This window comes from Urtica dioica, chromosome 3, assembly GCF_054948205.1.
Source record: "Urtica dioica subsp. dioica isolate 48M chromosome 3, U.dioica_male_clone48M_v1_H2, whole genome shotgun sequence".
NCBI lineage: Eukaryota > Viridiplantae > Streptophyta > Magnoliopsida > Rosales > Urticaceae > Urtica > Urtica dioica.
Window position 1 is genome coordinate 43,725,537 of NC_142758.1, and position 71,546 is coordinate 43,797,082.

The 71,546-nt window shown below is 40.0% G+C and overlaps 5 protein-coding genes across 11 annotated transcripts; 1 reads left to right on the forward strand and 4 right to left on the reverse strand.

Moving 5' to 3' along the window:
* Positions 1-5,941: 5,941 nt before the first annotated feature.
* LOC149402995 (RING/U-box superfamily protein) lies at positions 5,942-9,162 on the reverse strand. Of its 4 annotated transcripts, none has more exons than XM_089609588.1 (4): positions 8,996-9,160; positions 7,935-8,507; positions 6,921-6,964; positions 6,008-6,836 (listed from the first exon to the last, which is right to left on the reverse strand). In XM_089609588.1, exons 2-4 carry the CDS (start codon positions 8,236-8,238, stop codon positions 6,138-6,140), a joined length of 1,047 nt encoding a protein of 348 aa, XP_089465714.1. In that variant the 5' UTR covers positions 8,239-8,507; positions 8,996-9,160; the 3' UTR covers positions 6,008-6,137. The 4 variants fall into 4 exon arrangements, with proteins under 4 accessions (XP_089465712.1, XP_089465710.1, XP_089465714.1 ...); XM_089609587.1 differs by having other exon boundaries at positions 6,009-6,836; positions 7,926-8,507; XM_089609586.1 differs by lacking the exon at positions 6,921-6,964 and having other exon boundaries at positions 5,942-6,836; positions 8,996-9,162.
* Positions 9,163-19,407: 10,245 nt separating this feature from the next.
* LOC149402996 (Nucleotide excision repair, TFIIH, subunit TTDA) lies at positions 19,408-21,246 on the reverse strand. Of its 3 annotated transcripts, none has more exons than XM_089608168.1 (3): positions 20,899-21,246; positions 19,833-19,896; positions 19,408-19,724 (listed from the first exon to the last, which is right to left on the reverse strand). In XM_089608168.1, exons 2-3 carry the CDS (start codon positions 19,865-19,867, stop codon positions 19,547-19,549), a joined length of 213 nt encoding a protein of 70 aa, XP_089464294.1. In that variant the 5' UTR covers positions 19,868-19,896; positions 20,899-21,246; the 3' UTR covers positions 19,408-19,546. The 3 variants fall into 3 exon arrangements, with proteins under 3 accessions (XP_089464294.1, XP_089464293.1, XP_089464292.1); XM_089608167.1 differs by having other exon boundaries at positions 20,844-21,246; XM_089608166.1 differs by having other exon boundaries at positions 20,863-21,243.
* A 6,541-nt stretch (positions 21,247-27,787) lies between these two features.
* LOC149402997 (uncharacterized) lies at positions 27,788-31,665 on the forward strand. The gene is made up of 2 exons (XM_089608598.1): positions 27,788-28,176; positions 31,545-31,665. Exons 1-2 carry the CDS (start codon positions 27,788-27,790, stop codon positions 31,663-31,665), a joined length of 510 nt encoding a protein of 169 aa, XP_089464724.1.
* A 5,166-nt stretch (positions 31,666-36,831) lies between these two features.
* LOC149402998 (uncharacterized) lies at positions 36,832-38,640 on the reverse strand. The gene is made up of 6 exons (XM_089609605.1): positions 38,436-38,640; positions 38,258-38,353; positions 37,943-38,161; positions 37,413-37,509; positions 37,266-37,328; positions 36,832-37,167 (listed from the first exon to the last, which is right to left on the reverse strand). Exons 1-6 carry the CDS (start codon positions 38,598-38,600, stop codon positions 36,974-36,976), a joined length of 834 nt encoding a protein of 277 aa, XP_089465731.1. The 5' UTR covers positions 38,601-38,640; the 3' UTR covers positions 36,832-36,973.
* A 171-nt stretch (positions 38,641-38,811) lies between these two features.
* Positions 38,812-40,638, reverse strand: LOC149402999 (uncharacterized). 2 transcript variants are annotated; one of them, XM_089609606.1, is made up of 7 exons: positions 40,524-40,638; positions 39,919-40,097; positions 39,776-39,838; positions 39,633-39,680; positions 39,486-39,530; positions 39,310-39,367; positions 38,812-39,164 (listed from the first exon to the last, which is right to left on the reverse strand). In XM_089609606.1, the coding sequence occupies exons 2-7, from the start codon at positions 40,066-40,068 to the stop codon at positions 39,088-39,090; spliced, it is 441 nt and encodes a 146-aa protein (XP_089465732.1). In that variant the 5' UTR covers positions 40,069-40,097; positions 40,524-40,638; the 3' UTR covers positions 38,812-39,087. The 2 variants fall into 2 exon arrangements, with proteins under 2 accessions (XP_089465732.1, XP_089465733.1); XM_089609607.1 differs by having other exon boundaries at positions 39,919-40,087; positions 40,524-40,632.
* Between the last annotated feature and the right edge of the window lie 30,908 nt (positions 40,639-71,546).

Here is a 71,546-nt window from a genome sequence, read left to right on the forward strand (position 1 = left end):
ATTGGCTGAGGAAGGAGGTGTAGAAATCGAGGCTTGCTGATTCCCAAGACCGTTAGTGGTCCCTTCCTTCAATGACGTCTTGGCCGGCACCCTAGTCGATTTCGGTGGGTGTGTTGTCGCCGGCCGTTGGGAACCAGACGCCATAGCCTCGAAACCAGCAGGAGAGCCGGCGCTTCCCTTCTCCGGCGAAATCTTGGCGTTCGAGTCAGGCGTGCCACCTCCACCAGTCGCATCCCCCCAAGAGATGTTGGCCTCAGGTTTTTGAGAGTTTTGAACCCCTAATTTTGAAGACGTTGTTCACGAATCTTTTAGGGGCGTCCGCTATGTGCTCCTTATCCGGCTCACTGGGAGGGAATTCAACGCACATCCTCCAGCTATGTCCCAAACGACCGCAGGAGAAGCAGAAATCCGGTAATTTCTCATATTTGAAGTCAATCCACTGTTTGGGTGAGTTTGTCCCCAGCCTCACGTTCATCCCTTTCCTGAGAGGCTTTGAGATGTCGACTGAAATTCTGGCCCTAATAAAAGGGTCCCGGCAACGTCCTTCTTTGTCTTTGTCGATCAGAAGTACCATACCTATTTGTTTCCCAATGATTTCACCCATTCTCGGCGTCCGATTTAGGAAAGGAATACCGTGCAACTGGACCCAAAAATCAGCGTGAGTAAACGAGGGCTTCAAATGACAGAATCAACAGAGATCGGTCGAAAACCCTGGGTCCAGCCTCAAAGATTTTCTTTTTGTCCAGCACGTTCTCAAAGGTAAAACAGAAAGAATAATCTTCTGAATCCTTAATCGCAACACTACCGGTTATTTTTCAAAGACCTCCTAAAAAAGCTTTGCACACATTCCTATTGAATTTTTTGTTACACAGCAGCTTACCCAGGAGAATCCTTTCTCCAGACAGAGCACTGTGGGCAACTTCCTCATCAACAATGGTCAGAGTCTCACCTTCCTCGTCCGACAAGTCCAAAGAGGACCATTGGTTACATACTTCCTCCATACTAGTCCGAACTCGCAGGAAAAGAAACCAGATCTACTATCCTCAACTACCGGCAAACACGTGAAACCAACTACCAGTACTATCAAGGGATAGCGACAAAGATAGAGGATCAGCGAGGCAGAGCAAAAGATAGCAGAGCTTTTACTAATTACATTCCTTTTTAATAGCAATTAGTTAATGCTAATTATCCTATCTCTCTCTCTCTCTCTCTCTCTCTCTCTCTCTCGCTCTCTCTCAAGTCGTACAAAAAAATATCGCAGATCTGCGCCTTTCATGAAGCCAGAAGGTTTTGAACTATTGTATAGAGGGCTGGGCGAAGATGATAGATTCTCAGGTAATGGTCATCACGTCGTCGAGGATGAGGGCAATGCTCATTTTGCGTCGGTGAGGTTGAAATTTCGCAATTAATAATCGTAAACCTCTCCGTTCATAATAATTAATAATTGTAAACTTCTTAATTAATAATCGTAATTTCTACTATACCGATTTGCATAAATAATTTGTAGCAATTTTTTTGGTTTCTCCCTGGAGTAGGTTTTTATTCATTAAAAAAGTATTAATGGATGGATGCTATAATTAAGGAATCGATTACACAATCATTTATTTCTTCTTTTTTTTTTCTCAAATTATATCACATGTATATGTTAAAGGGTAATTTAGGCAGCTAATTGTATCAGTTTAGAGTTTAGACGTGTGGCTATTCATCCGGACGTTTTCTGGCTACATCAAATATTGGCTGCGTTTGGTTCAGATTAAAATGCCCTATTTTTGTTTTAGAAAAAACTAAATTGCTTATCCGGTGTTTGGCAAAACTGTTTTTACAAAAAACTTCAAAAGCGATTTTAGATTTTGTACATGAGATGGAAAAGCTAGGATTCTTAGCTTTTGGAAAAAGTGTTTTTAAGTTTGCTATACAAATTACTGTAATATCCTCGTACAAAGTGTTTCTAAGTCATCTGTATGATATTTTAAATTCTATCTCTCTTCGTAAATTGTGAGAATTTTTGTACCATAATACATAACTTTTCTCTATGCCTCATTTTTTTTCTATATAAGAGTGAAACTTGTTCAAAAATGATTTGTGCATTTTATTGGAATGTCGTTGGCCGTTGGAGTCCAATAGTAGTTTGTCTTGTTACGTTATCTTTTTTTTTTCTCTTTGATTTTTTTAACAAAAAAATATTATTCATATATATGCATATAAATAAACATATTAATAATTATTATTTAATTTTTCTCTACGCCTCATATTTTTTTTCTATATAAGAGTGAAATAAAAAATGATTTGTGCATTTTATTGGAATGTCGTTGGCCGTTGGAGTCCAATAGTAGTTTGTCTGGTTACGTTATCTTTTTTTCTCTTTGATTTTTTTAAGAAAAAAATATTATTCATATATATGCATATAAATATACATATTAATAATTATTATTTAATTTTTAAGAACATGTCTATTTTAGTCTTTTTACTATAATATATTTATTTTACCAAACGTTAAATCAACTTTTGTTAGCAACAACTGTTTTATAAACAGTTTACCAAATACCTGTCAGTTTTTGAAAAAAAAACAGTTTTTTTTTTTCAAAAACTGAATATAAAAGCATTTTTTTAAAAACAAAGTTATGCCAAATGGGGCCATTATAGTTTGATTTGAGCTAGAAAACTAGAGCGCCAAAAAAAAAATGGGCATTCAGCACGCATGAATTCCTAGGAAGTCTTAAATTATCTGCTTACAATGAAAATGAGAGCAAGATTGAAGAAAACTAAGAGTTTTTAGCACGATGAAGCTAAAGAAAAAAAAACTACGAATTTTACAAGAACAAGCCAAAGAAAAAAAAACTCAACCAAATGACAATTTTAGATGAAAACTTGAACAAAATCTACAATTCATTGTTGTTATTCATGTAAGTGTGTGTTGATTTATATATGAGTTGAATCGAATACAAGTAATACTTGTAGCTCGGGCAGAACCACACGTGCAAGTTTCCCTGCATGTGGTGCACGGGCCCATTTATAGCCATGTGTATTTATTTGTAAACAATTGAGAAATGTTAGATAATTAGAGCAACTTCAATGGGGAAATCAATACATTTTTTGCTTCACTTGCCACTTAAGATTTTCAAGCTATATCCATTTAAACAAGAATCTCCCTTAATGGTAAGCTAATACCATTTTCTACTTAAGTACATCTCACATATGAACATCATCCAATAACAATCCAACAAGTATCCATTGGACCCACTAGTTTTTTCTAGAGCTAATTAGCTCTATAGAGCCAATTTGCTCTACAAAACAAATGACTTAAATGTGAAACAATGGTGGAGTCACTTACTTCAATTTTAAGTTATTAATTAGCAAGTCATTTTATACAACCATTAAAGTTGCTCTTATTATTTGTGTCTCTAAAATAAAAATGCTAAACAAAGAATAATCAAACTAACGCGAGAGGTATATCTTGCAATCCTTTGACGATATTTTTTCATACAAATACAGAAAGAGAGATTCATCTTACAAGAAGTATATAAATGGTTTAATACTATTTATTCTTGTTACTATTTTTTTTCTTTCTTTTTTATGATTTTAACATGAGGTGTCGTAACACTATAACAAGAATATATCAAATTGATAATAAATAAATGTTCATTGTCTTTTTTTATTATTATAATTCTTTTCTTTTCTATTTAGGGGTATTTTCGTGATATAATTCACCTACAACATTAAGAATGTGACATGTGTACAAATTTCGTTAAATATTTAACGCAATGAGCAAATTTGTTACGACTTTATAAAATTTGTATAAAAAATTCCATCAATAGAACCAAGACAACAATTTAAATGTGCCACATCCCATATCTATCTTTTCGATTTATTAGAAGTGTTAAAAAGTCGAACATACCCTTTTCAAGCTAAAAGAAGTTTGGGCTCATGTCCGACCCGTCTCCTTTTATTGTAGGTTGATGGCCTAAGGGCCTCTCCAGTGGAGCGCTATGCGTTCCTTAATATAGCGCCAGTGCTCCACTCGAGCGGCATAACCCACGCTAATATAGCGTGAGAAGTTATTTCCCAACAGTGCAGCGCTATTTGTAGCGCTGCACTGTTTAAACGCTATAATTTTTTTTTTCCTCTTTTAGGTTTTAAAATTTACCCAAATGTCCAAATTGTATATAATTACTTAATATTTACCCCTAAAATTATTTAATTTATATAAAATTTATTATTGTGCATAATTTAAAAGACAACAATATTTTAAAATACAACAATGATATTTGCACATTGCAAGAAAATTATAATATTAAAACGGTCATAATCAACTAATACCAAACACAATTACATTAGCAATTTAGAAGAAAGTCAACAAAAAAACTCAAAAGACATTAAAAACACAATGCAACAAAATAAAATAACAATAGATAAACTAATATTCTGGAAGATTGGTGCCGGATCCCCCGAGACCGGTAAAATATTGAGAATATGAATCAGAAGTCGGAGGTGGTGCATGGGATTGTTGTTGTTCAAGCCTCTTTTGCATAATTTTCGCTTGTTCGGCTTGAACATATGCCCGAACCTGTGGATCTGGTATTGAACTTAAATCCCGGAACAATATTTTATTTTCTTCCTTGATTTCTTTCGATTCCAAGTGGCGTGCCTGATAACACTTGTTGAAATGGTGGGGGATGATGACACAAGATTTGAGCAATTCGTTAATCGTTATAGACAAATAAGAGATAAAGATGCACACATCGCACTTCGGAATACATTGATTGAGAACTTGTGGGAAGAGTATTCTAATTCCGAGTCATAATTGTTTGTGTTAAAGTTACTTTTATTTGTTGTGTTGTAGTTTGTTTTACTTTATTTTAATTGAGTTGTGTTGTAATTTTTTTTATTTTAATTGTATTGTGTTGTATTTTATTTTTTGTGTTGTGATTTTTATTAAATACAATTTTATTTTATTTAATGTGTATTTATATTTATAATTATAATTAATTTATAGAGTAATATTTTACTCATTATCATAATTCTTCTAAGTTATCTAATTAGTAATAATAATAAAAAATATAGGGGTATAAGTATAAATAGGAAATAAAGGGGGAAAAAATAGAGTGAAAAATAGAGTGAAAAATAGAGTTCGGTTGGAGAGAAATCACTGTTTACAGAAAAATAGAGTGAGAAATAGAGTGAGAAATAGAGTGATCGGTTGGAGACGGCCTAAGATATAAGACCACAAGCCCGACCCGACAGGGGGTGAAGCTCATGTCCCTCGAGGTTGAACCGTGCCTAAAAGAGGCTTACCAAATAAAGTATGAATCATTTTTTTTTTATCAAACACAACTTTACTAAATAAAAATATAAATTTTAATCAAAATGATTGTTTTCTTAAGGGCCTAGATCCCAATTCTACTTCAGACCCTTTCAATAATTTCGTTTTAACTCGACCCTTTTTTGAGGTGGGTATGATGACTGGAGTGTAACCCAACATTTTAATATCCTTAGGCTATGTATTTTTTAAATGAGTTTCGTGTGTATTTGGTTAATTTTGAGTTTATTAAAAGTATTTCTTTAAAATTATCACCGTACTTGGCAATGTTTAGATTATTATTTAAACTTTTTTTTTTGAAGAGTCTATCAATTTATATACTTTATGTACGAATAGATTTTCCATCAATGTCCACGACCACGTGCAGCTACCTTATTTTAAATATTAAATTAAAACTACGCCGATTTGCTTTCGTGATCATCTCTCTCTCTCCCTCTCTCATATCCATCTACTATTTTTGTTTCTCTTAGGAATCATCTACACATACGTGTTCACTTGGTTAATGAAATCGATAAGAGTTATAACAATGAATATCCTTAATACAAGAACAAGAACTGTAATGATAAAAAAAACTAATAAATTGAAGTTAATAACAACACCAACTCCCGGCCACAAAGAAACCAAAGTTCAATTTTTTTTTTTTTTCTAGTGTTATTCAAACCGCAATTCATAAGATCAAAACTATACATCAATAATTAGGTTTTACAATCACATCGTGTTTAAGTATGAAAAAAAAAAAAATCAAACGCTTGACAGAAGAATCTCACATGAACTCTTTTTTTTGTTCTTCTTCTTCTTCTTTTATCTACAAATATAATTTTTACCTCTTCGTGCTCGGCCCCGCAACAAAACCCGACCCGCTCTTCAACGAAAGGCTCTTCCTGACGCGGTTCCTGTTGAGCAAAAGCACGGCGTTCCGAGTCGGGGCTTGGAAAGCGCCCTCGACGCAGTCCCCGGCCTGACCGCAGCTCCCCCAAGGCCTTGACGCCGCCGCCGTCCTCTGCCCGATTTTCTGATCCGGGCAGGTCTCCTCGTCTGCGGGCCCGAGGCAGACGGGGCACGGCGGGTCGCTCTTGCGGGCCTTGGGAGTGGTGTTTTCCAAGCACTCGGCGTGGAAGACGTGGCGGCACGGAAGGACTCCGGCGACTGGCATGTCTCCGCTCCTCACGATCCGCCGAGAGCCCCACGGCGACCTCTGCGAGAGGAGCCTCTCGCACAGCCCGCACCGAGACCCGTCCGACTGGAATTTCCGATCCGACGGCTCGGAGTCGAAGGTCTCGGAGATGTCGGCGAAGTCCGCCGCGCTGCTGCTTCCGGCGCTGCTCCAGCTCCGGCCGGCGGGGAACTCCGGCGAGGCCTGTCCTCCTCCTCCTCCTCCGGCGGGGAAGGAGAGCGGGTGGATCGGTTTGGACATGAAGGAGGAACGGCGGGTTTGGAACGAGCGCGATTTGGGTTCCGATCCGCTGCTGTCGGAACGGAACGAGGTCGAGCCACCGCTCTCTGGGTTCTCCGATGTTCCCTGCAATACATGGATCGGTGTAAGAAAGAGCGAGCAATGATGATGATGATGAGGTTACAGCTTTTTGTAATTAAATGGATGTACCTCCATGGCAGTCCTAAAGGATGATTGACCAAAAGTCGTTCCTCCTAAAGAGTTAGATAGACAAATAAGTGATATACAACAGTACTATGTTGAGCTGGTGCGTTATAAGCTGATTACAAAATAGTACCATGATAAGATCCCTGTGTATTTCATTACTGGAAAATAGAATGTACAATGATAGCTACAAGCTCTCGAGAGGCTTAAATGATTTATCTAACTACTTGATTATGTTCACCGTACTGTCACTTGGATCCTGACATGCCACTCAAAAACGAAGCAGAGAAAAACGAATGGCGACATGTCTAAGCTGTGGGGTTGAAACAAAATTATCACACAATAGACCATTAACAAGCATGTGCTATAACGACCTTTTTTTAGGGAACTTTAGACCAATTGTTGCTCGAACCCGCGACCTCAAATAGGTGTACTATAATGCTATAATGTCAAAGGTAATTCTGGATTCAATGATTAGGAATCCTACAGACACAGTTAGAAAAAATTACAAGCTACGACCTTAAACACCCAGCCAATTCTCGTTAATTCCACACACAAAAAATAGTGATTAGTGCATTAACAAAGCACACCATTCACATGAACAAGTCCATGAGTAGTTTCTTCCTACAATTAGTCTTTAGTGATTATCCCAATTAATTCCGAATTCGAGAATCTCACTTTCTTTCCAGTATCATCAGAATTCCAGAAACCATCTACTAGCACCGGCACACTTTTTTTTTTTTTTTTTTTTTATGATTTATACATAAATAAATCAGAAGAGGTTTCATCATGCATCTTCTAATCGTTCACCAAAATACTGCTACTTTGTAATGAATAGAGTGGTGGTCATAATTCGAAAAACCAAACAATCCATCGTAAACGCTGAAAAGCCAAATTAAATATGTTCGCTCGCAGATGAATAAAATCCAAAAACACACCACTCAAAAACCAAACGCTGAGACTAGTGACCCCTGAATTAGTTTTACACTAAAAAAAATAACAGAACGGTACCTGAATTACCTCTTCTGGCTGCAGATTCAAAGTCATCAGCCCTGATCTCCTGTATCGCCGGAGGCGTCCACTGAGGACCTAGAGACGTGTCGGACGAGCCGCTCAGGAATATTCCGGCGCCATCGGATCCATAGGACGGGTTATAGAGCTGGTTGCCTCTGACCCAGCTCCTACTTTCTTTGCTGTTCGTGGACGTGGACGACCCGTACTGTTGAGCTCCACTTTGCAGCTCGGGCTGGAGCTGAAAATCCCATCTGCCCGGGGGCGGCGAATAGCTCGAGTTCGTTCGCCAGTACGGCTCGTGCGGACCCATTGACCAATCCTGGCTGTTCGTGTGAGACCCATGTGGCCTCGCGGCCACACAACAAAGCGATCCCGTTTTAGCTATTTTTTAGTCCGACCTGCCGAGACTTGGTCCGAATGCCATCGAACTCTACCTAAATTCTTTTTCACCGGTATTTATTGCCAGTAGTTTCACATTATTTCCGTGTAGCTTCACTTGTGCAAAAACACCCACAATACACCGATAACTAAACGGTCACTACAAATGCCCAATTGCGATATATATACCCAGCAATAAACCTACCACGGAAACAAGAAAAATGCATGAGATCTTTGGCTCAGAGAAAACTAGGAAAAGTCACTCCACACACTCATGATTTCGCCTATAATTTACATTACTCCTTTTTTAAAAAAAAATTATTGATCAGACTCGCTTAATTAAAACCTTGAACTTTAGAGAAAGAAAGAAAAAAAAAAATCTTTCTTAAAATTGCAAGCATTTCCGCTGCATGAATTGTGGTTAGAATGAAAAAAAAAATCACACAAAAATTACAGCAGTATAAAACAGAGTGTTCTTTACAACGACACAAATTATTATTTTATTTTTTGCTCGTGGCATCCGTAAACTAAGGATAACAAAAAGATTCTCTGAGTTTGTTTTCTTTCTAATTCGTCTCAAACTTAAATTTCATACCGATTTTCTCTGATTTCCTAATTTTCAACATGAAAACTCGAAAAAATAAAAATTGAGTAACACAAAAACCCTCAAGGATAAATCAGAAAGCTACCTTTAACTGTTTGGTGAGAGAATTGACCCCGATACTGTTCGTCGAGGCTCACTGTAATCGCAACTGGTTTGAGAGAAAATGAGAACCCTAAATATTTTCAGAGTGAGAGAGAGAGAGGAAAAGTTAAGAAAAATTAGGGACCCTTTTTCTTTACTACGCTTTTTGCAACAAAATAAAATAAAAATATATTTCCTGCGAAATATGGTTAGGTCGCTTTTTGTAATTTGTTTTCTTATTGATGACTACACAGTACAAACACCTGTTTTTATTTCATTATTTGTGTGGTGAGCGAATGAATTGTCAAAATAAGCTGTTTTTTTTTTCTTTCCAAATATTAATTATCCTTATAATGGCGTTCTTAAATCTTAATGATTGCGAAATTTTGATGCCGTTTGAAACTATACCTCGTCTTATTCATAGAGCAGAGCTAATCATTGTGGTGTATATTTTAATGTAGCCAAAATAATTCATTTCCTTAGTTTAAAAAGTTTTTATTTTAGTAAAGTTGATCAAGGTTTTTTATTATTATTATTATTATTTTTTTTTTGGATAAAAGGCTCCTCAAACGAAATATTGATAAAAGTCAAATGTTTAGATTACAAAATTAGCACAAAGAAAAATTCAAAAACTTTTACAAGAAAAAGATGAAAAGTAGACTACAAACAATCATAAATACTTCTTAAAAAAAATCATAAATACAACAAAATAACATGTGGATTACATATTTATATTTATGTATGTAATTAATCATTATCATATTATTATACGGTCGCAAGTGGAAACGTTGGTCTTTGCTTGTTGCAAATTACGGTTTTAGAGGTTTTGTCTGACTGAGATCCACGCCCAAAGAAGAAAATCATATCTTACATCTGAGATTCAGATCTGAAGAAAAATTCAAAACCACTCTCCGATTAAAGATCGAACGGTACAAAAGTCAGATATTATAAATCTGTATTATTGAAATATAATTAAAACATAGAGCAAAACATGAAAAGAAAATAATAAATAAAAATTATCTTCCTCTAAGTCGAGAGTTCTCTATTGGTCGAGACCATCGAGAGATGACACCGAAGATTGAAAGCCCAATTTTTTTTTCGAGAGAGGGTGTGACCAGGCACGAAGCCACATGGAAGTGAGAGGGGGCTATAGCCCCCCTTCAATTTTTTTTTTTTTGCATTTTTTGCCCATTTTTATTTTATTTTTACATTTTTTTACCCTCAAAATTTACAAATCAGCCCCCCCTGAATTTTTTTTTACAAATTAGCCCCCCCTAACCTAAATTTCTGGCTTCGTCCCTGGGTGTGACTAGAGATTTTTTTTTTGGGTGTCTCTCTCTCTCTCTCTAACCTATATGGCCAAATAGCTTTGCCTTGGTGGGTATGTTTTTTTTTTTTTTTTTTTTTTCTTCTTACCTAGGTTTTAGTTATTACTAACTACACTATATATAAACACATGGAATGTAATTGGTATACCATTAATTAAATAAATTACCTATAACATTTAATTAGGAAAAAAATGAATTAATATAATCCTGCATATGTTAGAGATAAAGAGAATAAGGTTTTGACTTTTACAAAAAAAAAAAAAAATTTAAGAAATTGTATGAAATAGTCAAATAATTACTCTCAATTCAAATTATAGTTTAAATATTCAAATATAAAAAGATAGCATTTAAAAAATACTTAATCAAGAATATATTTTCTTACTGAATCTTAAATGAACTAAAATAAATAAATAAAATGTCAAAATATCTACCTCATTGACTTTGTTTTACTTGGAGTTGGATAGCTAAACTGATATACTGATTGTATTATATAATATTTTGATAAAAAAAAATTAAAGAACTATTGGCTAACAGCTCAAAGTCAGCTCTAAATTGAAGAAGATATGCATACTAAATTTCAATGCCGTTGAGTAATAAAAGTAAAAGCATTATGATTGTGGTGAAAAAAACTAACCTGACAATTACTCTTTACATATTTATTCATGGGCACCGTAGCGAAATAGTCAAAATGAAACTATGAAATTTGTTTTTAGCCTATGTTTCACAACTTTTAGTAAAATAGCCAACAGACTTATGTGGCAATAATTAATGTCTGATTTACCCTTATTTATTAACAAATTCGTCATTTTCTCTCTCCTATTTTTTTCCTACACTTTTTTTTACATAAAAACTTCAAAAAACTATATCTATCTCATATGAACTCGAAATTGAGTGATTCCAAATCCTACGGATTCGTGACGCCGAGATCTTCAAAAATAGATCCATTGTGTTTGATGAAAAATCATGTTTAATAACATAGATGTAGAAAAATCATGTTACTACCTTAAATATGGAAATAACTGGAAATTTTTGAAATTATCAAAAAAATAAATGGAAACGTAACTATGAGGCATTAAACATAATTTTTCATCAAATACAATGGGTCTATTTTTGAAGATCTCGACGCCACGAATTTGTAGGATCTAAAATCACTCAATTTCGAGTTCGTATGAGAAAGATACGAATTTTTGAAGTTTTGATGCAAAAAAAATTATTTGAAAAAAAATAGGAGAGAGAAAGTGGCGAATTTGTTAATAAATAAGGGCAAATCAGACCTTAATTATTGTCACATAAGCTATTTGACTATATTCCTAAAAATTATCAAACATAGGTCAGATCCAAAATCGCATGTTTAAAGTGGTCTAGTTACTTACAAATCTCTTTATTCATTCATACAAAACAAATTATTACCTACTCTGATGTATATAAACCATGTGCTATATGTCGACACAATAACCCTAAACAAGTTTGTTTTGATAAAAACCACGGGTATTGAGAACAAAAATGTAAATTCTAACCTTCATATAATGGCAAATAATGATGATAAAAAAGGACCTTATAATAAGGGTTACAAGAACGTTTTTAGAAGAAAAAAAAAGTTACAAGAACCCACCATTAACACCAAACTTTATAACTAGGAGAAATTCTATAAAAAAAAAATAAAATAAATAAATAAATTTGAATCGTAACTAGTTGAATATCTAATTTTCCAATTAATTAAATTTTAATATGATATTGTAATTATTTTAATGAAACGATAACCAATTAATAAATGCATTATAAAAAATGTCAAATAAAACAATAAAAAAAATTATAAAAAATAATTCTCGTAATAAGAATGAGAATCGCAATATTCTCATAGAGAAATTGCATCAACTACCACCATTTGATAAGTTTTTTTTTCGATTTTTCACGAAAAGTTTAATTTGACCAAAAATACTAATAAGTCCCTTGTACAAATACAAATTCAATTTCACCCTCAATAATAGATGTCAATTGTTGACATAGATGTCAACAATAAATATCGATTCTTGACATTTATGTCAACAAACAGAGAACTCAAAACTCACAGATATCAACAATAAATGTCAATTGTTGACATCATGTTGAGAATGAGAAATTGAATTTTTTTTTTTTTATCAAATGGTGGTAATTGACACAATTTCTCTATTCTCGTAATCATTTTTTAATGTGAAATAACTTGAGTATATTCTTAATATAACATCAAACGCACAAAAACCACCAATACCTTTATAATAATATATAAACTGTTCTAGATTATTTTGTGCCAAAATAACTTTGTATAAGATGTTAACGAAGAATTTCCTGTACATCCATGAAAGTAGACATGATAACGAACAAATAACTTATGTCTAGTCTCCATATACTCCAAATTTCCTTCAACCCAAATGCAGAGTACGAAACCCAAATGGCTTCAGCTTGCTTTTAGATTATGGACAAAAGTACCTTATCGTGACTTGTTTTCTTTTTCGCCACTAATAAAAGAAATTTCTCAAGCACTTATCAAACAATGCATGGTGTAAAAAATCCGACCTAACATCACTTAATGGTGGATTTACTCGTAATTTGAGTAAATCACGCCATTCAATAGAACAATTATATTTTACCAACCATTTGTAACCACAAACACACCATCACTATATTTTTAATTTTAATTTCAATTTACGTTTGTCAATTTTATACACATACACGTCATAAACATGATCAAAATTTACATGTCTAATTCCGTCCCTGCCCATAAACATTTTATGTATGAACAAAAAAATTGTGGAGAAACTTGATAAACGAATACCAGCGTGTACAGGTGAATATATCAACATATATTGGTAAGAAAAAAACGACCTCATGATTAGATTTAAAGTGCTTATCATCGGGTTACAATAATGTTATAGTACTTAAAGTTAGTGGCAAATTTGAATCATACTGAGAGTATAAATTCATTTTTTATAAGGAAAAATTGTACAAAATAGTCATTTGAAACTTAATAATTAGTAAAATAGTCAAGGTTTTAACTTTTCGGTAAACTAGCCAAATTTACATTTAAAAAAAAAAATTGACAGCCAATATTATTATTTTTTTATGATTATTATAAGTAATTTATCACTTTCAAATAAATTAATCTTGGGTTCAAAATTTTTTTTGAAACCAACTTACTGCACATTTTGGCTATTTCACTAAATTAAAACAAACCTTGACTATTTTGCAAATTCGTAACTTTAAATTGGCTATTTAGCTACATCACCATTTTTATAATTATTTAACAAAAAAAATTACCCCAATAAATGCTTAAGCTGTGAGCACAATACAATATTACCAAAATGTAATATTATTCAACTTTTAGTTATGCATAATATTAATTATCTTTGTGTGTGCGCGGGACCACCTACCACTAGTCTTCGGCCGGGTTTAAAGGGACTGAAGCCCAACGAATGTCAGATGCAAAGCTCCGCACCTCATTAATCTTGGACATCAAAAACCAAAGCATTCCATAAACCCAAGAATACATCATTCCATAGAACTCATAACATCCGACCAAGAATTGTGTTAAACCCATGATAGGAAACAGCAGCATCAATATCCATAACAACTCATCGAATATAAGTTCGCGACATGCTTCATGATTTTTGAAACGGGAATCCTACAATCCGTTGATGCGGCTCATCCTGAGGCGATTAGAGGCTGGTTGTTTATATAACTCAACTTCTAAGTCTTACTGTTTTTCTTCGGGCGGGTATGAAAAGATAATCTGTTTTTTTTTTCTGGTTCTTTAATGCGGACTAGGTCTTTATTCCTTGTTAAATTGGTTGGAGCAGAATGAAAGGTAAGTGAGTCTAGAAAACAACGTAGACATGATCGCTCATGTTTGAGCATGATGAATCACTTCGTTCGGAAGGCGACCTGTTTCCAAAAAACTTCCCTCCGTTACCTTCGGGATCGAACTAGCCTACATTAATGCTTCAATCTTGAGTCTTGTCCTAGTTAGTCTCATTCAATAGACATGCAGCTCCTGTCATGGTATTCGGCTCATTAAAGAACAAACCCATTAACTTGATGAATATACAATAAAATTTCCAGTTATTCCAGATCTAGACATAGGCAGAAATTCATGCTATAATTTATTTTAATTCCCTTCGTGAGAAAATAATCCCACAATTAAAGGAATTTTCCAATACAAAATAACATAAAACCAGACTCAGTAAAATTAAACTTCTACTCAAACTCAAATTCTTTTTTGCAGGAATCCATAAAAACTAATAAATATTGAGAACGGTTAGATTTTATTGAAATGAAAATATAGTTGTATTAAAAATATTGGAAAATTTTTAGATTGCATCAAAGTTGAAGAATTACCGAATTTATTTGAAGCTGTAGGAAAATTCAAGAAGTTTTGAGTAAATTATGATCCAAAGAGGAAAAAGAGTTGAATAATTGCTCTATCATGGATGAAAATAAAATAGAATAAAGGTCTAAACTAAAAAATGATCTAAAAAGCGCCATTAAAAATAGTATAAAAAAATGAGCAATCGGTGAAGTGGGTCCAACTAATTTATTTAATCCGGTAGACAATTTTTTAAAAATAAAATAAGGAGTCCCATCTTCGTAAACATGACACGAATAAATGCTTTTTTTTTACAATTTGTCCCACAAAATTATCTAATTTACCTAGCCTCGACTAAGATTTTAAAAAGTTTTTTTCCCTTTTTTTTAGTTAAAATAGAGTGTATGCTTTTATCCAAAAACCAGTAGTCATTTTTTTGGTACTTCCCAAGGAGCGGGAACTGCGATTCTAACCCTTCTCGGGGGATTCCATCCACAAGCGCAAAGTTTATGGCTGCCTGATATTGCTCATCATCATTTAGCTATTGCTTTTATTTTTATTATTGTTGGTCATATGTATAGAACTAATTTCGGTATTGGGCACAGTATAAAAAATCTTTTAGAGGCGCATACTCCTCCGGGGGGTCGATTGGGACGTGGACATAAAGGTCTTTATGACACAATTAATAATTCTATTCATTTTCAATTAGGTCTTGCTCTAGCCTCTTTAGGGGTTATTACTTCCTTGGTTGCTCAACACATGTACTCTTTACCCGCTTATGCATTCATAGCACAAGATTTTACTACTCAAGCTGCTTTATATACTCATCACCAATACATTGCAGGATTCATCATGACAGGAGCCTTCGCTCATGGAGCTATATTTTTTTTATTAGAGATTACAATCCGGAACAAAATGAGGATAATGTATTGGCAAGAATGTTAGACCATAAAGAAGCTATCATCTCGCATTTAAGTTGGGCCAGCCTGTTTCTCGGGTTCCATACTTTGGGAATTTATGTTCATAATGATGTCATGCTTGCTTTTGGTACTCCAAAAAAACAAATCTTGATTGAACCCATATTTGCCCAATGGATACAACCCGCTCATGGTAAAACTTCATATGGGTTCGATGTACTTTTATCTTCAACGAATGGTCCCGCGTTCAATGCCGGTCGAAGCATATGGTTGCCGGATTGGTTAAATGCTATTAATGAAAATAGTAATTCGCTATTCTTAACAATAGGACCCGGCGATTTCTTGGTTCATCATGCTATTGCTTTAGGTTTACATACAACTACATTGATCTTAGTAAAGGGGGCTTTAGATGCACGTGGTTCCAAGTTAATGCCAGATAAAAAGGATTTTGGTTATAGCTTTCCTTGCGATGGTCCGGGACGAGGCGGTACTTGTGATATTTCGGCTTGGGAAGCCTTTTATTTGGCGGTTTTTTGGATGTTAAATACCATAGGATGGGTTACTTTTTATTGGCATTGGAAGCACATCACGTTATGGCAGGGTAACGTTTCACAGTTTAATGAGTCTTCCACTTATTTGATGGGATGGTTAAGAGATTATCTATGGTTAAACTCTTCACAACTTATCAACGGATATAACCCCTTCGGTATGAATAGTTTATCGGTCTGGGCATGGATGTTCTTATTTGGACATCTTGTTTGGGCTACTGGATTTATGTTCTTAATATCCTGGCATGGATATTGGCAGGAATTGATTGAAACTTTAGCCTGGGCTCATGAACGAACACCTTTGGCTAATTTGATTCGATGGAGAGATAAACCGGTGGCTCTTTCTATTGTTCAAGCAAGATTGGTCGGGTTAGCCCACTGTCTCATACGATTTCGGAAAGAGAGAACTGCTGAATCTCGAGTTTTCATTGAAAAAAAAGTGTAAAGAAGAACGATATCGAGAGGGATCCACTGAAGAAGATCCTTCTCCTTCCTTTTTTTGGGAAGAAAAGGAGGATCCGTACAAAATCGATGAAAGGGAACTCCAAGTGGTTGAAAACTATCAATAAGGCTTCTGCGAAGAGAATGATGTCGTTAAGGAGAATTCGTGAGGAATAGCCATTCTAGAACAATCATTTATCTGAGTTAGGCTGAGAGGGAATACACCATACTATCAGAGAGGTATGATTCGAAGATCCTCATAATCAGACCCTCGTACTATCAGAGTCTCATGAATAATTCTTTCTTGCGGGTTGTCCGTCCATATCGAGTCCGAAAGTTGTTTAACATTAACTATAGAACTCAAATACAAGCCCGGATCCACAACCAACAAAAAAGATTCTTTTATTTATTCGGATATGATTTATGTTGGCTTCGTCGGGAGGCTCGAGTAGTTTGTTACTCCGATTGAAAGATGAACTGAGTTCCGCTCTTTCCACACCGGAGGTGTGAGTGAAAGCTTCGCCAGGTTGTCTCTTGCCTGCCCATGGATTCAGCAGCAGTTCGAAACGTCGATGTTAATGATCTCTTCTCTTGTGGCTTGACTGCTATCCTTTCACCAAAGAAAATCGTACTTCCATCTCTCTCTCTCTCTCTCTCTATCTCTCTCTCTCTCTCTCTCTCTCTCTCTCTCTCTCTCTATATATATATATATATATATATTAAAAAAATGTTGATATGTGGGTGATGAATTTCCCTAATGATTGAGCCACTTACACGAACTCATTTCCTTTTAGACTTTGCGACGGGATGGTAGTTTCGCACAACATCTACACTCAAATTATCCACATACTTCTTTTCTTCGTATGCATTTTCCAAAAAGGATTTTACTATAAATCTGCAATCTCTATCAATACTCATGCTCTGCGTCAATAATAACATCGCACCAAGACTGTTAGGAAATTTTTTCCAAGAAACTCTCTATGTATGTTCAAAATTATTTCTTTACATGGGAATTTCATCTTTGAATATATTGAGCTTAATAGTTATTCGGTATTTTATCTTAATATAAAGTATATAGCTTGTATCGAATAACTTGGATATTTAATAGATAGATAAACTAGTTTGTCGACAGCACAAAATTCTCTCACGTGTTTTACTAATTATTGAATCAGAAAATAAAATAAAAACATAGATGTTGACATTCAGTGCGTAAAATATATCGCCATTAGAGTTATTCATATAAATATATATAGAGCGAAATAATAGATTGAATTGTTTATGAGTTTCTGAATAAAATATCTTTTTTGTTTTAGCCAGAAACTAGCTCATACAACCAGCGAATGTTCAAATTGTCTGTCAGAGAATTACTAGGAATCTTTGTTCGCTCATGCATCTCTGGTCTTGCTATGAAAAATAAACCAAAAATTCATTGAAATAGTCGTCCATTTTTTTTTTTTATCATTCATATATAATTTTCTTCTGATTAGTTTAAGAGATTCTATTTCATACTAGAGGTGTTCATCATCAAAACTCATTTGCTGCAATTATCTTCGACGGGGTTGGTGATCAATTCAACAATAGGCTCGTCCTGAAGGCTCGTGATGAGGATCATAGATGATGATTCGAAGACTTCACGAGCAAACAGTGTGAATATAAATTAAACTACCCTTCTCCGCGGCGTAACATCTCACGATACAATGCGGTTGAGGTTATTAGTTCTAGATAAATATAGATATCTTGTGTAATTCATTTTTAATAACTCGGTAATATCCTCTTTTCGGAATCTCCTCACTTGGTAACACCGAAGCTAAGCGTGTTTGGTCTATAGTACAAGATCGGTGACTTACTAGGAACTTTTCCCAAAAAAACACAATACAAAGACTCCTGTTGGTTTGTAGGGTCCATCGCCAATTAATAAAACATCAAAGGCTTGTGTTATATCATAAAATCTTTTTTAGTATGTTTTTCCCTCACCACTTTGACGGTATTTTTGTGAATATCTTCGACGTAGGAGGTATCTCCGTAAAACGGAACACTAATATATCTGTGGGTTATGGTATTTCAATCCTTTGTTAGTTTGTTTTATGGTATAATTATGGTGCATTAGGGTTCATGAATTGTTGGTCAAACATATGTATAATGTACTCAAATTATTCATTGTCATCACGAGTTGATTCCAAGGTCAACTGTTGTACACCATGATTTTTTTTTTTTTTTTTGGCTGCTAGTTAATATTGTGTTCTTTCATTGATAAATTCAGGGATTGGACATCAATAAGAATAAATAAGTGACTGATTTCACATTATTACTTTTTTTCAAATTAGACCGAACTAAAAGTATTCAGTTACAAACATGTAATTAATAGTGACAAAATTGACACTATTAATTACTTGTTTGTAACTAAACACTCATAGATGTGTCTAATTTGAAAAAAAAGTAGTAATGTGGAATAATAAACTTATTTACTCATATCTATGTATAACTCTATACCAAGTATAACTGACCAGCATCGAGAACAGTTTCGAAGAAGCTCAAGCTGCTTGTTTCAAATAAACATGCGAGGACTAGAAGTGATCCATATCAGCTTCATTGTGATGCCTATACTCGTATGACCTGTCATTCAACCACATGATGACACAGAGACTCGAGCACATACCGCAGGATTAGGCTTCGTTATTTACCGCCTAGATGTTCATTCAGACCGAACACATATAGTTTTTATCGGTAAAATTCCCGACCAAGCTTCTCTTACAACGAGGGTGAAAGAGAGAGCCTTTGGGGCTGGAAACGCCAGTCTCTTAATGAGCTGTCGAGAATCTCCTGTAAAAGCCTTTGGGGCTCTCTTATGCAGTCCCAATAATTCTATCATGAATTTGATACACCACTCGTCATACAACTTTACGAACGACATGGCAGCGAATATAGGAAAGAAATAAGTGGATCCAGTACAATAAGTTGTGTCATACAGAAGTAGTAGCATTGTTAAGCTGGCTTTTCATACGAAATCTGGTTTCTAAATTCGGTGATGGCACTTCTTATCATGTCACCCACACTCGGTTGCACAAATAAATGAGTGCTGTCCAAAACTTGTATTATGAATTTCTGTGACGCTGGCAACGCCGCGTTCATGCTTATTATGTATTGTGCCATCGGAACATCACTGAACAATTACCCCAAAAAAAAAAAAAAAAAAACGAACATGTCAAATGGATGGTTCAGGCATTTTCCAAGCAAACCTAAAAAATAAAAACATCAAACATTCTTTTACCAGGAAATGAAAAGTCCTTTGGTCGCAGCCACCATGGCTATTACCTTGTCTTTGCGAGCACAAACTGCAAAAAGTGCATGTTATAGAATTAACTGTATAAGACTAATGATTTGTCTGAAAATTAACTCAGCCCAAATGATTAACGAAGAAATTTAAGCTAGATAACACATACAGAGATCGGGAATCAGCAATGAGACAATTTCTATGACAGAGAAATCCTTTAATTATCGACACATAAATAATCTGGCTATTTTAGGACACCAAAGAGTCGTATAGCGACATCGATAGCTGATAACTAAATTTATAAACCGAGTGAACCTAAAATGCAAAACAATGTTCAACCACATATCAAAGAGAACTGTAGATAAAACCTATTAAGTAAAAGATGCTTTAAACTTGCACCGATATAACCTTACCTAACCAAGTACCAACAACCATGTTCAATCATTCATTTGCTCATCCAAGAAATACAAATATCACAAGAATATGAATCTCAAAATCCGAACTAGTCATTCAGCACAGATTTGAACCAGATAACATGTAATTGCAAAACTCTACGTTTAAGTGAAACGTTACTCAAGAGTCAAGAGTCATAAGGTTGACTCCTTTTATAACCAAACCCATTAGTTGAATACAACAACAGACTGCAAAACAGAGTAAGATCAGCCTCAAACAAACTCAATAGCTAATTTGTTAAAAATTAGAAAAACACATTATAAACAGTTTTGAAGAATAGTAGTCACAAGTTTTTTATTCTCTTATTGATGTCTATTGTTTCTAGGATATTAAGTAATCAGGCAACTTCCCTCGAAACCATATCATGGAAAAAATTTACAAGCTTTCCATTTTTCCTTCAACTTTTGTTACCGGAAACCGATTTACCCTATCAACCCTAAAAGAAATACCACATGTAAGCTGAGTAAATAACCAAACAAACCAATATGGATATCAACCTAAGACTGATCTCAAAGGGACTGAAAAAGAAAAGATAAGCCAAAGAGGAAATCATACAAGTAGATATTCAACAAACCAGCTACAAATTTCTACAAGCAGCTTCTCCGACAACCAGTGGACGTAGCGGCTCCGACGATGCGTCAACGGTCGATCCCGATCGGCGAGAAAAGAGTGACGTGTACTGTTCTCCGGATCGACGGTCGGAGGCTGCGATAATCCGGGAAAGGGCGGGAGCGAAATTGTGAAATTAGGTCTATGGATTTGCGATTTAGGCAAACATATTAGATAGGAAAAGTGCAATTCCAAAGGATTTCCTTTTTGTTTTTATGAAATCGAAGGATTACTTTGTAAAATAAACCTTGTGAATTTAATATTTTAGAAATATTGTAATTGGCTTGCAAGACCGTTGCTAGTTGAAAAGAAAGAAAGAAAAATTCTCACTCGACACATTATTTTTCTTTTGATTATGGACTAAAATACCAATTGCTGGTCAATTTTATTCATTCTGGTTCCTGGATTATAGTTACAAACTATCGGTAAATAAAATTATATATTATTTTTTTAAATTTTTTCTATTTACTCATATTCAACCATACTCAAATACCATAGCACGCTACAGCCAACAATATTTCACATATTCCCTCGAGTTAAGAATAATCAGATTAAACATACATATATATATATATATATATATATATATATATATATATATATATATACCAAATCCTAACCATAATTTCAGCACTAATTTCCAATTGCCTTCACTTTCTTTTGCAGAAGTTTTAAACCTCTCGCTGATCATCACCTATACATGATGATTCTTGGAATATCCCTATAAACTTATGGTAATCAGACTTATATAATCACACTTTTTATTTTCCTATTTATTTATTCATACAAAAGCTCCTAATTTACTTCTACCATCCTACAGCTGTAATTTAAAAATCCGATTGAAACTGATTGATCTCTCCTTCATTATCATCGCTCATCTTCTTCATGCCACTCGTTGTCATTCGTATCAGTAAGTGTTTATTTAAGTTATCAATTCTTTCTTCTACTCCTTGTTGTTTATTTTAGTTTACTATTCTCACGTTTTTTTATGCCAAAAGAGATACAATGAGTCTGTTCAACAAGTGTTTTGATAATATGCGTATAAGAAAATTTATCAAACTGTTTTATAATAAAACGCTAGGTATCAGTATAACTGAATGCCAATCTTTAAATTAACCTCTACCACAATAAAGCCCGCTTTTTTAAACTAAAATTTAATAACCTCATAGGATACCATAACTAAGCCACTGCTTAACCCTTATATTTTCAAACTCATCTTATATCCTGATCATCTAAAACACTCCCATCAAATATAATAGCACTCTATAGCCAATCAAATATACTAGACTTGCTCATATTCTTCTTCGCCTACATTCAAATATCATAGTTCTCTACTGTCAAACATAATATAATTTCAATATTCCCTCACAGTAGAATGATCTGATTATCACACATATCCCTATATATATACCTACTCTTAACCACTAATTTAGTATTAATACCCAATTACCCTTACTTTCTTTTGCAGAAGCTCTAAACCAATTGCTGGTCAATTTTATTCATTCTGGTTCCTGGATTATAGTTACAAACTATCGGTAAATAGAATTATATATTATTTTTTTAATTTTTTCTATTTACTCATATTTAAAGAACTCCTAATTTACTATTACCCTCCTACAGATTTCCAAAATTCCCGTCATGAATATCATTAGCTGGAATGCTAGAGGACTTGGTAGTTCCGGTAAGATCACACCTCAACCTACTAAATCAACAAAAAAGACCAGATATTTTCTTCCTTATGGAAACCAGAGTCCCAGAAAACTCCTTATCAAAGATTAGCCAAAACCTATCCCTAAGTAAGGGCGTTGAAGTCCCACGAGTGACATCAGGAGGAGGTTTGATGCTCCTTTGGTCAGAATCCCAAAATCTATTAGTTCACGACACCTCTCTCAATCATATTCATGCCACAATAGCTATGTCGCCTAATGAAAAAACCCATTATCATTTGTGTACGGCCTCCCTGAAACAGAGAATAAACACTGTACATGGTCACTCCTAGAAAGATTATCTTCTATTGTGTATGACTCTCCCTGGATTGTCATTGGCGATTTAAATGAAATCCTCACGAGTGAAGATATATCAAGAGGTGCGATACGCCAAGAACGTTTCATGTCATCTTTTCGAGATTCCCTAGATTCTCTAAATTTATCTCATCTTTAATTTACTGGAGATAGATTCACTTGGTATAAAAATCGGCTCTCAGCGGACTCCATCAAAGAAAGACTAGACTGGTGTCTCGTCAATCCGATCTCGCTAGAGAAATTCCCTGATGTACGGCTAAATCACCTTGACTTCTTCACATCAGATCATCGAGTTCTGCAACTACTTCCATTGGGTATACACTCCCCAATTGTCAATTCTCGGAAAAAATACTCCAGGTAATTCTCTATCTATTAAGAGTCATTTTCTTTCCAACTGTCTGTTTCTATGTACTTTTTTAGCAAAAAATTCAAATTGTCTACTAACTAGAAGGGCTCATGCATCAGTAATACAAATAACCAAAAAATGGTAGGAATAATGATATGCAAGGAGTGGCTTTATATCAGGATTCTGCTTGTTTGTGTGGAATTAAGTTTTTCTGCCACTGGCTATAATATACAACTACGTCATTTTTGAACCATATATCTTACTCTTATACCATTATTTTGTTACATTCTTAATCTCCATCTCCTCATCTTACAAGCATGTCCACTAATTTTCAGATTTCGTTTCGAAGCTTTCTGGCTAAACCATGAAGAATGCAATAATATTATAAAAGACATATGGTTTTATGATACCAACAATCCAGCCTTACCACAAATCCTCAACAACATGAAAAACTGTCAATCTCATCTACAAGCATGGCATCTTACAAATTTCGGAGGTTTCCATAAGAAAGTGAAATAAATTCAAGCTTCTATTCGTGAGCTAACGGTCTCTGACGAGGTAACAAATATCTTCAACGAAGAATTATATAGCCAGGAAAAAATTCTAGACAGCCTTCTCTTACAAGAAGAAATCTATTGGAAACAACGTTCTAGGGTTTCATGGCTACAAGAGGGTGATCAAAATACAAAATTTTTCCATAAAAAAGCTTGTCAACAGAAAAAGATGAATACAATCAAGAAGCTACTAACGCCATCGGGTAATGAAGCCACTTCTGACGTCGAAATCCTTAATACTATCCAGAATTTTTTCTCTGATTTATTCTCGACCAGCCACCCATCAATCACAGATATAGATACCATCCTAAGAGCGATCCTCATCACAATTACAGAGGATATTAACAGATCTTTGTTGCATCCGTTCACCATAGAGGAAATTGCACAGACAGTGAAATCTATGTCGGCAGACAAATGCCCAGGTATTGACGGTCTTCCAGCCATGTTTTATCAACGATACTGGCATATTATCAGTTCATCTGTATCAGCTGATGTCCTAGACTTACTTCAGGGTATAGGAGATTTTGAAAGCATAAACACAACCCTTATCACCCTCATTCCCAAAGTCAATTCTCCTAACACCATTAGTGATTATAGACCCATCTCCTTATGTAATGTCCTTTATAAAATAGTAGCTAAAGTCTTATCATCGAGACTCAAAGAAGCGCTACCTTTTGCTATCTCAGAAAATCAAAGTGCCTTCCTCCGAAACAGATTAATCACCGATAATGTACTCATTGCATTCGAACTATCCACAGTATAAAGAATAGGCGCTCTGGTAAAATAGGACATACAACCATCAAACTAGATATGAGTAAAGATTTTGATCATGTCGAGTGGATTTTCATCGAACGGATGATGCTCAAAATGGGTTTTGACAGTCAGTGGGTTAGCCTTATCATGCAATGCATCACCACAGTATCCTTCTCTTTTCTTATCAATGGACACCCACAGGAAATGTAATTCCGACTCGAGGGATACGCCAAGGATGTCCACTATCCCATTATCTTTTCCTCATCTGCTCTGAAGGATTATCATCTCTCATACATCGAGCGGAAAGAAGTTCCGATTTGACAGGGATCAAAATTGCGAGAACAGCCCCGAAGATATCTCACCTTTTTTTTTGCCGATGACTGTCTAATTTTTTGTGAAGCTACAACAAAAAATTGCGACACAATCAGAGACATACTAAAACAGTATAGTGTTGGTTCTGGTCAACACATAAACTACCAAAAATCACATCTATCCTTTTCACAAAATACTGCTCAGTCAATACAAGATTATTTCGCCGAAATCTTGCATATGACGATTGGAGAATGCCATGAAAAATACTTGGGACTGCCATCTTACTCCGGAAAAGACAAAAAAAATTATTTTTGCTGAATTAAAGGAAAATATTTGGAATAGACTATCATCTTGGGAATCAAAGCTTTTCTCATGTGCAGGTACCATCTACTTATATGCACTTTATTACTGCAAAGTTATCTTTCCTTTTCTATACTTCTTCTTCTCTGTAATATATCTATAACTCACTCTGATAATAACCGTTGTATTTTTATATAAAAGTGCTTTCTAAGATGTCCTTTCGCGCATGTCAATAACTTTAAAACTAGAAATTTAAACCTGACATCGATCGAGAATCAAAATATATCTCATGTTTTATGTAATATTGAAGTCTAACTAATGAATTGATGATTCTTTATATTGAATCAAAACATGACTTCTGTTGTTTGCTTCTGCTTAATAAATAAGCTTTGTCTGCACTCTGGCATAATATACGTGGTCATATTATCACTAATGTATTCGCTGTCGTATACACTTTTAGTGGAACTATATATTGTTTTTATTGCTCGTTCATTTGTTTTAAATTTATAGGCTTTTTTATCACACTATAAAGATATAGATTACTCTACGCCACCTTTCTACCTGGCAACCTGTGTAGTTTTAATATCTAAGAATAAATGTCACTGCGCCCAATCCCAACTATACTCACAGGGATCATCACCCAGAGTTTGTGCTTTGATTTTAATAATGATCTTGAGACTAAGATATATGTTATGACAAATCATTATTCTAGAAATCGTTAAGGGTCATTGGAATTGTTACTGGTTATTAGGCTTATTAATAGTATATGAGTATATTGCTCTTTTTCGTCATAAATTAGTAAGTGTCTGATAACAAGCTCTGATCAAGTTTAGAATTGGTTATAGTTGCTACTTGGTAACTTTCTTTTCTGTTTGTCACATTTTACTCTATGTTTTTACTATAACAATTTTCTTATCAATATTGGAATGCACTGATATACTAATTTGGTAATACTCTTGCATATTGCATATATTGAATCTATAATTACATACATTTATGTTATGGTTCTAATCTTGTTAACTGTATCGATATAACTTTCAGGGAAATAAATTTTGCTAAAAGCAGTGATCCAATCAATCCCCATTTACTACATGAGTTGCTTCAAACTACCAGAGTCTATATGCTCCGACATTGAATCAGCAATCGCTAAGTTTTATTGGGGCTTTACATCCAAAGGAAATTAATTACACTGGAAAAATTAGAAATCCATATGCCGATCAAAGCTGGATGGTGGATTAGGTTTTCGTTCCTTTGAAGATTTTAACCAAGCTTTACTGGCTAAACAAGCTTGGAGAATTCTGGACAATCCCCAATCTCTCCTCGCAAAAATCTTCAAATCCAGGTACTTCCCATATACCAACCTCAAATCAGCATCAATTGGACATCACCCTTCCATAGTTTGGCGTGGCATCATGTGGGGAAATGAATTACTACAGAAAGGTCTCCGATGGAAGATAGGAAATGGTATGCGTATCAATATCGCAACAGATCCATGGATACCAACCTCACCTACATTCAGACCCATTAGTTGTATACCTGAAGGGTCAAATCTATGTGTATCCGACTTACGTTTGGATAATAAAGATTGGAATACGCATATGCTTCATCATCTATTCAGTGAGTTAGACGTCCAACGAATTCAAGCTATTCCTTTGAGTCTAAGGGATAATAGTGACCAATTAATTTGGCACTACACGGTTGACGGAAACTACCGAGTTAAATCAGGTTACAAATTAGCCAGTCTTCGGCCTCAAGAGGCATCCACATCGGACCCCTCCTCAACTCATTTATGGTGGAGAACATTATGGCATACTCAAGGTACTTCAATTCTAAATATTCAATGATTATGCATTGATCTTTAGTTGTTTTTTTCCTTTTTATTTTGTGCTTGACAAATTCATATAATTTATTACGTTTTTTTTAAATGAACCTACTACAAATTTTTTAAAACATAGGGACAAAAAAGTTTTTAGTATCTGTTCATCCTTAGCATTCTAGTATAGTTGTTCCTAAATATATTTCTTCCCAATAAAATTTAAATTTTTTCAGTTGCTAGCTAATACATATGGAAGTCAGTCTGTGTCGAGTATTAATAAACAATTTTTTTTCTTTCTTTATGTCTTTCTAAAACAGTTCCCAATAAGGTGAAATCTTTTATTTGGCGAGCATATTATAATGCCATACCCACTGCCAGTGGACTTTACAGACGCAAGATCATTCAATCACCAAAATGCAATATATGCTCTGGACCTTGGGAAACAGTAGGCCACATCCTCATTCATTGCAAATTCGCAAAAGAAATTTGGAGGACCTCTACCATTAAGCTAAGTTTCAAGTCGCTTTATAATCTTAACTTTGATGACATCATACACTCGGTCCACTCTTCTCTTAATAAAAAAGACTTCTCTTTGTTCCTTTGCATTTCCTGATCTATTTGGACTGCAAGAAATAAAAGGATCTTTGAAAACATTAAGAAGGACCCTTACCGGATTACTTGTGGACGTCAAATTTTCTTCTTGAATTTCAGTCTGCCCAGTCCAGACGCTCATCTTCTGTTAGCTTGCCGAGCGATCCTGACCCCAAACAGGACCGCTCCCAAGCAAGATGGGTACCCCCAAGCTGCGATCTCTCTACAAGCTCAACGTCGACGCCTCAATTCCAAAATCTTCTAATTTTGTAGGAGTTGGAGCTGTTATTCACAACTCTTCTGGATTAGTCATGGTTGCATTGGCTCAAAATCTCCCAGGCAAATTCACGGTCAAAGAAGCTGAAGCTCTCGCTCTCCGCTACGGCTTATCTTGGGCTTTGGAAGTGTTTCTGCCTATCCACTTTGTGGAGTCAGATGTTAAGACGGTGGTGCAAGCTTTGGAGAGGAAATCTTCTTTCAAGAATGAGTTTGGTTCCATTTTGTCTGATGTATCTAGTTTATTGTCTAACTTTCCAGGAGTAAAGTTGTCTCACATCTATAGGGAAGCCAACATGGCAGCCCATGGGTTAGCAACTTACGCTCTTTCTATAGACAATAAACTCGTTTGATTGGAGGATTTTCCTCCTTCGATAGAGTCTGTAATTAATCAAGAACGTTTGTGATTAATAATAGATTTCTATTTAAAAAAAAAAAATATATATATATATATATATATATATATATATATATATATATATATATATATAACTTCATATATTTTAGACTTTTTTTCCATCGTCAAAACTTATTTTTCACTATCAACTTCTTTAAAAGAATTTATCTATCATACCGACAATTCAAAATTTATTCTTCAAATACATACCACGTTTTTTTAATCTCACAAAATACCAACGGTCAATAGTTTTTTAAACAGTAGTCTCATTTATTTTACTTTATTGTTTACTACTTTACATTGTCATTTAGTTATTTATAATTTCATTCATAATAAAATTACGCTTACGATTTAAAAAGCAATATTCATGGAATTTTTGAAAGTCAGTTTTTTCGATACGAGCATAAAAAATAACATCCGAGAAATTTCACCATATTCTCATCCATCTCATTTTGTCTCTTACATTCTCCAATTTTAATTCCGAAAGTTCAACAACCACATCATACTCTTTCTCGTACTAAACATTAAATTGATTCTTATTGTGCGTTATTTTTTCTTCATATTTGCATTTTTTTTTTACACATGTTGAAGATTATTTACGAGCACAACAAATTTCATGACAATTTGTTGGATTCGATAGTAAAAGATAAATCGCCAAAATCCGTCGGAATTCCAATGGATTCATATGGTTTCCGATTTTCGTTTTAAAAAAAATTATGCACTCCGACGGATACAGTGTTCTATAAATATACTGAATCATATAGGAAAGAAAACACATACAAATACAAAAATAGATTGTATTTGGGCTGGGCCCGTATATTGTTACAAACTCGGACCATTTTTGTTAGGAATCATTACGAAGCTGAAGTCGAACATGCGATCTCGCCCTAAAGGCCGGAGAGTTGACGACTTCTACAGAGTAGTTCAATCGAGTAAAGCGACGTGACAGAGCGAGAGGCAATGAAGGACGAAGTCGCTAGCACATGTCTCCGAGCATATCACATCTCGTAGTCATATAAATTTATTTCTTCCGTTAAAAAAATGAAGAAATACACACTTTTTTTCCTTGTTATCACTTATCTCTCTCTTTCTCTCAATTGTACTTCCGAGCTCGTCATTCAATTTTAAATCATTGAGCTCGGCTTCTTGTAATTGAGATCGGATTATAAATACAATCATTATTATTCTTATTTAGTTTTAGTGTTCTTTATTATATAATTTATTTTTGTTTCCATACGACGACTTTATGAGATTCACAATTAAAAATAAATCAAATCAAACACTTTAAATCCCTATGTTTTTTTTTTGTGATTGTTGAGGCTCAGAAACGACATCTACAATTTGGCGCCGTTTGTGGGAAACAGATCAGAAAGATCAACCTAGAAAGAAACGAGCTAAGCTCGACAAAAAAATTCTCAAAATGACCATATCACCAAATTGTTCCGAATCGGACTCCAAAATTCCTTCTGGAATTAGGTTGATCTTGGAGATGTTGTTGAAGAGAGCCAATAGTCAAGATTAGACCAACCGAATCATTCGTGCTCGGTTGGACAGCATCACGACTTCGCTCCCACATGCTCTCGTCCCATAAATCAAGAAAAGTGAGATCACTACATTAGGTTTGGTTCGACATACGACCACAGTTGCAGAGACAAAACGAACTCTCCCTCCCGATACTAGCCTAGATTTTACCGAGATCCAGATTACCTTGGCATGAGAGATCGATACATACCCAAACTTTCACCTGGGAACCACCTCTAATGTCGCTGAAGCGTCCGCTTTGGCAGCTTGTGTTGGTCTAGACGGTTTGCCCCCGCCATTTATGGGCGGCCCCGGTGCATCCTTCCGAAGAAATCAGTCCAGACCCTCCACCTAGCTGGCTGGAGATCCGAGTTCGACTGTGCATACTCAAACTGAGCAGACTACGGTAACCCCAGTTCGCTTGGGATATCAATTCCCCGCGAGAATAAATCCGAGCCAGACCGAGGGGTAGAGGGAATCCCTCCCAAGAAGAAGAACTTCAGCTCACGTGGCAGAGGGAATCCATCCCCAAAGCGAGGAACACCGGATGGGGAGAATCAATCTGCTCTGCAAGCCCAAGCTAAATAAAGGATCGGCTTCATCATCGATTGGTTGAAATACTGCAAAGAATCAATCAATTCTATCAAGGCGCACAAGCGCCAACTAAAGAATGGACCTCACCAATCTTTCCTTGAGAGTAATATGTTGATCACTTTCTTGGAAAGCGAATCGAGGAACTTGGTCGGACCTCACGACGATGCGTTAATCATAGCACTAGATGTGTAGAACTGTGAGGTCACAAGAATCTTGATCGACAATGGCACTTGGATTGATGTAATTTTCAAAAGTACTCTGAGAAGAATGAATGTGACAAGTCCACGATCAAGAGGGAATCGACTAGGGCTGAAACTGGATCGGTTTCGTTCGATTTTTGACATTTTTTTATGTCCGAATCCAAATTTTCGGTTTTTAAAAATTCGGTCCAATATTTGATCCAGTTTGGTCTAAAACCAAAATTCGGTTATCCAAATATTTGGTTATCGGGTTTCTTAAATCCAATATTCGAACAATATTCGATTTTCAAAATTCGGTTATCCAGTCTTTAAATTCCGGATCCTGTTAAAATTCATATCCAATTCTAAAACTATTACAATGATCAAAATACGATACAAACGAGTCATATAAAGCTCCAAAATAATAGCTCATAGTATATCATAATATGAAACCGTCTTCACGAATCCATACGTTTCGTCTCGAACTACCTAAACATGCAAATATCATAATATAAAATTATAAGTTACAATATAATCATAATAACGCAAACATACAATTGAAATCGTACTAACAACATTACTTTGAAAGATCACATAATCAAGTTATAGTACAACTTAACCATCATCTATTTATTATGACATAAAGCTAAAAAAAATAGTTTTAATAAATAAATAGTAAATGAACTTGTAAAAAAAAATATCAAATTAAAATTCGTGAGGTCTTTTTCTTTTTTCCCAGAAACGTGATGTTTGAATAAACTTAAAGACACAAGTTTAATTTTTATAATTTAATTTTTTTTAAATAAAAAACCAGTTTTATAACCGATATCCGAATTTACCTAAAATCCAAACCGATATCTGGTCCAATTTTTGAAATTGGATCAATTATCCTAATCAGAATTTCGATTATCTAACGTGGCTCCAGATTTCGATTTCGTATCGATTCGGATGTCGGTGTTATCCGATTTTTTGTTCGATTTTTTACAGCCCAAAATCGATCAACCTGACCAGATTCAACGGCCCAACGACTCATTCCCTGGGAACGATCAAGTTGCCCGTTCAGGCCGAGGGCGTGAACAAGATCGTCGATTTCATTGTCCTCGACTGACTTCTCCATACAACATCATATTGGGAAGGCCTTGGATATACCTTGACCTATCATCAGTTCATGCGTTTTCCAACACCATACGGGATCAGAGAGATCAATAGAAGTCAAGAGGCCACTAGGATTTTCTACATGAGTAGCTATAAAATGAAAGCCGAAAAACAACCGAGGGTCAATAACAATTAATGACCATTTGACCGGCCACAAAAGAAGACGAACCCGGAGATGACGAGGTAGTACACCTCAAAAAATAGGACTCTCCAGGTATTGAAATGACAGTTTTAGTACGGCTCCACGGAACCGATCCCGAAAAATGTGTCGGGATTGGTGCCGAGCTCAAAAGTAGCCTGCGACGAGAATTGATCTACTTCTTGAAAAAGGAACAAACCTACATTCGCTTGGATTGCCGAAGACATGCCGGGTATTAGTGTCGACATCGCATCTCACCAACTCAATGTCGATCCTAATTTTAAACTCGTGAAACAAAAAAAGCGTAAGCTCGGTCTCGAGCGAGCCAAAGTAATTAATGACGAAGTCAAAAGACTTCTTGGTGATGGGTCCATTCGCGAAGTAAAATACTCGAATTGGTTAGCCAACACCATTGTAGTTAAGAAAAAAAAATGGAAAGTGAAGAGTTTGCATCGATTCACTGACCTCAACAAAGCATGTCCGAAAGATAGTTTCCCCTTGCCTCACATCGATCAGCTCGTCAAGGCTACATCGGGATACAAGATGATGTCGTTCATGGATGCTTTTTTGGGATATAACTAGATCATAATGCATCCCAACAATCAAGAGAAAGTCGCGTTCATAACGGACCGAAGATTTATTGCTACAAAGTAATGCCCTTCGGACTAAAAAACGCCGGTGCGACCAACCAACAGTTAGGGAATGAAATGTTGGCATAAATGATAGGCAAAACCATCAACGACATGTTGGTAAAATCTCTACAAGACACATATCACATATGGCATCTGGAAGAAAGTTTCGAGATACTCAATAAGTATCAATGAAGCTCAATCCAACATAGTGCTCGTTTGGGGTGTCCTCCAGAAAATTCTTCAGCTATTTGGTAACTCAAAGATGAATCGTAGCACACCCGGACGAGCTACATGCCTTACGAGAACTGCAAACCACAAGAACTAGACGGGAAGTACAAAGATTAACCTACAAAATAGCCGCGCTTAATCAATTCATCTCTGTTGTCAATGGTGCCCACAAGAAGAGTAGTAGTGTCTATTTATGTACATTTGATGTCATATAGTCTTACGAAGACTCTTGCTTGTAATTGCTTATTCATTAATAAAAAGTTGAAACGTTCATTCAATCTTCCTTGTTTGAAGCTTTATGATAAAACCTTAGTCTTTAGTCCATAAACAAACTAAACAACTTACGAAGAGACAAATGTAGATTTGCATGAACAAACTCTTCGTAGTTTGCTTAAAACGATATATTCGCAATCTAAGGGTCAAAGGACTATTGACCTCAGTATGATTGTTAGAAGAATCTATGATGTCTGGTTATGAGGCATTGAGAGTTGGAGACTCTATAGTTCTTCTAGGTATCTTCCGAAGGTACTGAATTGACCAGTGCACTTCTAGAGACAAGATAAGAACAAACCATTTAACCTTTTATGTCTCGAAGTCACTACGTATGAATTGCATCATGCTTACCTTAATCCTGAAATGAGACATGTCATTTCACAGCTTAGTATTCTCATTTGAGAAAGTCAGAGTTCGGACTCACTATGTGATTCCGAACAGGGCCTATTGGTGAAGTAATAAGTTGTGAGAATGTCATGAGTAACTTTGTGAAGTTCTCATAGATATGGAATTCATGTACAAGATTGCTGAAATGCAATGTATGTCACCTCATGCTTTGTTCCTTGGAGTGTGAATAAATGAACTGGCCAGTGTCCAAATTGAGTCCTGACTCTTTTGGATGAAACAATGTGACTTGTTAGCTCCTCGTCATATACATTGTTTCTAACTTATTCACAAGCGACAAAGGAGTTGAGGAAATAACAGCTAGAAGGGTAAAATGGTAATTTAGTAAATCCCGACTAGCTGATGACATTCATGAAGGGTAGCATAGATAATATTCAGTGGATCCGCTCATTATAATTAGGTGAATTCTTGAGCAGAAAATAAATTCATTTGAACCGAGAGATTTTCAGTGTCAGCTCTTTAGTGGAGTCAGTTGGCATTAAACTAAACTTGGAAAAAGTTTGTGAACTTTTGAGTCCAAGTGTTTAGCTCAAGCTTTGTTCATTTGGGTCCATGAGGTCACTGTCACGAATCACATCGATAGGAATAGTTAAACTGGAAGCTAAGTCAAAACAAGAACGAAAATTGTCGAAAGGGTATTTTTGTCTTTTGAGACATAGGATGAAATGAATGTCAATAAATTTTTTGACATGGTCATTTGATGACAAGTAACACTCGGCCATAATATGATTAATTGGGCCTTGTGGATTAATTTCATTTCATAAGAATTTTATTGAAAATTCTTAATGGGCCTTTTCATGTTGTCATGAACAAGTGGAAAAGCTTCTAGAAGGCCTTTCTAGAACTGTTTTAGGCGCCCACCACCCAAGAGACAAGAGAAAATATTTTGTGCATAAATGTATCAAGATACTTGCCAAAAGAAAAAGAGGAAACAAATTTCCTATGCTTGCCATAAGGAAATTCGGCCACACAAGTTGAGAAAGAAGCAAGGCAAGGAACAAAAAAGGAAACAAATCCAAGGCTTAATGAAGCCTACCTTGGCCGAGTATGTCTTAGAGGAAAAGAGGAAATTGGCTCATAAATATGTGATATTCTATAGAAGAGGAAACTACCTTATTGAAGGTAAGACCTCTCCTATAAATAGGAGCCTCATTCTTCTCATTTTTCTCATTCCACATAAGTTAGAGATTGATAGCTTCTCTCTCTAGAACTTGTGGTTGCCGCCCCTCTTCTCTCTCTCTAGTTTATTTTCGATTTTTCTTGTTTTGGCACCTAGGTCCTCACTCGACCTAGTGTTTAGCTCTGCGACTTCAAGACTCGTTCTTAAGTCGTAGTGTTTAAAAGTGCCCACTCACTAATTCCTTTATTTCGAGTGATTTAGTGATAGAAACTTTCGTGGTTGCTCGAGGTGCCGAGGAAAGGAAGAGAGACGTGCTGCGAGGGGAGACGAGCGTCGCAACTTTCTAAGAGCTTCTCAAAGATCAAGCTTCAAGAAAGGTTAGTAAACTTCTTAGCTCATATTAGTTTTTAATTACATGTACTTGCATTTTGTCTATGATAGTAAAAAACTGTTTTTACTTGTAAAAGAAAATTTTTAAAATTCCGCCGCTTACCGAAGCGTTAATTATTTTCTTAAACCCTAGATCGATTCCAACAATCTCCCGCTCGACCGACAAATGTCTTCCATTCTACAAACTTTTTTAAAACAAACAAGAAGTCCGAATGGAATGAAAAATGTGAAAAGGCTTTCCAAGAAGTGGGTTGTTGGTCAGAGAAGAGCGCGAAGAGCAGCGACCGATAGTGGTCATGGCAGCTCGAAAGTTGCGACCTTACTTTCAGTCTCATGCCATAGTCGTAATGACTAACCAACCAATTAGAACTTCCTTGCACAGTCCAAATCAATCGGGCTGTCAAACTTAGTGAATACGATATCGAATATCGGACTAGGAGATGTGCCAAATCTTAAGTTTTGGCCGACTTCCTGAGCACGACCCCGAAGTCACAGCATCCGACGGCACTTGGACTTTGAAAGTAGATGGAGCCTCATATAAGCAGGGAGCCGGAGTGGGAATACATATGACCTCTCTTCACGGAGAAATATTCAAGCAGTCCTTCAGGTTTGATTTCGTTGCCTCAAACAACGAAGATGAGTACGAAGCATTCATTGCCGGACTACAACTGGTAAAGGCCGTTGGCGCGAAGCGAGTCCATGCATTTTACGACTCGCAGCTTGTCGTCGGCCAATACACCGACAAATTCGAAACAAGAGATGGCCGAATGGAAGCATACTTGAATAACAGCTAACAAAACAATTCGATCAATTTAAACTCACGCGCATCTTTAGAGGGGAAAACACCTCCGTGGATGCCCTCGCCACCCTAGCATCCACCTCGGATCCCAAGCTCAAAAAATTATACTGGTGAAAACGATCAAACAACCTTCCAGATTCATTAATGTTAATAGAATATTGACTATGTAATGGGGGGATTGGAGAGAGAAAATCTTTAATTACATTACCACTTGTAAGGTCCCGACCGAAACCAAAAGAGACGTAAACTAAAGCGCTTATAAGCGCCAGATTTTGCATCATCCATGGAGTCTTGTTCAAAAGAAGATTTTTGGACTCCTACCTAAGAATAAGATGCGTCAGAGTAAGCGAGTCCTTGCAAATACTCGTCGATGTGCATGAAGGGGGGTGCGGAAGTCACGCATGAGGGAGATCCCTCGCAATCAAAATAAAGGAGACAAGGATACTCCTGCCTCACAATGCTCTCTGACTGCGAAAGACATTCAAGGCATCGTGACCAATGCCAGCGACACTCCCCGAACATTAAACAACCCACCAACGAGCTATCATCAATCACGGCCCCATACCCTTTTATGAAAAGTGTCCAAAGGACATCGTCGGGCCAATGCCCGCTACCCCAGGCGGACTACGGTTCCTTTTGGTCCTGACCGACTACTTCTCCAAATGGGTCGAAGCGGGGGCCTTCATCCCGATAAAGGATTCCGACGTGCAATCCTTATCTGGCAGAACATCAACTGTGCATGGAACGCCAAGAGAGATCGTAGTAGACAGTGAGGCATAGTTCATCTCTAAAAGATTCAAACAATTCTGCTTCAATCGTGGAATCAAACTAAGGATGTCGACCCCCCATAATCCCAAGGAAATGGACATGCCGAAACAGCAAACAAGACCATAGTCAACTCGACAAAAAAGAAGCTTATGGCCAAGAAAGAACGATGGGCAGAAAAACTACCCGGAGTAATCTGAGCATATCATTCGAACCCGCGACGAACGATTGGAGAAACCCATTTTTTGTGCCTTTTTTAATAGCTATAGTAAGATCTCATCTCCAAATTAATTGACAATTAATTATAACCGGTGACCATATTAACTTTTTTAAGTCCCTGCATCTTTCCGGCATGAGATTTTAACACCTTAAACTTCAATTTTCGCCGGTCATGTTTCAGGTCGGAACAAAAATAGTTCTGAGATGTCCACAAAGAATGTAACCTATATTTCAGCGAAAAACCAACAAGTTTATTGCCTAAAATTTCTCATCATGCCTGGTCTTGTATTTTCACTTGTAAGCTATTCCATAGACATGAGTGTTTATAAGAGGAACATTGGATAGAAAAGCCGTGTTGAGCCTGAGATCTGAAAACCCGGCTTCCGATATGAGCTTTCCGGTTTCCCTCGTTAAGTGACACCCGTCGGCGAGCGCTTGTTGCAACGGGTCGAGAACACTCTGCACGAATCTCAAACTCGTTCCTTCTGCGATCGATCGCATCACAACATAATATAAACCATATCGGACATCCGTTATACATAAATAAGTAAACAAATAAACGAAACAGATTGTGAGAAGCGACCTTTTGCGGCCACATGCTCGACAAAGAGATAAATCCCGCCTGGTTTGAGTACTCTCTTCACCTCTATGAAATGAATGTGGATAAGATAAATATAGAGAAAATACTCCAAGCAATGGTAATGAGTGATTTTTTTTTTTTTTTGTTTACCTTGCAATGCCATGCTAACATCTTGAACAGAACACAGCACAAGTGTTCCGACAATTGCATCAACAGAGGCATCATCGAACGGTAAAACCTCCCCGACCTAGTTACAAAAAATATTGCATATATGTGTGTGTGTCAGTGTTGGTTTTGCAACATTCTAGTCTTTTCATATAACTATCGAACTTTGTTAATAGAATCTATCACCTAAGAAACTTATAACATATTTTCCGACTGAACAAACTTGATATTTTTATAAAACAAAAACCAACTAAATTTTACTACCACCCTAAAACTAAAAGCACTAAATAAATGGTGAACAATTTAAGATAAATTTCTAGTACGAATATGTTTAAATGAAACTTTTTGCAATTACAAACAAATTGTTTAAGCCTTTATATGTTTTAAGATGTTAAGGTGTTGGATTTCTTCTCCTGTTTTTTTTTTCTTCCCCTTTATGATCAAAAGGACTAAAGTGCTATATAATATTGTGCAGTGCATTAGTAAAGCCATTATTAACAAATGACACGACGTACTGCATGAACGAACTTGAAATTTAGGAGCGGAAGTCCAGCGGCGATAGCCGATGCCTGGGCGTACTTTTCCATTTTCTCATTTGGGTCGAGGCCGTAAATTTGAACGTCCTTTTCACCGGCGTAGTAACTCATATTAGGACCCGTCCCCACGCCGATCTCCAACACCTTTCGAGCTTTTCCTCTCAGCTTCGAAAATAGCTCGGATTTGTAACCAGCAATCTGCGGAAACAAACTACGCATCATCATTAAGCAATGCAAGTAAAAAAAAAAAAAAAAAAAGACATATTTCGGGTTTGACCAACAAGATCAACTGACCTCAGCCTCGTAGGATTTCGTGGTTGTGTTCATAACCGAAGCGTAGAACTCTTCGTACCAATCTGGTTTCGAAGGGTGAAACTTCTCCAACGTGTCCTGTAAAATTATATACTCTATGACATAGAAAGTTTTGGAATTTCTTCTAATTTCTTTATTTTTTTATTTATGAATATCATACCTTGTAATCAGAGAGCGCGTTTGATGGGAAAACGGGAAGTAGAGATGTGGCTGTGGCTCCGATGAGGAGGTCTCTTCTTGTTCTTCCATGGCAGCATGAACAGCCTTGACGTGAACCTGTGTTTGGTTGGACCAGAGACGAAGATACAATAGAAAGAGAGATCATTTTTGTGTGGCCATTGTTTGTTGTTCCATCACTAAAAAGGGGTGTTATAATAACAAAACTAATAAAACAAATTATCTACTGTTTGAGTGATAGCTAATTTCCTCAATAACTCGTGAGAGAATTCTTTTTTTTTTTAATCTTTATTAGCAAAAAAAATTATATCTTCCAAGCTAGAATAAAAAAAAAACGTCGCTTTGATCGGACTTATCTGTATCGGAATGCACAACGTAAAACATAACCAGCAGATTTTCAATTCAACATAAGGGGGGTCTCGTCGATTATTCAGTTCAGAGACACGAATGGCCATCGTGACAAGACTCGCAAATCTTACATCAAATCAAAATAGAAAAAGGTACAGGGAAAAAAAAATTAGATTAAATCTGCCTCTTTATGTAAATTTTTTTCCTATAGAATGTCACAACTGATCTTCAAAACGAATTCCAAATCCATTTTCGAAAATCTCGCCGGAACACCACAGAACCGTGATCTACGCAGCTGAGTTGTGGTTATTGTTGTTTTCGTCGATGCTTTGATCCTCCATGGTCGTGTCAACATGGTCTCCCTCTGCAAAAAATAAAGAGTATAGAGAATCAACTGAAATGTCTTTGACTTCCAAATGTGTATATATATATATATATATATATATATATATATATATAAAGATTATAAATAAATAAAATAAATATAAAAAAAACCGTTGTTTATGTACCTTCACCCTCACCGGCCGGAGCATAAGCAGATCGTCTAACTTGCTGATGCGGAGTCGGCTGAGACAAACACGGCCACGATAAAAGACAAGCCTTAGCACATATATACACATACATTTTTATACATAATAACGTTTTTATATAGCTCTTTTAAAAAAAATGAGAAAAAACCAAATACCTGCAGCTTCGGGCGAAGAGCTTCGAGTGGTCCTTTTGGTTTACCCTGTTATTGAATGAATGCATGAATTTCAAAAGAAGTGAAATTTTTACCCATCCGGTCATTTCTCTAAGTTTCAAGGGGATCATCAAATTTCTGAGCATTTACCTTTCCTAATGCCCAATCGGCAGAATCGAAAAACGCCCGCTCATGATCCTGGAAGCAACAGCAATAGTATGAATCTCAATCGTTCGGAAGAAGAATCAATCGAGTAATGATATTTTCAGAGCCAGCTTGTATTGTTTATATACCTTCGATATCAGTGGGGGTTTCTTCGGCAAAAGTCCTCCATACTTTTTCTTGATTGTTTCCTCCTGAATTTACTACACATGTTAAAAATCCAAATTCAACAATTCGAAACAACAATCCAATTTGAGTTTGACCAATTATGTACCTGCTGATCGGAAGAAGGCATGGGATGAGCTCCGTTTGTGACCGAATCGGGGACGTGATCGTCATTTCTTGTATCGGAAGCTTTTAGCTCCTCTTGAGCATCGCCGTCGAGCTTTTCCTCCTTCGGATGATCTTTGTCTGTGCTCGACATTATAGGCTTATGCTCAAAGCTATAAAATTCTGCAAAAAAAAAAAAAAAAACAAATACTTCAATTCTCGAGTCTCAACATGAAGCCCATAAATTTCTAGAATTGGAATCCCAAAAAAAAAAATGAAGCCAGTTCATACACCGGAAAAAGGAATCAAAACCATTGTAAAAATAAATAAAAAAAATTCCGCTGGTAGATTCTCCGCTGCGAACATGTAAATAATTTATTTGAAGATTACACAGAAATCCAAGACTTACAAGTATTAAAACCAATCAAAGGCTAAAGAATCGAGACTGATATCGAAAACAAGATATTGATCCCCGAACATTATTTTTAAAACTCAGAGAAGATTGATAAGAACAGAAAAAATATATATATTCTGAGTTTGATTCTATTCAAATATGCAAATGCATAATGGAATGAGAGAAAGAAAGTAAAAGTGAGTATTGATGATTACCTGATTGCAATGGAAGAAGAAATGTCACCGAATATTTGTATTCTATTTTATGTGGACATTTTTATGATGAAGAAGAAACAGCCTGAACGTTACGCTGATACAAAGCTCATCTCCCACTCTCTCTACCACATTTTGGGCCATGTCTAAATAGGCCCAAGTAGGCCCATATTTATTTATAACTTTGGTCTGTCCTTTTTGAATTCTGAGTTATCCAAGCACCACTTGTGTAGATATTGCCTAAGTCCTTTTTTTTTTTTTTTTTTTTTTTTTGTAACTAATCGCACGAATAACGTATCTAAAACATTTATTCTGTAAATATTATTTTTAAATTGTAGACAATTATTTTACTTTTACTTGATGCCTATAGATTATTACAGGAAATTTCTTATTGTTCTGTGAACAATTTAATTTTCTTTAAAACCACTATTTTTAAATTATTTAAAATTAACTATTTTAAAATACTTTTCCGACTGCATATACTTGCATTTCCTTTACTCAATCATAAAGTAATAAAAATATTGACATATATTGTATAAAAGTGAGATAAATTTATCAATGCAGATATTTATTTGATGTGCAGGCATAATTATATATATATATATATATATATATATATATATATATATATATATTCCTTGGAGAACAAACACTTCCAACAACTATATAGAAAACATAAATTAATGAGGTACCTAATATTTTTTTAAATATACAATTAAATACTTTTTTTTACAATAAAAATACTTAATGTTGGGTTTTTGTTGCACCGTTAAATGAAGTTATTTAAGTTTGTCGTCAATACACGTGGTAGTCTCGGATTAATCACGATTTATTATATTTTATTAAAATTAATTAAATTTTAATAATAAAAATTTAATTATAAACGAATTTTATAATATAATTAAAAATTAATAATATTATCAAATATTTATTTATTTAAATTAATCAAGAATTAATATTATCATTTTTGTATTAATTATTATAAAAATGAACGACTTAATATTTTTTTAATGATAGAAACGATTTAGTATTTTTATAATATCATTTTTAGAAAAATACTCGTTTAATTTTTTATTATAAAAATTATTTAATATTTTTTTTCTTAAAATTTATCAATTAATAATTATATAATTTTTATAAATATTCTTGATTAATTTTCTATTCAAAACGTTTTTAATAATATTTATTATTACATAATTATAATATTTAAGGTATTTTAATTATTTTTTTGTTATAAGAATTATATTATTAATGTTTAACTACTTTTAAGGAAAACAAATACTAAATTGTGTTTAATCTGAGGCTACCACATGTAAGTCCGATTTTTTTAAACGGTGCAATTAAAATTTATCATTAAATATTTTTTACGCGAAAAAATAGATATTTAAGTGTATGTTTCATATTAGGTATTTATACCGACATTTCCTCTAAATTAGGTGACAATACTTTTGTATCAAATAGTAGACATATAAGGAAAAAAAATTATAGATCATAAACCAGACCAAATCATTGATTTTTTTGTCAATATAGTCTAAAAAATTTATTTATTTAATCTCGTTTGTTAAATCTATTTTCTTGTTAAATTTGTAGAATAATTACTTTAAAAAAAGTCTAAAATAATTGGGGTCTAATTTTATTTATTTTCTTATTTAGCCTAATTCAGTTTTATTTTTCCAATCATGTATAAGCAATTTGATCCCAATTAGAGACGAATTTATGACTCTTAACCATGCACCGGTACTACATAAATATTTAGAATACAATAGTTGAACAACATCTTTTATATTTAACTTTAAACTAATTACTTTTAAGCGGTAGCTACTTTGGTCTAGTGGTAATCTCACACATACATCGTCTGAGAGTTTTTGGGTTTAAGCCTCATAAGCATGCCCCCTTAGGATTTATTATAAACTATGTAATCTTAGTCAATAATGTCGCATTCGTTTTGCACTGCTAATATAATCTTGACCTCTAGTATCACTCCAAAAGAAAAGCTAATTATTTTTAATGTGTGGTGCAATATTAAGTACGACATACACATTACTGATCACAACTATTACCGCGAATTTTAATCACATATATGACCTCCTCGCTCGTCGAACTTCCATCAATGTCTCAAACTTATCGTGTCTCAACGCTCTATCTTCGTGGTTGAACATTTCTTATTATTTTTCTTTCTCTCCATCTCTTTTCATGTCTATTAGAAAAAGGTAAAGTAGATTGGCAATTAATTATAGTAATTTAGTGATATATATTGTTTTTTTAACCAATTCTCACGATAACTCGAACCATTCTTCTCATTTGAAAGAGTGGAGGGCTTTATCAATTGATTTTGCCCCTCTTGTCAATGTTATACTGTTGTTGGTTGTACGAAAATTGAGACTACATATGATATAACTTTACACCTGATTGACGATATATCAAATTAATATTATAGTTTTTATATATTGTTCGATTAATTTATTATTTTTTTCTCCCTCCTCATGTAGCCAAATTTTGGTGGATAAAAGTGGGGCATGTGGAGTGTCAATCCCTCCAAACCTTCTTATTTTCTTTCATATTCGTCCACTAGACTAGACACACGCTCTGGGTTGGGCCTCTCGGTTGGAAAGGCCGGACATGACTTGCACCGACGGGCGATATGGCAAAATGGCAAAGAAAAGTGCTTTTTTATGTATCATAAGCTACACCATTGGTGTCACGACCTGCGAGCCGTAGTTCGCCTGCAAGCCGCGACGCTCTCACACCTATCGTTTCATAATAGACAAAACATACACACTAATTATAATTATTAAGCATAAATAAGATAATTTTAGTAAATAACTACAAGACATATAAATTAAGTAACTTAAATTTCGGGGAAATTTTTTGTTTTCATTACACACAACATGTCTTATAGCCACTATATACATACCAGATAGTATTCGTTTGTTTCGAATACAATTTACATATAACTTACAATTAGGATACTTCAAATAAACTAGATACATATAGGATAGACCGGTGCGCGAACCAGGACTCAAGATATCTTCGTCTTCCAAACATTGGTCCTTGCTCCTGCAAGAAGTTGGTTCCGTAGTTTGAGAAGTTGGCTGATTCCAAGGTTTCAAATGCCGTTTTCGTAGCCGTTTCGAACCTCTTAATTTACGGAAAATCGACACGCCGACGAAAAATCGGACGGAAAAAATGTGGAAAAGGGCAACTGATATGCCGTTTTCAAATTCCGTTTTCGATGGAAAACCGACAAGCCGACGGAAAACCGAACGGAAAAAATGTGGCAAAATATATATTAAAAATATACATATATATATATATATATATATATCTTAAATTTTACATTTGTAAAATATACGGTACTTAATATATTAATATATGTATGATATTTATTTTAAAAGTTTGTGGCAATGAATATATTATATTTTTAAGAGTTTAATTATATGTATGTCTAATATATGTATTTTTTGACACAATATATATATATATATATATATATATATATATATATATATATATATTTCTTTACTCAATGTTACCGGTCCGTCTCGGCCCGGTAGATCGACGACAGCCACGCTGGCGGCCGTCCTGAGACTCCCCCGCCCGCGGCCGACTCAGAGCCGGCGCCCGTCCAAGGCCGCCTCAGAGCCGGCGCTCGTCCAAGGCCGCCTCAGAGCCGGCGCTCGTCCAAGGCCGCCTCAGTGCCGGCCTTCACCTCCATGGCCGGCTCAGAGCCGGCCCTCGGACAAAGGGGTGCCCGAAATGCCCTTTTTGGTCGCCTATAAGTACCGGGGTCCCTCTCCCGGTCCAGGTAATACGAAATTTGAGTACTGAAACGCTGCCGAACTCGTACCTCGCTCGTTTCTCTCAAGTCTCGACCCCTAAACACTAAACCCTCTACAAACCACCTCAATCCTACTGATGTTGAGCGTCGGAGAGGTAAACAGGGGCAACCCCCCTGTTTTCCCTTTGTAGTTCACACCTTTCCTGCTTGCTTTTCAGGTGCCTGGACGAGATAGATACCACAAACAGCTAAGGGACAACTTGGGATACCAAGTCCGACACGCTCGAGCCGAAGTGAGACCACTTGGTCCGGCCTTGGGTCTAACCACTTTGGGCTCCTAAATCGTTGTCCGAAAAACTGCGACAACATGTTGGCGCTAGAAGGAGGGGTCGAACCTCCGACCTTAGCAAGCTCTCCCTTTCATTTCCCCAATTTCACTACATCTACGACTCTCGAGAGATGAGTCACATTCCCACCACCTCCGCGGGTACTCGAGCGACGAGCTCGAGGTACGGTCTCCGACGCCTCGTACACCGTCTTGAAGGGCAGCCCCAAGACCCGGTGAATGACCCCGAGGCCGAGCTCCGAGAGGACACGGCCCGGCGGCTTGCGGAGCTCCTTGACCGTCCCGGCGTTGATGGCTCGCTCATCGCCAATCTCCTCGGCTACGACGTCGAGGATCGATCCGCTCGAGACGACTCCGACCCCGACTACGTGGGGGAGTCGAGGACCGATGAGGCGACTCCTAGCCTCGCCCAAACACGGCCCGAGAGGTCCAATGGTGCATTGGCCGATCCTTCACACCCGGTGCGACGGCAGGTGCGGTCACAGTCCCGGGGACTCGCCCCCTCGGTTTCAAGAGGCGGCCGGACACGGCCCCTCGCCGAGGAGAGAGCGACCCTGGTGGATGATGGGGCCGATAGCCGAAGCGCTCGCCGGACGGTTCGACCAAGAGTGACCTCGCCTCGCCCCGCATCAAGCGTGGACCTTAGAGAGCGCTTGACGGCGCAGAGAAACTCCCGAGGGGAGGATCTCCGCCAAAGGCTCAACTCTCGGAGGGACGCGCTTCCCGCCGCAACTCTCGGCCGGCCTCAGGCCAATGTCGTGGACCAAGCGTCCAATGAGCGCCAACCGGTGACTCCCGTGGCCCCAACAGTCGGCCCTACTAACGGGCTTGATATGGTCACGATGATTCAGAGCCTCCAAAACCAAATCATCGAGATGAGGGAGTCAAGGAGGCAACGGCCGTACGGAGGGATTGAGGAATCATACTCTCCCTTCGCCGCTCAAATCCTCGCGCAGCCTTGTGTGGGGAACTTCAAACTACCGTCCATCCCTCCTTATGATGGACGGACGGAACCAAACTTCCACATCCAACACTATGAGACATGGATGACAATGCAAGGACAGACGGACGCCACCCTCGATTCAAACTTCCACATCCAACACTATGAGACATTGTCATCATCACTTCAAACTGCATCTCGTCTTTTCGGGCCTTGCGAGAGGCTTTCCTTGCTCGATTCGCCACCCTCGTGGCGCAAAAGAAGTCAAAGACCCACCTCATCTCCATCCGACAAGGGAGAGACGAGACACTGAGACAATACCTCGCCCGCTTCACCGAGGAGTCTCACAAAGTCGAAGGGTTCGACGATAAGGACGCCATCACGGCGATCACCGAGGGAGTACGCACGAGCGACTTCCTCAAATCCATTGTTGGGCAAGTTCCGCGTGACATGGCGGAGCTGATGACGAGAGCCCGCACGTACATGGGAATCGAGGACTATCTCGATGGCCGGGATGGCCGAAAGTCAGGAGGACAGGGTAGTCGCCGCTGCGACGACCAGGATGGAGATCGCCCCGACCCTCGAAAGAGGAGGAATAAGGGAGGTCAGGCCCCTAACGGCCGCTCCCTCCTCGGGCCAAGGCCGCCACAGGTCGATAGCTTCCGAAAGTTCTCGACCTTTACTCCTCTGAATACTCAGCCGGAGCGGATCCTGGCTCTGCACCGTGACAAGCTGGGAAGTCCAACCCCTCTCACGAAGGATCCCGCCAAGAGGGATCGAAGTAAGTTCTGTGAATACCACCAGGATCACGGGCACCTGACGTCCGAATGCTACCAACTCAAGCGTCAGATCGAGGCCTTGATTCAAGATGAGAAATTGAAAGAATACGTCCTTAGAACGATCGGGACGGCCGCGGCGCACGGGGAGCGCCCACGGCAAGAAAAGAAAGGTCCGGTGACGGTGACTATCACGGGCCGAGCGGCAATCGAAGAACCGGAGAGTTCGCAACTACACATCGTGGGCGCGATCTTGGGCGGCCCGGAGTTCGGAGACTCGGCCACGCAGAGGAAGAAGTACGTGCGCGAAGTTTCCCAAGGTAAAATAGCACACTATATCAACCACACGTACGAGGCCCCTCCTCCGGCCCCGTTCGAATCCATGTTCTTCACCGGCCAAGAAGCGGCACGAGTGCTCCATCCACACAACGACGCGATAGTCGTCTCTGCCCCCGTCGCCAACAACCTCGTCCGGAGAATCCTAATCGACAATGGGAGCTCCGCCGACATAATCTTCAAGTCGGCGTTGGACAGGATGAAGCTATCCGGGATGAGACCGACCCCAATCTCGACCCCACTCTTCGGCTTCTCCGGGGAGAGGGTCATGACGGAGGGAACTATCGACCTCCCGATTACCTTCGGTACCCCGGGAGGGCTCGAGGTTACCCACATCGTGTCGTTCCTTGTTGTGGATCAGCCCTCGGCATACAATATCATCGTCGGCCGCCCGACTCTCAATCGGTTGAAGGCCATAACGTCCACGTACCATCTGATGATGAAATTCCCGACCGAGAAGGGGATCGCCGTAATGCTGGGAGACCAGTCAATGGCGAGGATGTGCTACATCCAGGGCGTGGACGGAAAAGGGAAATGAATGATGGTAAGCACCGTCTTCCAGCTCGGGGACAAATTCCCCTGCAAGATAGAGGAAGGAGGCACCTTCGGAGAACTGGACCAAAGGGACGATGTCGAGCGTCGAAAGGTGGAGACACCGGACGACCTCGTTCCCGTCGTGTTGGACGACGCCAAGCCTGGCCAGGTGGTCAAAGTAGGCGCCCAACTCCCGTCCGGGATCCGAGTCGAGCTCGCCGCCTTCCTCCGCGAGCACAAAGATGTCTTTGCATGGACACACGCCGACATGCCGGGGATCGACCCCGAAATAATGGTTCACCGACTCAACGATGACAAGAGAGTAACTGAGCGCGTTCAACCGCGGCGGGCGTTCAGCGGTGAGAGGTACCAGGCCATTGGTGAAGAAGTTGACAAACTTCTCGCCGCCGACTTCATCAGGGAGGCGGAGCACCCCAAGTGGGTGTCCAATGTGGTGATGATTAAGAAGCCAAACGGGAAGTGGCGGATCTGCATTGATTATAAAGATCTTAACAAAGCCTGCCCGAAAGATAGCTTTCCTCTCCCGAGGATTGAGCAACTCATGGATGCCACGGCAGGCCACGAGTTGCTGAGCTTCATGGACGCCTGCTCAGGCTACAATCAGATCCGCATGCACGAACCGGATCAGATCAAGACCACCTTTGTTACGAACCGCGGACTTTACTGTTACAAGGTCATGCCCTTTGGCCTCAAAAATGCGTGGGCAACGTATCAAAGGTTGGTGAATCGCATGTTCGCCAATCAAATTGGCAAAACCATGGAGGTCTACGTGGACGACATGCTTGTCAAAAGCCTCAAGGCCCACGACCACGTTCGAGACCTTAGAGAGATGTTCACGATCCTGCGACGCTACAAGATGAAACTCAACCCCAACAAGTGTGCTTTCGGGGTCGATTCTGGAAAGTTCCTGGGCTACATGGTGAGCCGCCGCGGGATCGAAGCCAATCCTGAAAAAATTAGGGCGATCTTAGAGATGAGGTCGCCGCAGAAAGTAAAAGAAGTTCAAAGTTTGACGGGAAGGATCGCCGCCCTGACGCGATTCGTTTCCAAGGCCACTGACAAGTGTCAGCCGTTCTTCAAGGCACTGAAAAAGACCGACGGGTTCGTATGGACGGAGGAGTGAGAGGAAGCGTTCTACGAAATGAAAGCCTATTTCACCTCCCCCCCGTTCCTCGCAAAGCCAAAGAATGGCGAAACTTTGTACCTCTACCTCGCGGTCTCCGACAAGGCCGTGAGCGCGGTCCTCTTACGCGAGGAAGACAAGGTGCAATGGCCGGTCTATTACATGAGCAAGGCGCTCCTCGACGCCGAGACCCGATACTCGGAAATCGAGAGATTGTCCCCCGCCCTCGTCATGAGCGCAAGAAAACTCCGACCCTACTTCCAAGCGCACCCCATCGTGGTGCGCACGGGACATCCAATCAAGAAGGCCCTTCAAAAAGGGACCTCCTCTCGAATGGCCATATGGTCCCAGGAGTTGGGCGAGTACGTGGTCGAGTTTCAGCCGAGAACCGCCATCAAAGGCCAAGCCCTCGCCGACTTCATAGCGGAGTTCACAAGCGCACCCTCGATCGGCGAAGGGGGCAAGGATAATGGGAACGAGGAAGACGATGAGAACGACCACATCGAGTCGTCAAAGAAGAGGACCAGCAGCCCGATAGGGCCGATCTGGGACTTGCACGTAGATGGCGCGTCAAACGCCCGGGGGGCTGGCGCTGGCGTTGTACTCACGAATCCCGATAGGGAAAAATTGAGATACGCCCTGCGGTTCGAGTTCAAGGCTTCCAACAACGAGGCAGAGTATGAAGCTCTGATCGTTGGCTTGGAGCTGGCGAACAAGCTAGGCGCCCAAAACCTGCGCATCTACTGCGACTCGCAGTTGATTGTGAACCAGGTCAGGGGCGACTACGCCGCTAAAGAGCCAAACATGATCGCGTACTTGTCAAAGGCCCAAAAGAATCTGGAGGCCCTATCGTGGTTTGAGATCGTCCAAGTTCCCCGAGAAGCGAACATCGACGCCGACGCTCTGGCAGGCCTCGCATCTGGGATAGACGAGGAGGTTGAAGGAAGTGTCCCGATTGAAGTGCTGACTCGACCCTACGTCTCGAGGGGCGACGTGGGGTTAGTCGACGTAGTTCCGCCACCCTCATGGATGACGCCGCTCGTGGAATTCCTGAAGCGAGGAGTCGTCCCCGAAGACAAAGAAGAGGCCAAAAAGCTGAGAAGCTTAGCGCCAAAGTACACGATGAGGGAGGATAACTTGTTCAAGAGAGGCTACTCCATGCCCCTTCTCCGCTGCCTGACCGAAGTCGAGGCGAGGAAGGCGCTCCGCGAGGTGCACGAGGGGGTGTGCGAAAACCACGCCGTCGGACAATCTTTGGCATTGAAGCTGCTAAGACTTGGATATTTTTGGCCGACCTTGAAAAAGGACTCCCACGAGTGGGCCAAAAAGTGTGATAAGTGCCAAAGGTTCGCCCACATCCCGCGTCAAGCACCGGCCCCATTGTGTCCAATCATTGTGCCGCGACCTTTCGCGAAGTGGGGAATCGACCTCATCGGTCCCGAGGCAATACAAGCACGCGATCGTGGCCATCGATTACTTCACGAAGTGGGTAGAGGCTGAGCCGCTAGCGAAGATTACCGAGGCGAACACGACAAGCTTCATTTGGAAAAGCATCGTCTGCCGCTTCGGAATCCCCGCGTCAATTGTAACCGACAACGGGAAACAATTCGACAATGCGCGCCTCCGAGAAATGTGCGAACAACTGGGCATTAGCAAGACTTTCTCATCTCCCTGCCATCCTCAAGCCAACGGTCAGGTCGAGGCGGTTAACAAGACAATCTAAGAGAACTTGAAGAAGAAGCTGGAGGAAAGAAAAGGGGCTTGGGCCGACGAGCTCCCCATGGTCTTATGGGCGTACCGCACCACCGCTCGAAATGCGACCGGTGAAACCCCTTTCGCTCTCGCGTTCGGCGTCGAGGCCGTGGTACCCGTCGAGACCAAGCTATCGACCTTGCGCATCGAGGAGTACGAAGAAGCCACCAACAACGACGCAATCAGGCTCGAGTTAGACCTCATAGACGAGAGGAGGGCGGACGCACTCACCCGGCTTGCTGCACAAAAGAGGAAGGTCGAGAAGTACTACAATTCCAAGATCAAGCTGCGGAAGTTCGCCGACGGGAGCCTCGTTCTTCGAAGGATGTTCCAAAACACCAAGGTGCAAGGTGCGGGAGTTCTAGGCCCCACCTGGGAAGGCCCGTACCGTGTGCGCCGAGCCATCCACAACGGCACGTACGAGCTCGAGAACCTGGAGGGACTCGTGTTCACGCACCCGTGGAACGCGGAGCACCTTCGGCAATACTACCAATAGATGTTCATTCGTCCACTTTACGTGTTGTTGTTTTCATGCTATTTTCTATTTTAACAAAGACAATTTTAAATTTCAAGTTCGGCCAACGACTTGGGATGTAATTTTTCAACCATTTCAACATTATAATGAATTACATTTCGCTTCAAAGTATTGTATTATAATTTCTAGTCTCCTCTACGAGCACCCAAGAAACTCGTGGGGCTAAGGAGGATAGAATGAGGGTAACAAGCTCATTTACTCCACTTTTCACGCACCAAGAGGTAGCGAAACGTCCACGAATCGGATCAGTGCACCGGACCTCCGACCCCGCACGTCCCTCGTGCGACGCTCTCGCACGAGTCGAATCCGTACGCCGAGAGATAGCGAAACGTCGACAAGTTGGATCCGCGCACCGAACCTCCGACCTCGCACGTCTTTCGCTGCGACACTCTCGCGCAACGTTGCGCCTTGCACACCGATAGGCAGTAAGGCGTCGACGGATCACGTCCGCGCACCGGATCGTCGATCCCGGCAGTCAAAACCCAAAACGTGACACGCGTACCGACAAGTACCACGCTCACTGGGAACTGCAAGCTCGTCCCGATACGCACGCCGATAGGTAGCGTACTCGCCGGAAGATGAGCGCGACGGCCGCCCAGCTCGCACACGCCGATAGGCAGCGAGTCACGAAGGGATGGCCGAGAATCGCACCCGCCGGATAAAACTGGTCTAGCCAGCGTCCGCGGAAAACTTCGCCGCCAAATGCGACAGTAAGCCGTGCAAACCGGTTACGCTAGACATAGTAAGCCGAGTTCGTAAGACACGCATTGTTCAAAATTGCGCAAATCGATTACACTAAGCATAACAACTCGAGAAAATAAGGCGCATAACGAATAAAAAGGCTTCAATCAAAGCAGGGCAATGTTGCACAATCAACCCAACAAGAAAAGCACGAAAGTACGATACATGTCAAACATAACAAAAATCTGGAATGAAGCGTAAAGCGAGTGCTAAACAAGTGCGCAGAAAACCAAAGAAAACTTGGCTACTCTGAGCCGAAGTCGATCTGCTCTTCGTCGTCTTCGGGGCGAGGGGCGCCCGGCCCGCCAACGGCTTCTCCATTAGACCGACAGTTTGACGACTGGGCGGCCTCCGCAGGGACTTCGGGAGGCAGGTCGTCCTCTGGCAACTCGTCATCCGGAGGAGGAAACATGGCATCAAAGAAGGAAAACGTGATCCCGCGAGACGCGTTCTCCTTCGCGGTCGCGTCTTTGACCCGCATGGCCACCTCGTAATGGGCCACCTCCAGCGAGAGGTCCCAGTCCTCCTCCACCTCCGTCTTGGATCGCACGGCGTCGTCCCGCTCGTAAAGTATCCCTCTCCCTCTCGGCCTTGACCCGGGAGATCTCGCTCGCCGACAGTCGAGCGTGGACGATGTTCAGCTCCTCGTCCCGGCTCGAGAGCGCCGCCTGGAGCTTCTTTGTCTCCCCTAAGAAGGTGTCAGCCGCCTGCTCAGCCTTCTCCCGAGACGCATTCTCTCCCATACGGAGCAATTTCTCGGCCGCCGCCTCCTCGCGAGCTCGCTTCAGTTCCTCCTCGAGCGCTTGAAACTCTTGGGCGGTGCGGACCCCCGCCAGAGTGGCAGCATGGGCGGCCGTCGTGCTCTCCTTGTCATTCTCCATGATCTGCATGCGACGCAGCAAGTCCCGAAGGATACGGTCGCTCCGTTCTTGACGCACGAGCATCTGTGGAAACAAACAATATACGTGCGATCGAAATAAGCATAATGGTTGCACATAAGACAAGCAAGCGAATCGTACCTTTCGGGCGTCGCCAATCCCACTCTGGAAATGCTCGAGGTCGCTCGCCGTCAGGAGACTCTTGAAATCCCGCAGAGAGGTTTCAAGGATCCCTCGAGAGCATTGATCCCTCAGCTCCGCCGCCTCCGCTAGGAGCATCGATTCCATGCCGTCTGGCGCCGCCGACGTATGAGCGCGCTTGTGGCCGGTGGACGAGCCGGGGAGGGTCGTCGACGATGGTCGCTTGTTCGAGGAGTTTGCCTCGTTCCTCGCCCGCGTTGGAAACCCCCAATGGCGAGCCTCGGCTTGTCGTTGAGTCGCGGTCACGGCTTCGACGTCGAGTGCCACCCTCGGTACTTGCATGCGCGGTCGATGTCGTCGGGTCATGGTATCTGAAAAAGATAAAGAGACGACAGGTTAGAATACAATACAATGGAACGTGCAATAACGGAAAGCATATGTATGGTTAGTACCCCCCACGTCGGGGGGAGGAGCAGACGAGCCCCCCGCCTCTGATTCGGGGTCCTCCGTAGCCTCCGCGCCGAGACCCGGGCACAGGGGAGCGTCGTCACCAGACGTGAACCACCCGGTCCTCGCCATTAAGTCTGGGGATTCGAAGTGCGGTCCTCGACGCCTTGATTCCGGGACCGCCCTCATCACCGCGTCAAGCTCGGAACCCTCGATATCGCCCACGGGTGGAAAATCAGCCGTGGGGCCGAAGAAGAGAGGCGCGATCCCGAAGGCTGACTCGGACACCCATATCCAAGGGTATCTGTGCTTCGAGTTAACCTTGCTAATGATGGCGAGGCGCTTACGGTGTGACGCTAAGTAGAAGCCCGGCTTCCCGGGCACCCCTCGTACCATCATGAGGCCCTGGATGTCGTCGGCAGTGACGACCCTCTTCTTCGCCCGATAAAGCATCATGTGGCACGCCGCGACCAGCCGGTAGAAGGCCGGGGACATCTGCAAAGCGTGTACCCCCAATCGAACCAAAAACTCCTGGATAACCGGTTGAAAAGGCAATCTTAATCCCCCACGAAGACTCGCCTCGTGGACCGCGGCATACCTCTTTCGAGGGCGGGTCGGAAGATCGTCGGGCAACGGTCTGAGGATTGACACAAACTCCGGGATGCTGTAGCGTTTCCTCAGACTCACGAAGCTGGCAATGGAAATCAAGCTCGGGACGTCGACACCCGAGCAGTCGAGGTTGCCCCGTACGGCCGACTCTCCTATCGGGAAGGTTGAGGCCCGCGTTTCCTCCCGCGTAGTGGAAGAAAGTACCCTCGCCGCAGGTGCTACGCGACGGCTCGATGAGTCCGGCTGTCGGCCGGCCGGGTCGCCGCCGTCAGGCCGGCCCGACCTGTGGCCGGCGGCGCTCCCTCCTGTGCGTGCGTCGAGCCCGAGGACCCAGCCCATCTCCTGGCTGGGTGGCTCCTCCACGCGCGGGTCCGGCCCAGGCGACCTCCGGCCTCCGGCGCGCGCGTCAGGCCCGTCGGCCCGGCCCAGCTCTCGGCCAGTCGGGTCTCCGGCCCATGAGCCCTGCCCGGACGTCCCAGCACTCGTCCCAGGCGCGTCCGGCCCACCAGCCCGGTCCGACTCGCGGCTGGCCAGGCCCTCCTCGCGTGCACGCAGCCCAGCTGCCCCGTCCGGACCCCCAGCCGGTTGGGCCTTCCTCGCGCGCACCGGCCCGGCCCGGCTCCTGGCCGGCTGCGTTCTCCTCGCCCAGGCCCGGCCCAATGGGGCCTAGGGTTTGCCCAAGGGCTAGGCAGGCAGCCGCCCCCTGGCCGGCGCCACCTGGCCGGGCCGCCTCCTGCCCGGCATCGACCCCTCCCTGGGCGGTGTCGCCCGGCGCCGGCGACCCTCCAGCGGTGCACGGCATCGCCGACGCGGCCGGGCCCCGGGGGCTGTCCTCCCGCGCGCGATCTGCAGGCCACCCGACGGCCGCCACTGGCCGAGCAGAGGCCTCCCCCGTGTCAGGATCAACCCAGACGACGTCGAGGTCGGCAGGCGCGCCCTCCTCGGCGCCGACTTCGCCGCGCGCGGCCACCCCGGGTTCGCTCGCGCCGCCCGGGCGTTCTCCCTCGTCAACGCGCCTGGTGAGCGCCTGGTCGGTCCAGCCCAGTCGGGTTAGGGCTTCTTCGGAGCTGGGGTCGACCCAGATCGCGCCGCCCCTGGTCGGGGCATCCCCCCCGACGTCGCCCTCCTCCGACGCGTCTCCTCCAGCGCCGGCCGCTCCAGGCGCGGCCGTCTCCGACACACGCGCGTCGCCCAGGCCACCAGCAGGCAGAGGGGCGTCGTTCCCCGGCCTGGGCGGGTCCTCCCCGACGTCTCCAGCGCCGCCGGCGCCGCCCCGAGCCCAGGCGCCTCCTCCGGCGCGCGCGCTGTCCCCGGCGTCCCCCTGCCGGCGCTGGCCGTCTCCGGCACGCGTGCCCTCTCCCTCGTCGGCTAGCCACGCCTCCACCAATGAGAGATCCTCTCCGGTCATCTCGATAGCGTTGATCGAATGCGACGAATACCGTGTATCGGGGATCGTTGGTGGGGGCGAAAATTGAGCCCAAAAAACATCCAAGTCCACGTGGTTGTCCTCAAACAAATCATGCAAGTCGCCTTCAATGGTCCCACACCCCGATAGGTGGTCAATGGGGTCCATGGGCGCGAATAACGAGGCAAGCATGATCGACAAAAAATAAAAATAATATTAAAAGACGTCGGAACATACCTCTTGGCGACGGGCTTCTCCGATGGGCCAACGTTAGACTTTGAGTTTACCACGCGATTTACAATCGATGATAAACTCGGGGGGCTAATGTTACCGGTCCGTCTCGGCCCGGTAGATCGACGACAACCACGCTGGCGGCCGTCCTGAGACTCCCCCGCCCGCGGCTGGCTCAGAGGGGGCGCCCGTCCAAGGCCGGCTCAGAGCCGGCGCTCGTCCAAGGCCGACTCAGAGTCGGCGCTCGTCCAAGGCCGCCTCAGAGCCGGCGCTCGTCCAAGGCCGCCTCAGAGCCGGCGCTCGTCCAAGGCCGCCTCAGTACCGGCCTTCACCTCCATGGCCGGCTCAGAGCCGGCCCTCGGACAAAGGGGTGCCTGAAATGCCCTTTTTGGTCGCCTATAAGTACCGGGGTCCCTCTCCCGGTCCAGGTAATACGAAATTTGAGTACTGAAACGCTGCCGAACTCGTACCTCGCTCGTTTCTCTCAAGTCTCGACCCCTAAACACTAAACCCTCTACAAACCACCTCAATCCTACTGATGTTGAGCGTCAGAGAGGTAAACAGGGGTAACCCCCCTGTTTTCCCTTTGTAGTTCACACCTTTCCTGCTTGTTTTTCAGGTGCCTGGACGAGATAGATACCACAAACAGCTAAGGGACGACTTGGGATACCAAGTCCGACACGCTCGAGCCGAAGTGAGACCACTTGGTCCGGCCTTGGGTCTAACCACTTTAGGCTCCTAAATCGTTGTCCGAAAAACTGCGACAACACTCTATATATATATGTATTTAAGAGAAATGTTTAAAAAATACTTAACTATCCTTTATATTTATATTTATAGCTATGTATATAATATATATAAAAAGTGAAAAAAAATTGAAGATAGACGTTAATATGTAGGATTGATGTATAATATAATTTATTTCTGATGGCAGTTTATCTTTAATACAAACTCATATATATATATATATATATATATATATATATATATAAAATAAACTATTGGACATAAGCACTAGGGGCACTTTTACCTCGGACATGTAAACATTGAATTAAAAAAAGATAATCTCTCTCTCTCTCTCTCTCTCTCTCTCTCTCTCTCTCTCTCTCTCTCTCTCTCTCTCTCCTCCTCCTCCTCCTCCTCCTCCTCCTCCTCCTCCTTCTTCTTCTTCTTCTGTAACTTCAATTTTTTTAAAAAAATCTCGCCGATTTTCTCCAATCGTCGCCGATATTTTGTGGAAATCACCTTAAGCTTGTCCGATTGCCGCCGATTAGCAACGAAACTTGCCGAAAGTCGCAGAAAATTTGACGTTTTCTCAGCTTGGATGGTTTGGTCTGATAATCGCCTCTTCCTCGCCGTTTTCTCCGAAAATCTCTGAATGTCGTGGAATATTAGCTAAGTTTAGTCTTTGAACATACCGAAAATGACAGGTCATTTAGTGTGGAAACGACACGTCGTTTTCGGCGAAATTCGAACGACAGAAAGTGGAAAAACGACATCAAAGCTTTCTTCCGCCGTTGGCTGTCCGAAAACGGCTTTGCCAGCGATTGTCGGAGATAATCGCCGGCATTTAAATCCTTGGCTGATTCCAAGTACTTAATCTTGTGCATTCTGTATGAAAATATAGAAAGAAAAAAAAAAGATAAGACAAAACCAATTTTTTTTTTGTTAGACATGCGTGGACAAGTTTTGCACACACAGAAAGGTTGTTGCAACTAAGAAGAAGAGGCTTTAACATGTTCCTATTTCAGTGCCTGAGCAAGTTTCTCAGAAAAAGTGGAGCCGTCATAAGAAAAAGAAAGGTGCTACCTCCTCTGTTGTTGGCTTCTACAAAAAAAGGTGTATGGTTTGCTTCCCAGACCTTTGCTGAAACATGGGATGTTGTGATAAAGTGGTCAGTTATTCATGAGAAGCTTTTGGCTGAAGAGAAGTATAGAGTTCCTGAGATTGTGTCTCTCCTAAGAAACTTGTTCTCAACTGTTACTTCTTTCAAGAAGATTTCTGCTCAGATTATGCGTGACGTCATCGCAAATCTTCCTGAGAAGTTTGGAGATGCTGGGAGTTCTGATTATGGTGTGCTTAAGTTTAGAGAAAAAATACCATAGTATTTTACTACTATGATTTTTTTTCTTCTTCTTTGTATTGGATTAGCCGTGTGCCACCATCTCCTTTTGAGATTTATGTTAGACTTTTGTCTATGCAGGTTGAAGAGTCATCTTCTTCATGGTCATCGGACTACGGTTGTTTGTATCTCTCCATCAACCATTGTGGGATTATCGAAAGAGTCAATTGTGTGCTCAATATATAATGTGCTCCATATCTTTCGTTTTGTCGAACGCATACACAAAATGAGCGAACACTTGTATTTATTATTAGATTCATTTCGATCTAGATTCACTTTGTGTCTAAGATGTTATTCTTTTGTATCAGTGGGTTCTAACCGTTTTCTAATAGAAAATATTGTGTCATTCAAAAAAAAAAAATTAAATAAATAAATAAATAGTTGCTTGCTGTAAGTAGCTAAAGTACCACACACAACTATGATTTTCGCTCTAGGCCATCTAATTTCTATTACCGATACCAAAAACAAATATAAAGATAAAAAGAGGTACACGTAAGCAATATCATCAACAATGACATAGAAGAAGAGAAGAGCATGGGTGAGGTCAGAGTGGTTAGGCACAAGAATCATGATGTGTTGTTTGTGCTCTGCAAAAGAATCACTACACAATTTACCAAACCCCATGTCACCCCATAACTATTTCCAGGAATCTTGAGGTCGCTCCATTTTGAAGATTGCTTCATCGTGAAGCTTTCAAACAAAAAAAAAAAAAACGCATCACTAATAAAACATATGAAAAACAAAAACCTTTGGTTTTAGCAGAACAATGCGGAAAAACTTATCGTAAGATGTTATTAAGTAAAGAAATAAATTCAGTATGTTCTTAAAAAAAAAATAGTTGTTTATATTCTTTTTTGTTTATCCGACAAATTTTAAATTACACGGAGCAAACCACTTGAAACGTTAGAATTGTGATGTAGCCAACATTTCGACTAAATTTCAAATGTAACCAAAATTGATGACGTGTCGTTATTATTCATATAACAAAGTACATGATTATTTTTTGTTTTAAAATCGACTGACATGTAGCCAAGGTCTAACGTAGTCAAATAGTCAAGAATAAATATTATAGTCATTAAATCATAATATTTTATTTCCTAATTTGTAGTTCAATTATTTGCACTGAATCATTGATTTGATTTTTATTGAATTTCTACGTTAATTTACACGTTAGTATCTTTTAACGTTGAAATCCACTTAATTAGAGAGTAGTTTTGTTTGTTATTTTGAACGTAGAAAAATTCAGTTATAATAGGCAATCTGTTAATTTTCATTAATATTACTTTACTTTACCTGCGATATCAAATTTTTTTTGTTTTATTTTACACGGGATATTTGTTTTATTTTTCATTGCATGCTTAACAAAAATATGATTTTACATAAATAAACCATTGTAAACGAGTTACTTATTCAATTTTTGTTGGACCTTCTTTGAAGTCAAAATCGTTATGTGGAGATGCGTAGTAACATAAGCTAAACAATGTAGAGCATGCAATTAAAAATAAACAAATATTTTCTCTCATCTAAAACATTGTCGCCATTTTTGAAATCTAAAACACACTCGTCATTTTTTTTCTTCGTTTATGAAGATGAAAAATCATGTGTTAGAAAGAGAAACTATCGATTATTGAGAAGAAAAAGAAAGTGGGGTAGTTATATTTGCACTGTTACTTATTATATTTTTGTTTTAATTTTAATAATGAATTGCCTTTTAAATTTATGAAATTTAAATCTCAAGCGTGAACTATGGAGCTTTATAACCGACTTAATTGATTTTAAGTTTTGGCTGGTTGAAACGTTAGTTAGTAGTTGATTTCTAAGATTTATGATACATAAATGTCTTTCCGATCTTTTTTTAACCGTTTATTTATGTAAATGATTAAATTAAAAAAATTATCAAATATTGACTAAATCCTTGAAATCATGTTTGAGATTGGTTACGTTGCTAAATCACCCATATATTATTATAGACACTTGCACGTATATTAAAGATGAAATAGCTTAAGGTAGAGAGAGAGAGAGATTTCAAACAAAAGTTGTTTTAAATTTTTTTCTTTCTAAAAGCTAAATTGCTTATCCGAATATAATTTTTTCAGATGATTTATGATAAACTCTACAATAATTACCCAATTTAATTGGAACATGCAATGCCGTTAAAGAAATTGTTTTAAATTGTCATATTATAGTAAAATTAACTTTATAAGCCACAAACTGTTTTGCGTTGTTTTTTTTAAGATATATTGTTTGATTGACTGAGGACGGAATAGCCATTTTCTAATATTTTTAAAAAAGTTCACGTTAGATATAGCGGTATATGTAATCATTTTTCATATTCTCTTTGTCTCGATAAATCAAATTCGCTCGTCAATTATAGAAGTTACCGTCGAATATGTGACACATATTTAAAGTTTAAACTTCGTAAGCGCTTTATTTCAATTTCATTGATATGGTCAATTTGAAGACCGAATTCATTTCTATGGATTTTAAAGTGTGCATTAATAATTCTATGACACTTTTTTTTTAATATCAAATGAGCTTCTTTGATTTTTAAAATAAAATATTAAAAGGTCCCAAATCGTCAAGTGTACCAAAAAAAACTATTAGGGTACAACCTAACGTAATTCTATGTTCTAACTTTAGGTGATTTTTTATTTATTAAAAAAAAAGCAAGAACTTTAGGTGGTGGAACAAATCATATTCAATTTTGCATTGATTTGTGAGCTCGTACGCCGTTATCATATCCAATCCCACAATTCATTTTTGAAATTCCAACCACAAATGTACAAAGTTTTTTTTTTCAGATGCCCTCAAATTAAAGTAAAATAAAACTCTAACTAATTCGACTCTATATGAGAATTATGAACATCTCATGTGAAAAATATACAATTACTAAAGTTGGGCCATAGTCTCTCTCTCTCTCTCTCTCTCTCTCTCTCTCTCTCTCTCTCTCTCTCTCTCTCTCTCTCTCACACACACACACACACACACACACACATTTGCAAACCCATTCCTATGCAATGATAGCTCCAAAATAATAAAATAGGAAAATATAATAATACTAATTGCAATCGTACTTCCTCTATATGTTTGAAATGATAATAAATAAACAAATAATATAATAATACTAATTGCAATCGTACTTTCTCTATGTGTTTGAAATGATAATAAATAATCAAATAAAAGAATAAAGCTATAAATGTGCTGTAGGTCTTTGGAAGCTAACACGACGAGCCTCATTCTCAAACGCACCTTTGATTCAGTGCCACAAAGCTGAATCCCATGTGAGTTTTTTATTTTATTTTACACGACCATGCAAATACTAAACACTATAACCTTTCAGCTTATTAAAAGTCGTGTGGTCATAGATAAATACTTTTCTGGAGATCTTGAACGACTAATATAGTTTTCTAGATATTTTTCATCTAAGATCTTGCCTGGAAGTTTGAGATAATTTGTTGCAGCCAAGGATGACTTGCCGATAAATTCTCAAAAAGTTTCAATACATATATTTGATTGGGATAAATCGGCAAGTTGTCTTTGGCTACATCTCTATCTCCGATTCACATGTGATATCTTTTAGATGATTACAATGAGGAATCTTGAAGATCATTTCACATCATGTTGCAATGAAGGCTTTTAGTTAAACATGCCATTTTAATTGTAAGTTCTCTTCTTTCGGTATTTTTATATAAGCTTATACGAATAGTGATATGATGATAAAAATGTTGCGCTGTCCAAAAAAATATATTGTGTTTCCTTATGGTGAGAAATAATATTAGCAAATGCAGACAAGTAATTGATTTCTACATGAGAAAGGAAGCAAGTATGTGGGGCAACTTATTTACTTTTTTTCAAATAGACCGTTGGAATGGCTAGCAAATTTCTAAGTTATCACATAATCTATAGTTGTAAATGTTTTAAATTTTTATAAGTACCAGAGATATATAGGAATTGCTCTGCATCACAATGGAACGTGTTCTTCAATCAATGTGCTTTCAATTTGTCATATTCTACTTCTAATTTTCTGAATGTGCAGTTTTATGTATCGCATGAATGAGAATCAACCAAATTTTGATTTTGCCAATATGTGTTTTGATACGTAATTCCATACATTATATTTATATAAAATGGATTCATATAATGTAAAATGTTGTTTCACAATATAGATAATCTCCCTCTATTTGTTCCTATATTCATATTATGAAATGAGAAGTTACTCAATACTCTTAAAGAACACAACAATTTCCAATTGCCACCTGAAAGATCAATATGGTCTTTGAGTGATCGAGCGTCTTCAATGGGAACCCTTATTTTGAGGATTCTCTAACCTCAAAATTAGTGTTTAAAGGCTCTTAACTCTAATAGAGACTCTCAAATTTATCCCTACAAAATTATCTTTATAGCAGATTAATCTTTAGTATATAATAATATTGAATATTGCTATACTTCCATAAATAATAATAAAACATGCACAATATCAGGTTAAAATCTAATAAAACATAAATAAAAACATGAAGTTACATACAAATAATAATAAAACATACTTTAAAACTATAAAAATCACTCAATTTTTGTTTTGTTATTTTAGGTGTTAATGCATTTAATATTATTCTATTAGAAGTGTACGACTTTATGTTAATTTTAATATTAATAGCTTGTGCTATGATTTTATTTATTCATCCACTAGAAAAATATCAAATTATTAAATTAAAAGGATTAAATTATAATATATTTATTATTATGTACCATAAAAAAATATTTTATCAAATTTTGGAAAATGAGATAATTTTTAACAACTTATATAAAGAATATGATTAATATATAATTTAACCATAAGGGTGCACTATTGAAACCCTCTTATTGAAGGTTAAGAGTTTCCCATTTGAGGTCAAAAACCCTTCAAAATAGGATTGGAGGACCTCCATTGGAGATACTCTTAGAGAATCAAAGGGTCTGATGTCCTTAAACCTTCATTGTGAGGGTTTTGGGTGCATCTCCAATTTAGACCCTCAAACCCTCATTTTAAGAGTTTTTGGTCATCAAATGGAGACCATCAAAAACCTCAATTTGAGGAATTGAATAGTGGATTCTCATATTTGAGGGTGCACTATTTGGATTCTAAAATATTATTGGGTTATTATTTATTAGTAATTTTCTTTGTATACGCTTTTGTTAAAATTGACCCCATTTTATAAATGTTAGTCAAATATTTATTTTTTCGGGAAATAAAGATTTATTTATTTTAATAACATCATTTTTAATATAATAAATTGATATTTCCTAGTGGATGAATAAAAAAAATAGAAACAACACAATATAAATTTAGATTAAACATAAACTAAAATTAAAGAGTACAATATGTATGTTATGTATGTTTTATTATTTATGGAAGTATAACAATATTAATATTAATAAATATTGATGACTAATATGCAATCTATAAAATTTATAGAGATAAATTTGAGGGTCCTCATTGGAGTAGAAGGCCTTCAAAATGAGGCTCTCCATTGGAGATGCTCGGTGGGGGTTATTGGAGACCCTCAAAACGAGTTTTGAGGGTTTGAAACTTTGAATAGTGGATCTTCAAATTTGAGGGCCCAATGTTCACACCCTTAAAAATTATTGTGTAATTATGTTTTAGTCATTTATTTTGTATAAGTTGTTAAAATCCCCATTTTCAAAATTTAATCAAATATTTTTTTTCATACATAAAAAAAAATATTATAATTCACAAACCATTCAAGTAGAGTAAATGCATTAAAAACATAACACATGCTATTATTAAAGTATATTTTTTTATTACTTGTGTTTGTAATTTTATATATGCATCTATGTTTTGTTAAAATGTAACTCAATATTTGTAGGTAATTTTATATTTTTCATCTATGTTTTTACTAAAATGTAACTCTATACTTTGTATGTTTTATTATTATTTATGAAGGTATAATGATGTTCAATATTATTAAGTATGAAGGATCAATATGTAATATATATATATATATATATATATATATATATATATATATGTATATATTATAAATTTTTGAGGTTTGATGATCCACAAAATTAGTGTGCTCATTAGAGCATCTCCAATGAGTTCCTTATTTTGAGGATCCTCCAATCTCAAAATGAGGGTTTAAAGGTCCCCTCTTCCAATGGAGACTCATCTTCGAACCTCAAAAAGTTTATTAATATTACATATTAGTCTTTAATATTTAATAATATTGAACATTTTTTTTATACATTAATATTTATATTACATATTAGTCCTTAAAATTTAATATCATTGTTATACATTATGTTATGTTTTTTATGCATCCACTAGTAAATATATCAAATTAGTAATTTAAAAAAATAATTTATAATATTTTCATCTTTATGTACTAAAATAATAAAATATTTGATTAATTTTAGAAACATGATATAACAACTTATACAAAATAAAGGATTAAATTATAATTAGACAACAATTTTTTAGGATGTGAATAGTGGACCCTCAAATATGAGGGTCCACTTTTCAAACCCTCAAAATAATTGTTTATGGTCCCCATTGGAGCATCCAAAACCCTCAAATACTTTTTCAAATTATAAATCATAAAGAATAAAACGATTTTATAGCTGACACTATGAATATTTAAACAAAAAAAAAAAAGAATTGTTCCAAAATAATAATCCAAGACTTCATAATAAGTGTTTTAAAAATGGATTTTAAAAAATAAATCGTCAGCAAAATATTTTTTAAGAAAACAAAAACAATATAACGAAAAAATACTTTGATGATTGTTGTCGCCGTTTTTCGGACAACGATTTAGAAGCCACAGGCGGTTAGACCCAAGGCCGGACCAAGTGGCCTCGCCTGGGCTCGAGCGTGTCGGACCTGGTTGCCCAGATCTTCCCTTGGCTGTCGATGGTGTCTGAGCTCGCCGGGGTACCTGGAAAGGAAGAGAGAACCGTGAGCTAAGAAGGGAAAACAGAGGGGGTGCCCCTGTTTACCTCTCCGACGCTCAACATTAGTGGGATTGAGGTGGAGAACAAAGGGTTTAAGTGTTTAGGGGCCGAGACTTGAGAGAAACAAGCGAGATGTGAGTTCGGCAGCGTTTCAGTCCTCAAGAATGGATTACCTGGAGAAGGTGAGGGGCGCTTGTATTTATAGGCGATCAATGGGCCATTGGTGGGCCCCTTGGCCGAGGGTAACATGGGCTCGGTGTCATTGGCATGTCCCTTGGCAGAGGATAACATAGACTTGGCAGGGGATAGCATAGGAGGGCGTCATTGGCATGTCCCTTGGCAGAGGATAACATAGACTTGGCAGAGGATAGCATAGGATGGCGTCATTGGTGGGCCCCTTGGCCGAGGTCGAGCTCGCGAGGCCGAGGTCGAGCTCGCGAGGCCGAGGTCGAGCTTGGTCTTGGGCCGAGGCTATTGGGCCGGCCCTTGGCCGAGCCGGCCCATGGGCCGATCAATGGTTGGGGCAAGTTTGATCGATGTTTTGCCTTTGATTAGCCATGACTGGGGGTCGGGCCGATAACATTAGCCCCCCGAGTTTATCGTCGAGTGAAGCTTGTGCGGTAAACTCAAGATTCCCGTCATCGTCGGCCCACCGAAGCGACCCATCGCGAAAAGGTTTGACTCGAACCTCTTTCACTAGTACAAAAAAGACCTTTGGTTGCGACTTTTTTCGCACCCAAAAGTCAATTTTCGCACCCAAAGATACTTTTAGGTGCGACTTTGGGTGCGACATTTCCGCACCCGAAAGTCCGCACCTAAAAGGCTTGGGTGCGAAAAGTCGCACCCAAAAGTCTTGACTTTCGGGTGCGACATTTAGGTGCGACTTTCCGCACATAAAGTCGCACCTAAAATGTCACCAAAATCCGTGGAAAAGGCGGGTAAAAGAGCATTGGGTGCGAATTTCGATACTTTAAAGTCGCACCCGATACTTTACCATCATGACAAGAAATAGTACTTTAGACGTCACCTGATTATAAAGTGACTTTAAATCTTTGGAAAAATGTAATTATTATCAATGCTTTAGTTGTCACCTGATTTAAAAGTGACTCCGATTCTTAATTTATTTAAAAAATAAAAGGCAATTAAATACATTCAGCCTCAAACTTTGAAAAAAGAGAGTTTGAATTTCAGATCAAACTGCAAGCTTACATACATAGCTTTACAGCATAGGAATAACAATTAATTAGCGAAAAACATTTTATTGAAACTACACCAAATCCTTTTCATAACTGTTTGAAAGTATATGTAGCTCATAAAAATATGTCAGATAATCATTATCCAATTTTTTTTTTATTGAATTTGAAGTATTATTACCGCCGTCATATTCCCTCCCGCACCAACCCCCAATCCTCCGCTCTCCGATCTCACCGCTGCCCCAGTTGTATGACCTTGACATCTGTTCCTCCAGTTGGCATGAATTCCTCCAGTTGGCAGATGACTCTCTTAACAAATCAAAAGCCAACACATTCAAACAAAACAACAAAATTTCAGCCATAAATCCAACATTTCACAAATCAAAACCGGAATCAAACAAGTACAAACCCGAGACCAAAATTTCAAAAATCTCAGATCCGAGTAGCTGCTAAAGAACATGTCATAACTTCAGTCACACAAATCGAAATCCAACGATTCTAGTTTCATAACAAAACTAACTTCCTTACCTTTCTAATGAGATATTATAAGCCAAATTTGGATCGAGAAAACTATCTCAAAAACATCTCGCAAAATCAGTTCACAGGTTCGGAGTTCCAGTTTTTCCTGCTTTAAAACACTGATTTCAAAAATTCGTATCTCATTCAATACTCGATGGATTTCCGTGTTCTTGGATGTTTTAGAAAGCCCATTCAGTCTACAATCCAGGAAAAATATTAACAAAAATGATCTCAGACAGATCGGACTGACCACGTCCGATTTATCAGGCTGTCCAAACAAGTTCATAAACTTAAAACAATTCAAAATCAACTCAAATTCACAAATCCGAACACAAGCAATACAAACCGAGCACAATACTAGCCAGAAACACTTCACTAACATCAAAAGCCTAATTTCAAAATCAAATCTGGGGGAAAATTGTTTCTCACCTTAATTTTGCGAAATCTCAGATCCGAGTAGCTGCTAAAGAACATGTCATAACTTCAGTCACACAAATCGAAATCCAACGATTCTAGTTTCATAACAAAACTAACTTCCTTACCTTTCTAATGATATATTATAAGCCAAATTTGGATCGAGAAAACTATCTCAAAAACATCTCGCAAAATCAGTTCACAGGTTCGGAGTTCCAGTTTTTCCAGCTTTAAAACACTGATTTCAAAAATTCGTATCTCATTCAATACTCAATGGATTTCCGTGTTCTTGGATGTTTTAGAAAGCCCATTCAGTCTACAATCCAGGAAAAATATTAACAAAAATGATCTCAGACAGATCGGACTGACCACGTCCGTTTTATCAGGCTGTCCAGACAAGTTCATAAACTTAAAACAATTCAAAATCAACTCAAATTCACAAATCCGAACACAAGCAATACAAACCGAGCACAATACTAGCCAGAAACACTTCACTAACATCAAAAGCCTAATTTCAAAATCAAATCTGGGGGAAAATTGTTTCTCACCTTAATTTTGCGAAATCTCTCTTCTCCGGTCACCCACATCGTATCGTTCTTGGTCGTGGACCAACCCTCCGCCTACAACATCATAATCGGCCGCCCGACCCTCAATCGATTGAAGGCCATTACATCCACTTACCACCTGATGATGAAGTTCCCAACTGACAAGGGGATAGCCATGATGTTGGGAGACCAATCGATGGCAAGGATGTGCTACATCCAAGGCGTGGACGGGAAAGAAAAGGGGAAGATGGTGAGCACCGTCTTCCAGCTCGGGGACAAGTTCCCGTGCGAAATAGAGGAAGGAGGAATCTTCGGAGAACTGGATCAAAAGGACGATGTCGAGCGTCGAAAGGTGGAGACACCGGACGACCTTGTTCCCATCATTTTGGACGACACCAAACCCGACCGGGTAGTCAGGGTAGGCGCCCGGCTCCCATCCGAAGTCCGAAACCAGCTCGCCACCTTCCTCCGCAAGCACAAGGACGTCTTCGCGTGGACACACGCCGACATGCCGGGGATCGACCCCGAGATAATGGTTCACCGTCTCAACGACGACAAGAGAGTAGCCGAACGCGTTCAACCGCGACGGACGTTCAGCGGGGAGAGATACCAAGCCATCGGTGTAGAGGTCGACAAACTTCTCGCCACCGACTTCATCAAGGAGGCGGAACACCCCAAGTGGGTGTCCAACGTGGTGATGGTCAAGAAGCCAAACGAGAAATGGCGGATCTGTATCGACTATAAAGATCTCAACAAGGCCTGCCCGAAAGATAGCTTTCCCCTCCCGAGGATCGAGCAGCTTGTGGACGCTATGGCAGGCCACGAGTTGTTGAGTTTCATGGACGCCTACTCAGGCTACAACCAGATCCGCATGCACGAGCTGGACCAGATCAAGACCACCTTTGTTACAAACCGCGGACTCTACTGCTACAAGGTCATGCCCTTTGGCCTCAAAAACGCGGGAGCGACGTATCAAAGGTTGGTAAACCGAATGTTCGCCAATCAAATCGGCAAAACCATGGAAGTCTACGTGGACGATATGCTCGTCAAAAGCCTCAAGACCCACGACCACGTTCGAGACCTGAGAGAGATGTTTGCGATCCTGCGACGCTACAAGATGAAGCTCAACCCCAACAAGTGCGCTTTTGGGGTCGAGTCCGGGAAATTCTTGGGCTACATGGTTAGCCGCCGAGGGATCGAGGCTAACCCTGAGAAGATTAGGGCGGTCTTAGAAATGAGGTTGCCGCAGAAAGTGAAAGAAGTTCAGAGTCTGACAGGAAGGATCGCCGCCCTGACGCGATTCGTGTCCAAGGCCACCAACAAATGCCAACCATTTTTCAAGGCACTGAAGAAGACCGACGGGTTCGTGTGGACAGAGAAGTGCGAGGAAGCATTCCGCGAGATGAAAGCCTACTTCGCCTCCCTCCCGTTCCTTGCAAAGCCAAAGAATGGCGAAACCTTGTACATCTACCTCGCGGTTTCCGACAAGGCCGTGAACGCGGTTCTCATACGCGAAGAAGACAAGGTGCAATGGCCGGTCTACTATGTTAGCAAGGCGTTCCTCGACGCCGAGACCCGATACCCGGAAATTGAGAGATTATCCCTCGCCCTTGTCATGAGCGCGAGAAAGCTCCGACCCTACTTCCAAGCGCACCCCATTGTAGTCCGCACGGGACATCCCATCGAGAAGGCCCTTCAAAAAGGGACCTCCTCTCGAATGGCGATATGGTCCCAAGAGTTGGGCGAGTACGGGGTCGAGTTCCAACCGAGAACCGCCATCAAGGGCCAGGCCCTCGCCGACTTCATCGCCGAATTCACAAGCGCGTCCCCGGCCGACGAGGGCGACGGGAATAGTAAGGGCACGAAAGACAAGGAGGACGATGACGGCGAGTCGTCAAAGAAGAGGACCAACAGCCCGATAGGGCCGGTCTGGGACTTACACGTAGATGGCGCGTCAAACGCCCGGGGGGCTGGCGCCGGCGTTATGCTCACAAATCCCGATAGGGAAAAGCTGAGATATGCCATGCGGTTCGAGTTCAAGGCTTCCAACAACGAGGCGGAGTACGAGGCTCTGATCGTTGGCTTGGAGCTGGCGAACAAGCTAGGCGTCCGAAACCTGCGCATCCACTGCGACTCGCAGTTGATCGTGAACCAGGTTAAGGGCGACTACGCCGCTAAAGAGCCGAACATGGTCGCATACTTGTCCAAGACCCAAAAGAACCTAGAGGTCCTGTCATGGTTCGAGATCGTCCAAGTTCCTCGAGAGGCGAACATCAACGCTGACGCCCTGGCTCGCCTCGCGTCCGGGATAGACGAGGAGGGCGAAGGCAGCGTCCCGATCGAGGTGTTGACCCGACCCTACGTCTCGAGAGGCAACGTGGGGGTAGTTGACGAGACTCCGCCTCCCTCATGGATGACACCGCTCGTGGAATTCCTTAAGCGAGGAGTCGTCCCCGAAGACAAAGAATAGGCCAAGAAGCTGAGAAGCTTGGCGCCAAAGTACACGATGAGGGAGGACAACTTGTTCAAGAGAAGCTACTCTATGCCCCTCCTCCGCTGCCTGACCGAGGTCGAGGCGAAGGAAGCGCTCCGCGAGGTGCACGAAAGGGTGTGCGGGAACCACGCCGCCGGGCAATCTTTGGCATTAAAGCTACTGAGACTCGGATATTTTTGGCCAACCTTGAAAAAGGACTCCCACGAGTGGGCCAAGAAATGCGACAAATGCCAAAGGTTCGCTCACATCCCGCGCCAAGCACCTGCCCCGCTATGCCCGATCATCGTGCCGCGACCCTTCGCGAAGTGGGGAATCGATCTCATCGGCGAGCTACCTACGGCTCCGAGGCAATACAAGCATGCGATCGTGGCGATCGACTATTTCACGAAGTGGGTAGAGGCCGAACCGTTGGCAAAGATCACCGAGACAGACACAACAAACTTCATCTGGAAGAACATTGTCTGCTGCTTCGGGATCCCCGCGTCGATTGTGACCGATAACGGGAAGCAATTTGACAACGTGCGCCTCCGAGAGTTGTGCGAGCAGTGGGGCATTAGCAAGACTTTCTCTTCTCCCCGCCATCCTCAAGCCAACGGTCAGGTAGAGGCGGTCAACAAAACGATCAAGGAGAATCTGAAGAAGAGGCTGGAGGAGAAAATGGGGGCTTGGGCCGACGAGCTCCCCATGGTCCTATGGGTGTACCGAACCACCGCGCGAAACGCGACCGGCGAAACTCCTTTCGCTCTTGCGTTCGGCGTCGAGGCCGTGGTACCCGTCGAGACCAAGCTGCCGACCCTGCGCATCGAGGAATACGAAGAAGCCGCCAACAACAACGCGATCAGGCTCGAGCTGGACCTCATGGATGAGAGGAGGGCGGACGCGTTCACCCACCTCACTGCACAAAAGAGGAAGGTCGTAAAATACTACAACTCCAAGGTCAAGCTGCGGCAGTTCGCCGACGGAAGCCTCGTCCTCATGAAGGTGTTCCAAAACACCATAGTGAAAGGGGCGGGAGTCTTGGGCCCCACTTGGGAAGGTCCGTACCGCATGCGCCGAGCCATCCACAATGGCACATACGAGCTCGAGAACTTGGAAGGACTCGTATTCACGCACCCTTGGAACGCGGAACACCTTCGGCGGTACTACCAATAGATGCCCGTTCCCGCTTACTCTATGTTTTGTTATGTCATTTCATTTTCAATTTTTGAAATGACATTTTTAAATCTCAAGTATGGCCAAACGGCCTGGGAATGTAATTTTTTTTAACTATTTCAACATTGCAATCGAATTACATTTCGCTTCGAAACCTTTACCTTATTTTGTAACAATTTCTCATCTTCTCTGCGAGTACCCGAGAAACTCGGGGGGCTAACGGATTGTTGGGACTTTGACTTCGCCTAGTCGAGCTCGTCACTTCGCCTAGTCGAGCTCATCACTTCGCCAGGTCGAGTCCGTCACTTCGCCTAGTCAAGCTCGTCACTTCGCCTAGTCAAGCTCGTCACCTCGTCTAATCGGTCTCGCACAATGACACGTTTTACGCACCGAAAGGTAGCTAAAGATTGACAAGTCAGATCCGCGCACCGGACCTCCAACCCCCGCGCGACACTCTCGCACAATTCCACGCCCCACGCGCCGATAGGCAACGGGGCGTCGGTAGATCGCGTCCGCGCACCAGACCGTCAATCTCGGCAGTCAAAACCCAAAACGTGACGCGCGTACCGACAAGCACCACGCTCACTGGGAACTGCAAGCTTGTCCCGATACGCACGCCGATAGGTAGCGTACTCGCCGGAAGACGAGCGCGACGGCCACCCAGCTCGCACACGCCGACAGGCGACGAGTCACGAATGGATGGCCGAAGGTCGCACCCGCCGGGCGAATCTGATCTAGCCAGCGTCCGCGGGAAACTTCGCCGCCAAGTGCGGCGGTAAGCCGTGCAAACCGGTTACGCTAGGTAAGGCAAGCCGGGCTCGTGAGACACGCACCAATCACAATGCGCGAATCGATTACGCTGAGCATAGCAAGTCGAGAAAATAAGACGCATAACAGACGAAAAAGCTTTGATTAAGGCAAACAATGTTGTACGAGCAACCCAAAAAGAAAAGTATGAGAACACGGCAAACTCCTAACGAAAGAAAGACATAACGAAATTCCGAAAGAAAACATGACGCAAGCGCTAAACAAGTGCGCGAAAAAAC

What these genes read in the sequence shown, in the direction of transcription:
- LOC149402995 (XM_089609584.1), bottom strand. Translation starts at nt 8,238, where the DNA reads ATGGGTCCGCACGAGCCGTACTGGCGAACGAACTCGAGCTATTCGCCG. An exon ending in AGCCAGAAGAGGTAATTCAG is followed by an intron (nt 6,837 to 7,925) that starts GTACCGTTCTGT and finishes CATGTATTGCAG; the next exon opens with GGAACATCGGAGAACCCAGA.
- LOC149402996 (XM_089608168.1), bottom strand. Translation starts at nt 19,867, where the DNA reads ATGGTGGCTGCGACCAAAGGACTTTTCATTTCCTG. An exon ending in AAAGGACTTTTCATTTCCTG is followed by an intron (nt 19,725 to 19,832) that starts GTAAAAGAATGT and finishes GTAATTGTTCAG; the next exon opens with TGATGTTCCGATGGCACAAT.
- LOC149402997 (XM_089608598.1), top strand. Translation starts at nt 27,788, where the DNA reads ATGGGTACCCCCAAGCTGCGATCTCTCTACAAGCTCAACGTCGACGCC. An exon ending in GCCAACATGGCAGCCCATGG is followed by an intron (nt 28,177 to 31,544) that starts GTTAGCAACTTA and finishes GATTTTTTACAG; the next exon opens with CCCAAAATCGATCAACCTGA.
- LOC149402998 (XM_089609605.1), bottom strand. Translation starts at nt 38,600, where the DNA reads ATGATCTCTCTTTCTATTGTATCTTCGTCTCTGGTCCAACCAAACACA. An exon ending in CGAAATCCTACGAGGCTGAG is followed by an intron (nt 38,162 to 38,257) that starts GTCAGTTGATCT and finishes TTGTTTCCGCAG; the next exon opens with ATTGCTGGTTACAAATCCGA. An exon ending in ATTTCAAGTTCGTTCATGCA is followed by an intron (nt 37,510 to 37,942) that starts GTACGTCGTGTC and finishes TTTTGTAACTAG; the next exon opens with GTCGGGGAGGTTTTACCGTT.
- LOC149402999 (XM_089609606.1), bottom strand. Translation starts at nt 40,068, where the DNA reads ATGTCGAGCACAGACAAAGATCATCCGAAGGAGGAAAAGCTCGACGGC. An exon ending in TGCCTTCTTCCGATCAGCAG is followed by an intron (nt 39,839 to 39,918) that starts GTACATAATTGG and finishes TAGTAAATTCAG; the next exon opens with GAGGAAACAATCAAGAAAAA. An exon ending in AACCCCCACTGATATCGAAG is followed by an intron (nt 39,681 to 39,775) that starts GTATATAAACAA and finishes TGTTGCTTCCAG; the next exon opens with GATCATGAGCGGGCGTTTTT.